At 40.3% G+C, this 60,948-nt stretch overlaps 3 protein-coding genes across 3 annotated transcripts; all 3 read right to left on the minus strand.

Annotated features, from left to right (window-relative positions):
* Window positions 1-23,323: 23,323 nt before the first annotated feature.
* On the minus strand, window positions 23,324-35,158 carry LOC310747316 (vomeronasal type-2 receptor 26-like; the record flags this gene model as incomplete). The annotated part of the gene is made up of 6 exons (XM_083581682.1): window positions 23,324-24,225; window positions 25,337-25,463; window positions 29,320-29,547; window positions 31,150-31,551; window positions 33,549-33,840; window positions 34,983-35,158. 6 exons carry the CDS (start codon window positions 35,156-35,158, stop codon window positions 23,324-23,326), a joined length of 2,127 nt encoding a protein of 708 aa, XP_083437808.1.
* A 2,099-nt stretch (window positions 35,159-37,257) lies between these two features.
* LOC310747317 (vomeronasal type-2 receptor 26-like) lies at window positions 37,258-47,876 on the minus strand (the record flags this gene model as incomplete). The annotated part of the gene is made up of 6 exons (XM_083581683.1): window positions 37,258-38,165; window positions 39,070-39,088; window positions 40,965-41,192; window positions 44,727-45,599; window positions 46,683-46,974; window positions 47,701-47,876. 6 exons carry the CDS (start codon window positions 47,874-47,876, stop codon window positions 37,261-37,263), a joined length of 2,493 nt encoding a protein of 830 aa, XP_083437809.1. The 3' UTR covers window positions 37,258-37,260.
* Window positions 47,877-49,470: 1,594 nt separating this feature from the next.
* On the minus strand, window positions 49,471-55,377 carry LOC310747318 (vomeronasal type-2 receptor 26-like; the record flags this gene model as incomplete). Its single annotated transcript, XM_083581684.1, has 3 exons — window positions 49,471-50,372; window positions 54,043-54,259; window positions 54,559-55,377. The coding sequence occupies 3 exons, from the start codon at window positions 55,375-55,377 to the stop codon at window positions 49,471-49,473; spliced, it is 1,938 nt and encodes a 645-aa protein (XP_083437810.1).
* Window positions 55,378-60,948: the final 5,571 nt, after the last annotated feature.

The following is a 60,948-nucleotide window of genomic DNA, read 5'->3' on the forward strand; positions in this document are numbered from 1 at the left end:
AAGTCCTCACCTCTAAAGGGAATATGTTCTAGGTGGACATGTGAAGGGGCTCCCACAGCAATCAATGGCAGACTAGCTACAATCTTTGCCATGCCTCTAGATGTATTGGAACTTTTCCACTAGCCATCACATATCCAACACAAGGGCATCAGCTCTTGGCTACAGCATGTCACACCACTGCGCTCTACACAGGACATAAGAAATGAGAGGGGCTGTGTTGAAGATATACAAAATGTTCCTAGGATTCATGTTCTGCTATAAGAAAGGCAGCCTGACACTGAAAAAAATATTTGCTGACCATGCTTAAAGCATGGAAAGAAGAGTAGGTAAACTGTCCCCAACCCAATCCCGACTAATACCCCTGTGTGGCGTTTGCCCTCCTATGTGTGTGACATCATACTGGGTTCATAGGGAAAGGGTTAACTAATCGTAAAATGACTAACCAATGGGAACCTAGGGGGCAGAGTTAACTGTGTATAAGGTTTAAGCACAGAGGTGTTTGGGTTTTTTTTTTTGGAGAGAGAGTTAGAGTTGTGGAGAAGACAGTCTGGAGTTAGAGAAGCAGATAAGAAAAGTCTGTGGGTTGGGCTAGTCTGGTGGGAGAGAGTGAGAGAATTTGTTAAAAGAAGTCAGTCAAACAGTTGAGATAATCGGTCAGGAGGTATTAGGGAGGTATGAGCCTGTAAAGAAACTAAAGTTAAGATACTGACAGGAATATTATCTTAGAAACCATAAACTTGTTAATGTTTGTAAAATAAACTTGTTTTTTTGGTTCACTTTTAACAACTGACTGGACTCAGTGTCTTATAGGCTATGAGATTAACCCCACACAATGGACTAAAATGTGGTCTAAACCTCCCTTTAAATCCATATCAGCAAAAAGGAAAGAACTCACTCTGAAACTCATTTACAGATGGTACCTAACACCATGGAAACTAGCACTAATACACCCAGGAACCTCACCAAGATGCTCAAGAGGATGCACCTCCACAGGCACATACCTCCATATATGGTGGGAATGTCCCCAAAGCCAACCCTTCTGGACAGCAATGATACAAGAAATATGCAAAATAACTAAGCAAGTATTAGAAGTCACCCCAGAACTGACCTCACTAAACATATTCCAAGATAATAATGCCCACTCACATGTTAAGGAGCTGATAACCCACCTACTCTCAGCAGCCAGACACTGGAGAGACCTGTCATGAGTAAGCATGGGCCAATGGTATCAAATAGTATGGGAAACAGCCTTATTAAAAAAAAAACCAATAAACTGAAACTGACAAGGGGACAAATAGAAGAAGATGCCTTCACACCGGAATGGTTCCCCTTTATCACATACACAGCCCGACAACACAATAACAAGAATCTGCCGACAGCATACAAATCATTCTGGCTAGCCTGATTCAAAAATACACCCCTACCACACCCCCGCCTCACTTCAGCGAACCAAAGACAAACAACCACACCCTAAGCCACCCCAACCTCTCTCAACAACAAACATATATAACAAGTGAATAGTCAGAGAACCCATACAAGTAACGCTGACCCAAAACCCCACACATACACTAAGTAGAAGAATAGAAGAATAACCACCTGAACCATTCCCCCACCCCCTCTTTCCCCTCTTTTCTTCCTAACAAACCCCCCTCTTTTCTATCCCCTTTGTTTCCCGTTTGTTTAAACCAATTCATGAACCAAGAACTTATACATTGACCACTAATAATGAACCATAGGTTGTAGATATTACTCCACATTTATTATGCTATTTTTGTGATATACAAAAGACATGAAGAAACTTGGTATACTTATTTGTATAACATTATTCTTGTTTATAAAACCCAATAAAAAGTTATGTTTTTAAAAAATCTTTGCTTTGATGGAAGTCAGACAAGGCATGTTCAAGCAAATATTTTCTAGAATTGTAGGATCATATAATTATACAGTTGGAGGGGATCACAATAAAATAAGTTAATGTTCATTTTGATGTATTAAGATTTATTATTTTATTTATTATAAAAAAATCACAACCCATATTGTACATCAATGGATTGCAAAACACTGCACATGTTGTAAGGTAAAGACTTTGTAACAGGAAACACTACCTGCCAGGGCTCTACATTCTGAAGAAAGAGTCTGTTTCCGCCTTTTAACCCTTTGCAGATGTCTTCAGATGAGCACCTAATATGTAAGGCATGTGCCAGAGCATAGACAGCATTATAGATACTGTAGCTGTGGCCGGTCATGCTCATTTCAAAAAATGGTGCAGGGAGGCTCTCCAGCATCTCCTCTCCAGTACATGTACCCAAAATGCCTGCCATTGCAGTGGTGTTTGAAAGTGTACAAACAAATGCTTGTTGCCAGAAATCCTTGATAAAACCATATGCATCTTGTCCAGAAGGCTTTACACCCTGCAGAAAGTCTGAGAAGTCTTGAATCTCCTTGGAGTGAATTGTAATGGAGATAGCACCTTGGAGCATTTGTATATTAGGGTCAATCAGTTTTCCTACAATATTTGATATGAAATCTATTTGGGCTGCTGTAATCCATACTTTCCCTTCAAGTTTGTTCCTCACAGATTGAGGAAGAATTAGCTGAATCATATTCCTTGCAATAAAAACAGATGTAAGCCATATAATAGACGTACTTTCTCCATATATAACAATCGCATTTGCTTTGCTTTTCATGAAAGCTAGTAAGAAAAGCTTTGATTGATCCACTATATCAAATATTTTACCGCTGAATGGCAGATAGTATTCTGTTCTTTCTGTGAATGCTGAACAGATTTCATTCTTGAAGAGCATTGGTTCAATGGTCTTCAAGAATTGTTCTCCAGCTTCATTGGCTGGAGTGATGAGCCCAACCCATTTCCATCCGAAATGCAGAAGTAACTGGATAATTCCCTTGTACTGAAGATCTTCATTGGGGACCATGCGATAAAAGGAAGTGAATTTGATGTGATCATTTATGGCCGGTTCAAATGAACCATATGAAATCTGAAAAAGAAAAAAAGCCACTTTTCCATGTGGAAACGAGAATTCACAACACACTCATTTATCTTTTATAAATTCTATGCATTCCATCTTTCAAATCCAACCCTCCCATTTACATAGAAAAACACACAAAACAAACCATCTTGCTCATTTATTTATGTAGATATTAATTTCTATTATTGTGGAGTCATCACATGGATTGTGTCAAAGTCAGGAGAGCATTTATCCCTGCTCGTTTCAACATACTACCTGGATAAATCAACAATAAACCATATCCTATAAAATGTAAGTAAAATACCAGCAGAAAATAAGGCAACTAAAATGAAGTTCAGTAATGTAGTAGAACAACACAAAATTGGTACCACTATTTCTCTATCTCCAAATGCCAGAAAAATAACAAGAAAATTGCTTTTCATTAGCCTCTTAAAGTGGACAGTGCTGAATAACATCATACTTCCACAAGGTGGGAATTTCATGATTCCTAGGGAAGAAGAAGAAGAAGAGTTTGGGTTTGATATCCTGCTATATCACTACCCGAAGGAGTCTCAAAGTGGCTAATGTTCTCCTTTCCCTTTCTCCCCCACAACAAACACTCTGCGAGGTGAGTGGGGCTGAGAGACTTCAAAGAAGTGTGACTAGCCCAAGGGCACCCAGCAGCTGCATTTGGAGGAGCTGAGATACGAACCCGGTTCTCCAGATTACGAATCTAACGCTCTTAACCACTACACCACACTGGCTGCGAGAGAGCCATTCTTGTCCTGAGTTATTTATGCCTGTGCAAGCGATTATCAACAGCATGAATTGGGATTGGTGCTTTTCAGACATCTAGGACAATGCTTGCAGGATGGAAATAATGTGAGCCCAATCCTTTACTAAATATATTAAACACACATGTTTCGGAACATGCCTCTCTCATAAAAGTTGGTTTATGCACTTACTAACCCCCACAAATATATCAATATATTGCAACCATTTTCCTTTTTTGACTTGATACTTTTGAATCATCAGCTTCCTAATGGAAGGAGTGTAGAGTGAACTATGGTATGAAATATCTATTTTTTGTACCTGTGGAATCTTGTAAAGACCTAAGACATCTGCCATGGCTGAGGAGGTGTCAGAGCTAAGTCCCCCAATGACTCCTACTACTTTTTTCTGAATTCCACATATGTAGTTGGGGACAAAGTGATGTGATTTAAAGAGAAGATCCAGTGTGTTTTTGTAGGTCATCCTTGAATCAGAATAGGAATCATAGATGTGGAATCCAAGAGTGACATTGGGCAAGATCTTGGGATTCCCATTGATCTCATCAACAGCAAACACCAAGGCGAGGATGTGTTGGTAGAACTTTCTTATCACCCTACAAATAAAGTGTGTTACTATTTTATGGGGAATAAAACAGTGCACAACTTCGAGATGTGATAGATTTAACTGCCTCTGTTAAATATTCCTGTAAATATTGAAATTGCTTTGTTCTTTTAGAGTTAATTTTTGGATGTCTCCTCCATCTAAGTCAGATTTTTTATTTGTCTGAACACAAAGATTTAGAAGAGATCTTCACTTACTAAGCTTCAGGTTTTTTAACCATGTTGCTTTTTATTACTAGAAACATGCACAATTATTGAAATCATTTCTATACCTCTTTGACAGTTGTTGTCCCTAGGAAGATAAACTGGTATTAAATGAAAAGAAAGGAATTGGCAGCTGCCATTTTGAATATGAAGAATGCCAAGTGACAATCTGGGAGTGAAGATTGTAAAATGGCTCTCTTCCTATTATTACTAAGTGCATTTATGGCTTATCCCTGATTGCTTTCAATGTGCTTTAGACATGACTTCAATTTTATACCACCCTTCACTGAAGCATCTCAAGCTGGGTTTTACAGTTCTCCTCTCTCCCCTTGCATACTCAGGAAAGCTCCAAGGTTGTAGTTGGCCAAGTAAATGGAGATTTGAACCCAGATGTCCCCAATGCAAGTCTGCCATGCTACATTACTGTGGCCAGGAGAATCAATGGCTAGAAAGCAAGTGGTAGTGATCTGAAACTGAATCAGCTCAAACATGGCTGAGGTTTCATTTCTGCACCTGGTACGTGGAAGGGAACGGGCAGTGGTGATGACAGCTTACTTCTTCACTACAATTGTGTCCACAACTAGGTGTCTGGGGGGCCACATGACTTGGAAAAAATGTCTGAGGAAGTGGACAACTGCTAGCTCCCTTGGCATGTAAAGCGAGATGAGCAACTCCAGAGTCGTTCGTGACTGGACTTAACTGTCAGGGGTCCCTTTACCTTTACCATGATTAAAGCCAGTCAGTGCACCCTCTGTTCCATCTTTGCTAGATCACTCTAAATTATTGTGGCCGGAGGATGTAGTGAATGCACTTGAAAAAATGAAGCTGCGCAATTGATCCCTTGCCTGGCTTATGGAAGGAAAAGCAAGGTTCGGGTAGAGTCCTAGAGCTTCCCACCTGGTTCCCAAAGCTGGAAAAGTGCTAACTAGGCTTTGGGAAGGAAGGAGGAAGGCTCTAGGACCTTATCAGAGCCCATGCCTGTTTCTCAAAGCCTAGCGTCTTGCTTACCAGGTTTTGAGACAGCACTTCCATGGCTCTGGGCCCAATGCATGACCACTTCTCACAGAACCCTAACGCTGCCCCTGTGACTGGGGAGGTCTAGCGAGTGATTGATGATTCATTGGAGGATGGAGAGATCCCATGTATCTTGGAGCAGGTTATGGTGTATCCCCTCTTTCAGAGTACTGCTCTAAACTAAGAGTAGAATAGTCTTATAAAATCTTACTATTGGGTTTAATCTTACTTTGGCTTTCAAAGTGAACCAAGTGCTTTATAGTCAGATATAAATGTAGAAAGAATAAATTAAATTATTTAAGAGCCATTTACTTACCTTGGGTTGTCAATAGAGAACTGAGATGGGTGTTTATGGAAGGAAATGCTGGGGAATATGCAATGGAAATGGGACACTATCGCGCCAATGGTAAGGTCACCTTGTTCATACCATTCAGGTAGAATATGCACAGGATTTTTTCTGCGGCAAACAACAGTATGCACTTGGGGCACCATATTGGGAAACAGCAAGAGAAGCAGCAGCAACAACATCCTCACCACAAATATCCTTCTGCACATGGACTCTCCTTTACCTATCTACAATATTGTTACTATCATCAGTCTGACTTGAACAGGATGTATTTGGTGACAGCTGATTCTGCCAATTCTGTACTTAAAGAGGCAGGTATCAATCTTCTCATTAACTTCGGCACTGTCACAAAGAACTCATTGAATGCTATGATTTGAAATCTAACCAATACAATGAAAAGCAAAAGCTGGCCTCACCTCTCCTCCATTACCTTAATGCTCTATGGAACACCAGTGTACTTTTAATCATTTCAGAATTAATTTTTGGTTATTTTTCATTATGCCTTCTGTTGCTTTGCAGGTGAATTGATTATAGTAATTTTAATAATTACAGGTCAGATAACTTTTTGTGCAATGTTTTTTGACTCTTTGGTGCATCATCAATAGAACTGCCGAAGTAAACATATTTGTCACATCGCAGAATCAAAGGTTAGGAAGGGATTTCCAAGGTCATCCTGAGCAATTGCTTGCTAATGTAGGACATCCAGAACTACAACCAAACCAAGAAAAATAAAAACACCCCACCTGTAGGCAGGCATCCATCTTCTCCCTAAAAACTCCTCTATCAAAATGTATTTAGAGGTGAGCCAACTGCATCCTTTCCCCATTTGTCTAATTTCTTACTGCTATTGGCCCTGACACTCTCTGACATATGTAACATTGATTCCATTTGCTAGATCTTGGAAACAATGATGGAAATGGTCCAAACCATATCAGGATATAGAGACCCTGGATAATACAGTCCAGCTACTTTTGAAAGAACATGTATATACCGTTTGAAGCAGAGTGACATGCTTGGGAACACCTAAGACAGTGTCAGGGCCTGGCTGGACGAGAAAGAGTAGTGGCAGCCAGTGACCCAGGAGGCACCTGAGGGGGAAGGAGACTTTGAACCAGGTTCAAACTGGTGGGACAGAGAAGAATCATCAGCAGAGAGTGAAGATGAAAGGGAGAGGCTTGAGGTAGCCACGGAGGTGATAGAGAAGGAATAGGGGTTGTGTCTTCTGCTCTGCCATACAGAATTGATTTGTCTCCTTCCCATTCCCCTTCCCCATTCTCTGCACAAGATGAAAGAGTTGAGAAAAGGCTGGAACAATTAAGAATGGAGGTATTAATAGGGGATGAGAGGGAAAGGAATTTAACTTCTGCAACTGACCTGCTTTGCTGATGGAAGTGCAGTGTGATATTTCCTTGCTTACTGAGCAATAAAGTTGATTACTGTCAAGCCGTGCCTATTTCTGATTACAGCATTGAGACACAGATGGAAGGGCTTTTCATGAAAGCCTGACAGACAGAGGTTTTCAACCTTTTTGAGTCCACGGCACCCTTGACCAACTACATTCTTTCTGCAGCACCCCTGTGGGGCTCAGGAGCCCAGTTATGTCACTCCTTGCCATGCAGAGCTGGCAGCCTCCCACACTTTTTCAAACACCCTCCCTCATAGCATGTTCCCTCAGCCTCCTCTTCTCTCATGTCTCCTTGGGAGACCTCTGGGCAGCTGCTGCCACCGTTCCTGGTCGGAGCTGCCCCCTACCTCCTTCCCCCTAACACTGTTCCACAGGGACCTTGGAAGCACCCCCTGGCCAGCGCCCAAGGCACTATTCACCTGGGGAGCTTAAAGCCAAGGCTGTACAAGCCTAAGGGAGGCCGAGTCACAAGAGGGCATCAGAGGAGGGAGCGAAGGAAAGAGGGACAGAGGCCAGTGTTGTCCGCTGCACCCCTGTCCATCATTTAAGGCACCCCAGGATGCCATGGCACAGGTTCAAGACATCTCTCTCATACTCTGGTAGGAAACAATACTTCAGAAAACTGTCAGGGTGGCCCATCAGTGTAAGGTAGTAAGAGGCACTGTTATGCCATCCAGATGTTTCAGGACTCCAGCTTCCATCATTCTTTATAATAATGGTTTGTTGTGAGTTTGTGGGAGCTGCCATTTAGCAACATCTGGAGGGCCACAGATTGACTATCCCTGGTGCAAATAAGAGTGGGGAGTAGAAAAAGGCTCCATCTCTAGGGTGATATTGATCTGCCAGGGGTATTTCAAGTATTAGAGACTTCTGAGTCTAGAGCAGTTTCTACGTATGGCAAGGTGAATCACTTCCTGTCTCCCTTCAAAGCCCCGTGAAAACTGAGGTATGAGATTCCAGAAGTGTAGAAATCCAAGTTTATCCTGGGAGTTCTGAAATTGGTGTCTTTTTGTGCCTAGAATTTCTAGTGGAGTTCCCTTGTGATTTCCGGTTTGGAGCACTTTTAAATGTTCTGCTTCATTATATTATGAACAACACAAATGAATACATACATAAATAAATGTAGGGGCTTAAAAATGAATCACATAAAACATGATCCATTATTTAAGAGAACTACTGTCACCATGAAATTGTCACTTTCCATTCATTTCTTAAAATAATCAGTACATGTAGGGGGATGGTTGGTTTGGTAATTAGCGCAGTGGCATTTCTTGATTGGCTTCCTTGAGGTGTGATGACGCAAGCTGCCCAATGTATATATAGTCTAAATACAGAAATGGCAAACTATTCTGTTATTTACATCTTTCTCCGTATCAGCTGCTCTCTGTTATTCAGCTCAGGCCTCAGCACAATAATGTAGCATTTAGGGGAAAAGATGCAACCCAGCAGCCCACCACTGGAAGCCAAGATGGAGAAGATCTCCACAGCCACCATGTATTTTCCTCTGGTGCTCAGGTATGTGGGAATAAAGGAGAACCAAACACTGCAGAAGACCAGCATGCTGAAGGTGATGAACTTGGCTTCATTGAAGCTGTCTGGCAACTTCCTGGCTAAGAAGGCCACAGTGAAGCTGATAATGGCCAGGAAGCCCATGTAGCCTAAAACACCATAGAACATGACAACTGACCCCTCATTACATAAGAATATAATTTCTTCACTGCTTGAATGCATGTCCACATCTGGGAATGGGGCAGAGGTTGCCAGCCAGAAGGTACAGATTCCTACTTGAATCACAGAGCAGGAAAGGACAATAGAGTAAGCCAGTTTTTTGCCTACCCACTTCCTGATTGTGGAATCTGGCTTTGTAGCCATGAATGCCAAAACCACTGAAATAGTCTTGGCCAAGATGCTGGAGAGGGCCACAGAGAAGACAATGCCAAAAGCTGTTTGTCGGAGTGGGCAGGTTGCTTTGTTAGGATTTCCGATGAACATCAAAGAGCAAAGGAAACAGAAGAGGAGGGAGATGAGGAGAATGTAAGTGAGGCTTCTGTTATTGGCTTTGACGATGGCAGTGTCCCTGTACTTAATGAAAATTCCAAGTACCATAGCTGTGATCAGAGAGAATAAAAGTGCAGAGAAAGTTGAAACCATGGCCAAAGTTTCACCAAAGCCTAGGACGTTTGGTTTCTTGGGAATGCACTTGTTCTGCTCTTCATTTGGATATTGATGTTGAGGACATCTGGCACAGGTTTCCAACCCTGAAAAATGGTTGCATGACAATTGGAAACAATCCAGAATGTGCTGAAGAGTGTTTTTTTTTTAAAAATCCCCCTTAGCATGTACCCACTTTATGTCTTGTCTCATCAAAACAGACTTGGGGTGGAGCTACAGTAGTGGTTAATAACAATAAAATGCATTATTAAAATATGTACAACCCATAAAATGTGAAGAAGAGGAAGAAGAAGATTTGAGTCCACAAAGTGCCTTGTTCTTAGAGAAAAGACCACCACTTCTCTTCCAGCCTCCCTTCTCCAAACCTTTAGTGTCTTCCAGGACAATACAAATTTTATATCTTGTTGCATCAAAACAGACCTGAAGGACCTACACTCACAGTTTATAACGTTAAAATATGTTATTAGAATGTGGCAGCACAGAAGTGATCCACTGGCAATAGGAGACTGCATGAAACATTATAAAGCGTTACAGGCAATAATGTTGGAAAATCTTTACATTACGGATATAGTCACATTCTCATGTTATACACCCTAGAAATAACTTGTATATGCTAATATGGCATCTCTCACCCTTCTCATTTGAGAACATCCCATGAGGACATGGATCACAATCATAACAACAAAACTTCTTGCCCTCCTTCTTTTTTTTCTCATAACCAGGACGGCAGTTAGCATTACATAATGAAACAGGTGGCACCTATCCAAAGAGACACAAAGAGGTTAAAATTCATAAAATGTTTCAGGGATTCATCTAACATCAGGTGATCTATCAGTAAATAGGAGGGCCAGAAATGTTAAATGTAGGATCCACACTCTCTATATATGCAAAAGAATCTCTTCATCCTTCATATAAAGGAATTGGGAATGGAATTTAGTAAATATTGGGTTAACAATCCTGAAAGAAAAATGGGTGTTGGCATTACAACATTCCAAAAATGTTTATTAGTGGGAACCTGAAAGAGATCTTAAGTCAATATTCCAATGGTACTTTATTTTATACAGAATTTATTTATTTATGTAGGCCGAAACTGGCACTCTTGGTAACAGAATTAAGGCAGATCTAATACATATATTTTGAAGTTGTAAAATAATAATTCCTTTATGGGCAGAAGTACTGAAGAGTTCTCCTTCAGAAGTCAACTGTGGTAGAACTATACCTAGTGCTCATTTTCTTTACAATATATATTCTCAAAGTAGGAGCAATCATATTGCCATCTTTAGTTCTAGTAAAACTGAGATCTGCTTGTGCGGATATTGATGCCCTCTATGTGGAGGTGTACCTAGGCTCCCTTGTGCCCTTGGCAAGGAGCTATTTTGGCATCCCCACCATCCCTTGCACCACTGGCAAGGAGATATCAGTGCTTCCAAAGTCAGAAGAGACCATAGAACAGTAACTTCTAAAACTTTGCTTTTCATCACCTTTTGTGCTCCTCTGGGCCATCAGGGTTGGGTCTGCTCTGCTCCTCCCCCTGCCTTCCTTTGTCTGCCTGCCTGCCTGTTTGCCTCCCTTGCTTGGCATACCACCTGCTCACCTTATATCTATTACAACTCCATCCACCAGCCTCTCTTTTCTTCCCTCCAAGCTAAGCTTTGCACTCTACTCACACTTACAACAGTGCCAACAACTAACTAGGGATGTGGAACTGGACCGCTGCTCTGATGGCCAACGCCAGTGGTGTCATGGGCCAGGAGTCGGCTTCACCTACCGAGCAGCAGCCTGAAGGAGTAGAAGGCAAAGTGACTCCACCTGCTGCTGATCAGCCTTCTTGCTCCTGATGAGAACCAGCTGGCTCCAACTTTTTAAAGCAGGGTTTCCCACCTCAGTCAGTCGCTGTAAACAACATTTGTCATCCCTGATCAGACCTTGCTGCTTCTTGTTTCTCGTGACCTTTGACCCTTGGCTTTCTTGACGCCCAGATTGTCTGACTATATGAACTACGTGACCTGAGATACTCCTGACCTTACGACTGGACTGGAGCGTGTATATGGACTCTGCCTCCAGGCAAGTACCCCCTCTGATATTTGGCTGGCTGGCTGGCTTCTCCTTCCTGGAGCTCAGCCATGGCTGGCAACACACGACTATGACAAGCACCTGGATTCCTCCCCCGAGGTACTGAGAAGAGCCTGCATGCCTTGCCCAGCAACCCATGGAGTACATGGATGGGCAGCCGGGCTCCAAGGTACTCTGAACAAGGCATGATTCGGGGGCTCCTCCTAGGTCTGTGGCAGGGGCCAACCTGACAAACACCTCCATACACCCCTGCTTCTATCATTCCAATTCAACACTAGAGTCTTAAGTGGCATCAGTGTGAACCTGAAAGATTCCAGTGTTTATGCATAATGATATGGTTAGCTTAGCATTCTATCTAATGCAACTAAGTGGAGAGCTGCCTTTAACAAACAAGCATTTTGTACGACACTCTCTGATAGTCATTTGTCCTTCTTAGTTTGATATGCCTTCTTTGCATGTTGCTCTTTTTGGAGCAGTGGTTCATTTTATATTTACAAAAGAATTATTAGTAGCAGTGTTATTAGTAGTGGCAACACTTCCCTTTTCACCTCAAGTGGCAAAACATGTCTGTTGAATAGTTGCAATGCCCAATATCTGGTTATGGGCCCAGCACTGAGTATATGACTGCCCATTTTTGGACTCTGAGAAAGGTTTGAAGTCTACTCCTTCTGTTGGTGTGGTACTGGAAGATTTCCAGGCTGACTGACCATGTTACAGAAGCCAAGAAAGCTCTTACGTTTCCACAGCTGACAGATGAGAATTATAGTTCATGGTTGTTTTGTGTGGAGGCACTTTTGACCTCTCGTGATATGTGGCAGTATGTGACTGAGGACCCTGCTGACCCCATGAATGATCCTTGGACGACAGGAGATGCGAAAGCCAGGGCAATAATTAATTTGGCTGTCAGATACCAACAAGTGGTTTACATAAGGAATAAGAAAACTGCCAAGCAAATCATAGAATCATAGAATCATAGAATCATAGAATCATAGAATCATAGAATCATAGAGTTGGAAGAGGCCACAAGGGCCATCGAGTCCAACCCCCTGCCAAGCAGGAAACACCATCAGAGCACTCCTGACATATGGTTGTCAAGCCTCTGCTTAAAGACCTCCAAAGAAGGAGACTCCACCACACTCCTTGGCAGCAAATTCCAAATGTGGGAAGGTCTTGCAGCAGAACATCTTAGGAAGGAGTCTGTGTCTTATTAATGTTTTTCAAGCAGCTTTACCAGACAAAGCTGCAGCCTGGCGGTGATTTGGGGGCACACTTAAGCTGTTTGGAGGAAAAACGTGATGAATTGATTCGAAGGGACATGGTGATACCTGATATTCAGTATGTATTTATCATTCTTTGTTCCCTTAATGAAGACTTTGATGGTCTAGCTGGCCAGATATCTACCATTCCACTAGCACAATTAACAGTGGAAGGGGTAACGGCAAGATTAATGGGCGAGTTAGACTGAAGGGAGGCTTGTGCGATAAGAACAGCTGGTTCCAAAAATAATGAGGATAGCCGTATGCGGACTTGCGGTGACACAACTGCATTAAAAGTTGCCAAGCATTTTCCCTGCAATAAACAAGGATATTTTGCAAAGGATTGCAGATCCAAAAAAACCACACAAGGTACTCCCAAATCTGGTTCAGCTCAATAATCACAGTCATCACCCCAGCAGCAGCCACCATATCGTAAAGGCAGATACGAGCTACAAGCTTTTCACACTCAGACGGCAAGTCATAAAAGGATTAAAAGTGCCAAGTGGATTTTTTTGTTGTTGACTGTGGAGCTTTGAGGCATATTTGCAATGATCAGAGTTTTTGTTAATAGCTTTTGTTAATAGATGCATCACAACATGGACATTCTATTTATCATTTGGATATAAACACTGCATATTGGTTTGCAGATTTGCTTTTAAACCATGCAAAGATATTTTTGCATCTCTTCAGTGATTCCATCTGTGTGGTCTACTCTGCACGCACTCTGCAGCATGTTCCAAATGACCAATAATGCCACCCCTATGTGCAATGATTTCCTTACCTGAGTGAAGGCTCTGTGCCATTGGATTCTGTCCCCATTAATGGTGAGCTCTTTTCCAGGAGGGGCCTGAGGATCCAGCTTTCCGACTTTGACCCTGACATAGGAAGTATTTGGGAAAGTGACCAGGTTTGAAATATCAAATCCGCCTGCTAATTCTCCATGTTCATTTAATGTGATTTCATCCCCAGCACTGTTGTTGAATGAGATTCTGTGCAGAAATGAGTGCAGCTAGGTGGAAAGAGAATCAAAAGGTCTATGAAGTGTTGTGAAAGTCTTACTAAGATAATTCAATAGTTTTCCGGGAAGAATATAAGTTCTTTTCCTCCAGGGGTCCCCCACTTCAGTTCCCAATGGAGAGCACCCAAATTTCGACAGCAGATCAAATAGAGAGGGAAACCGTGAATCAGTGTAAACTCAACAGTCATGGGATACACACATAAAGGCTGTAGATCTGCATGTTTCAGAGCAGCCTTTGTTAAGATTCAAGCTGTAGAAGGGATTTGAGATGATGGGCAAGAAAAGGGCCAGGAGCATATGTTCTCAAGATATTACATTAATGCAACATGGAAACATTTAGTTATAGCCCTCATGCTAGGAGCTTGAGTTTCTCAGTTCAGGGCATCCATGATTTCTGTTTGTGTGTAGCTGTATGTTGCTCTGTATTAGTTACTGTGCATTTAGTCAATGTAAGCCCTCTTCTGATAACCAAGAAACCTCTTTTTGTGTAGTCTTGTGTTAGTATATGTTCCTTGGTAACAGCGACTATTTAGGACACACAGTAGAGGAGTGTGCAATTGTTTCCCCATATGAAAGTCCTCACATCTAAAGGGAATATGTTCTAGGTGGACATGTGAAGGGGCTCCCACAGCAATCAATGGCAAACTAGCTACAAACTTTGCCATGCCTCTAGATGCACTGGACTCTTCCACTAGCCATCACATATCCAACACAAGGGGAGGGCATCAGCTCTTGGCTACAGCATGTCACACCACTGTGCTCTACACAGGACATAAGAAATGAGAGGGGCTGTGTTGAAGATATACAGACTGTCCCTAGAATTCATGTTCTGCTATAAGAAAGTCAGCCTGCCACTGAAATGAATCTTTGCTGATCATGATTAAAGAATGGAAAGAATAAGCAGGTAAACTGTCCCCAACCCCATCTCTACTAATTCCCCTGGCACACTACCCACTATTCCACCGTGCAGCACAAAATCTCTGGATAAAAACATGGCAGGCCAAAGGCTTATACTGCCTAGCAGACTTCTACAAAAACAGCAAACCCTTATCAACACAAGAAATACAAGACAAACTAGGGGCTGCCCAGATGTCCTGGCTATCCCATCACCAAGTACATGCCCTCCTAAACAACCCAGTAGTAAAATCTGCAGCAACCGGGCCCTTGACAACCTTCGAAAACCTCCTCCTAAAATCAGAAGGACACAGCAACAGGATGGTATCCACAATATACAAAATACTGCTCCAAATTCCCATATTCCCTTGACATAATAAAAAAAAATGGGAGGACACTATAGGCTATGAGATTAACCCCACCCAATGGACTAAAATGTGGTCTAAACCTCCCTTTAAATCGATATCAGCAAAAAGGAAAGAACTCACTCTGAAACTCACTTACAGATGGTACCTAACACCATGGAAACTAGCACTAATACACCCAGGAACCTCACCGAGATGCTCGAGAGGATGCACCTCCATGGGCACATAGCTCCATATATGGTGGGAATGTCCCCAAATCCAGCCCTTCTGTACAGCAATCATATAAGAAATATGCAAAATAACTAAGCAAGTATTAGAAGTCACCCCAGAACTGACCTCACTGAACATATTCCAAGATAATAATGACCACTTACATGATAAAGAAATATCATAGCCAGACACTGGAGAGACCTGTCAGGAGTAAGCATGGACCAATGGTATCAAATAGTATGGGAAACAGCTTTATTAGAAAAATGAACCAATAAACTGAAACTGACAAGGGGACCAAGAAAAGAAGACGCCCCAGTATGGTTCCCCTTTATCACATACACAGCCCAACAACACAATAACAAGAATCTGCTGACAGCATACAAATCAATCTGGCTAGCCTGATTCAAAAATACCCCCACCCTCCCCAACCCCCACCTCTACCTCACTACAATGAACCAAAGACAAACAACCACACCCTAAGCCACTCCCAACCTCTCTCAACACCAAGCAAATATAACAAGTGAATAGTCAGAGAACCCATACAAGTAACGCTGACCCAAAACCCCACACATACACTAAGTAGAAGAATAGAAGAATAACCACCTGACCCATTCCCCCACCCCCTCTTTCCCCTCTTTTCTTCCTAACAAACCCCCCTCTTTTCTATCCCCTTTGTTTCCCCCTTGTTTAAACCAATTCATGAACCAAGAGCATCTACATTGACCACTAATAATGAAACATATGTTGCAGATATTACTCCACATTTATTATGCTATTTTTTGTGATATACAAAGGACATGAGAAAATTGGTATACTTATTTGTATAACTTTATTCTTGTTTATAAAACTCAATAAACAGTTATTTTTTTTAAAAAATTGCTTTGATGTCAGAGAGGGGAAATTCAAGCAAATATTTTCTAGAATCAGGATCATATAATTATAGAGTTAGAAGGGATCACAATAAAATTAGTTAATGTTCATTTTGTTGTATTAAGATTTATTATTTTATTTAATATAAATAATTGACAACCCATATCGTACATCAATGGAGTGCACAACACTGAGCATGTTATATAGTAAAGACTTTGTAACAGGAAACGCTACCTGCCAAGGCTCTAGGTTCTGAAGAAAGAGTCTGTTTCCGTCAATTGTCCTTTTGCAGATGGCTTCAGATGAGCACCTAATATGTAAGGCATGTGCCAGAGCATAGACAGCATTATAGATACTGTAGCTGTGGCCGGTCATGCTCATTTCAAAATATGGTGTAGGGAGGTTCTCCAGCAATTCCTCTCCAGTACATGTACCCATAATGCCTGCCATAACAGTAGCGTTTGAAAGTGAACAACCAAACGATTGTTCCCAGAAATGCTTGATAAAACCATCTTCATCTTGTCCAGAAGGCTTTACATCCTGCAGAAAGTTTGAGAAGTCTTGAATCTCCTTGGAGTGAATCGTAATGGAGATAGCACCTTGGAGCATTTGTATATTAATGTCAATAACTTTACTGAAAATTTGATTTGATATGAAATCTATTTGGGCTGCTGTAATCCATACTTTCCATTCAGGTTCTTTCCCCGCAAATTGCTGAAGAATTAGCCGAATCATAATCTTTGGAATTATAACACCTGTAAGCCATATAATAGATGTACTTTCTCCATATATAACAACTGCATTTGCTTTGCTTTTCATGAAATTTTGCGAGAAAAGCTTTGATTGATCCACTATATCAAATACGTTACCGCTGAAATGCAAAGAGTTTTCTGTTCTTTCTGTGAACGCTGAACAGATTCCATTCTTGAAAAGCATTGGTTCAATGGTCTGCAAGAACTGATCTCCAGCTTCATTAGCTGGAGTCATGAGCCCAACCCATTTCCATCTGAAATGCAGAAGTAACTGGATAATTCCCTTGTACTGAAGATCTTCATTGGGGACCATGCGATAAAAGGAAGCAAATTTGATGTGATCATTTATGGCCGGTTCAAATGAACCATATGAAATCTGAGAAAGAAAAAAGCCAAACTTTTCCATGTGGAAACAAGAATTCACAACACACTCATTTATCTAATATAAATCCTATGCATTCCATCTTTTCTAATCTTAGAGAAAGGGCCACCCTCCCATTTACCTAGAAAAATGCACAAAACAAACAATCTTGCTCATTTATTTATGTGGATATTAATTTCTATTACTGTGGTGTCATCACAGTCGCATACTTGTAGACATGTATTGTGGCAAAGTCAGGAGAGCATTTATCCCTGCTCATTTCCACATACGGCTTGGATACATCAACAAAACTTCAGTTGTGGAAATGGAGGGAGACGAACCATTGATCATGTTCTTTTGGCCTATAACCTTTAAAGCTCTTTTAGAGAGACTTTGAAGGTTTATGTACTAAGAACTCTCATGGGAGTTCTTCTATAGGTTTCTTGAATATAATATGTTTTATTCTTCTGTGAACAACAATAAACCATATCCTATATAATGACTCAAAATACCAGCAGAAATTAAGGCAATTAAAATGAAGTTCAGTAATGTAGCAGAACAACACAAAAATGGTACTACTATTTTTCTCTCCCCAAATGCCAGAAAAATAATTTATTATTTATACCCCGCCCATCTGGCTGGGTCTCCCCAGCCACTCTGGGCGGCTTCCAACTGAATATTAAAAACAGTACAGCATCAAACATTAAAAACTTCCCTAACATCACACTTCCACAAGGTGGGAATTTCATGATTCCTAGGGAGAGGGCCATTCTTATCTTGAGTTATTTATGCCTGTGCAAGCGATTATCAACAGCTTGAATTGGGATTGGTAGTTTTCAGACAGCTAGGACAATGCTTGCAGGACTGAAATAATGTGAGCCCAATCCTCCACTAAATATATTAAACACATCTTTGGGAACATGGCTCTCTCATAAAAGTTGGTTTATGCGCGTACTAACCTCCTCAAATATATTGATATATTGCAACAATTTTCCTTTTTTGACTTGATACTTATGAATCAACAGCTTCCTAGTTGAAGGACTGTAGAGTGAACTACGGAATGACATATCTATATTATGTACCTGTGGAATTTTGTAAAGACCTAAGACATCTGCCATGGATGAGGAGGTGTGAGAGCTAAGTCCCCCAATGACTCCTACTACTTTTTTCTGAATTCCACATATGTAGTTGGGGACAAAGTGATGTGATTTAAAGAGCAGATCCAGAGTGTTTTGGTAGGTCATCCTTGAATCAGAACAGCTATCATAGATGTGGAATCCAAGTGTGGCATTGGGCAAGATCTTGGGATTCCCATTGATTTCATCAACAGCAAACACCAAGGCGAGGATGTGTTGGTAGAACTTTCTAATCACCCTACAAATAAAGTGTGTTACTATTTTATGGGGAATAAAACAGTGCACAGCATCAAGATGTCAGAGATTCAACTGCGTCTGTTAAATATTCTTGTAAATATTCAAATTGCTTTGTGCTTTTAGAGTTAATGTTGGGATGTCTCCTCCATCCAAGTCAGATTTTTTATTTGTCTGAACACATAGGTTGAGAAGAGATCTTCACTTATGAAGCTTCAGGTTTTTTAACCATGTTGCTCTTTATCACTAGAAACAAGAACTGTGCCACATGGCTACGCTACAATTATTGAAATCAGTTCAATATCCCTTTGCCAGTACATAGCTGTCCCTAGCAATAGAAATGGTATGATATTAAATAAAGGAATTGGCAGCTGCCATTTTGAATATGAAGAATGCCCAGTGATGATCTAGCAGTGATGATGGTAAAAGGGCTCTCCTCCCATTATTACTAAGCGTATTTAAAATGTATCCCGGATTGTTTGCAATGTACTTTAGACATGGCTTCCATTTTGTACCATCCTTCACTAAAGCAGCTCAAGCTGGGCTTCATAGCTCTCCTCTCTCCCCTTGGATACTCACAAAAGTGCCTAAGTTGCAGGTGACCCAGAAAATGGAGATTTGAACCCAAAAGTTGCCATGATGTATTACTGTGGGCAGGAGGATCAATGGCTAGAGAACAAGTGATGGTGATCTGAAACTGCATCAGCTCAAACACGGTTGAAGTTTCATATCTTCATCTTTACCAGCACTGCGTCCACAACCAGCTATCAGGAAGAGCTTTTCAGTGTTGAATATTCTTTTGTCATCTGGCCAAGAGAGCATTTCTATTATAACGTTGGCAGCCTGCTGCTACGTCTTTGGAAGCACTTTAGAGACGGAATCAGTCTCAGACAGAACTGCATGATACAACTGGAGCCTGTCAAATGGTATGCAGTGCACTCTCTGTTCCATTTGTGCTGGAACAGTTTTGATTATTGTGGCCAGAGGATGCAGTGAATGTGCTTGAAGAAATGAAGTTGTCAAACTGACCTCTTGACCCTTGGCTGTCTTGGCTTTTTAAATGGAGCTTTATAGGATTGACTGGCAGTGGCAGACTTGGGTACTATGACGCCTATTGCAAGGCTGAAAATTTGCACCCACGTAGACCTTGCATTGCCTTCCCTTAGGAAGGAGCCACAAGGCTCTGGCAGGGTCCTAGAATCCTTCCATCTAATTCTCAAAGCTGAAAAATTGCTAACTAGGCTTTGTGAAGGAGGCAGAAGGACTCCAGGACCTTGTCAGATACTCATGGCTCTCTACTCAAGCCCAGTGCCTGGCTGACCCAGCTTTGAGGCAGTGCTCCCATGGCTCTGACTCTGATGTGTATACACTGCTCACACAACCCTAATTCTGCCTCTTTGACTGGGGAAGTTCAGTGAGTTATCTATGCTTCACTGGATAATAGAGACATACTGTCCAACTTGAAGCAGGTTATGGTGCATCTCCTCTTTACTCTGAACCAAGAATAAAATATTCTTATAAATTCATACGACTGTTTTTTTAAAATAAATTAAAAATATTTTTTCCAAAGCAAAAGTACTTTCTAGGTGGATATAAATGTCTAAGGAATAAAAGAAATAATCTTAAGGTCCATTTACTTACACTGGATTGTCAATAAAGTTGTGAGATGGGTGTTGATGGAAGGAAATGCTGGGGAATACGTAAAGGATATGAGACACTATCCCACCAATGATAAGGTCACCTGCTTCATACCACTCATGTGCAATATGCACAGGGTTATTTCTGCTGCAAACAACAGTGTGCACTTGGGGCACCATATTGGGAAGCAGTAGGAGAAGCAGCAGCAACAACATCCTCATCACAAATATCCTTCTACTCTCTACTATATTGTTACTATCATCAGCCTGACTTGAACAGGATGTATTTGGTGACAGCCGACTTTGGCAATTCTGTTGCCAATTAAAGGGTCAGGAATCCACTTTCGCTGTTACCAAAAAAAGGAATTGAATGTTAAATAATCTAGAGTGATTTGAAACTTGACCTATACAATGAAAGAGGGAAACTGAACTAACTGAAATAACAGAGCCTGGCCTCCTCTCTCCTCCCTTACCATAGCAGTGAATGGAACACTGGGGTGCTTTTCATCATTTCAGATTTAGTTTTTGATTCTTTATTTTTCATTCTACCTTCTGGAGCTTTTCCAGGTGAATTAATTATAGTAATTTTAATAATTACAGGGCAGATAACCTTTTGTGCTATGTTTTTGGACTCTATGTTGCATCAGGAATGGGAAGATTTCCAAAGTAAACATATCGGTCACATCACAGAATCAGAGATTTAGAAGAGGTGTCTAAGGTCATCAAGTCCAGTCTCCTTGCTAATGCAGGGCATCCATAACTACAAACAAAAATAAAAACGCCCCACCTGTAGGCAGGCATCCATCTTTGTCCTAAAAATTCCTCTATCAGAATGTGTTTAGAGGTGCATCCTTTCCCCATTTGTCTAATTTCCTACTGCTATTGGCCCTTACGCTCACAGTCATATGTAACATTTATTCCAGCTGCTGGATCTTGGAAACAATGATGGAAAGGGTCCAAACCATATCAGGATATAGAGACCCTGGATATTACTGTCCCAATACTTTTGAAAGAATGCATATGTACTGTCTGAAGCAGAGTGGCATGCTTGGGAACAATAGTGCCATCCGTCTTTTACTCTTGTAAGGAGTAGTAATTCCAAAGACTAGGTGGTCTATCACTGTCAGGCAGTGATAGGCAGTATTTTCCCCTCCAGATGGATTACAGCTTTCATCATCCATGACAATAATAACCAATTGTAAGCTGATGTGAGCTGTAATCCAGCAACATCTGGAGGGCAACAGATTGGGTACCCTTGGTATAAGGAAGGTTTGGGCTGTTGAAAAAATGCCTCGTGTCTGGTGTCATGCTGAACTGTCAGGGCTTTGTCAACTATTTGAGCCCTCTGAGCCTGAAGCAGTGTTCATGGGAAGGTGAGTCACTTCCTGACTCCCTTTCCAGCCCCATCTCAATACAGGTATAAGATTACAGAAGCATACAAGTCCCAGTTTATCCTTGAAGTTTTAAGATTATGTGTGTGTGTGTGTGTAAGGCAGCTATAGAAACATTGACTGTGAAGAGATCTTTTAAGATAGAATTTTATTTTGAAACAGTTGAATAGTTAGAGCAAAGAACAAACAAATATAGAAAAACCCTTCCCACTTAACAGTGGCTAGATTTGTTCTTTAAAGGAAACCGACTCTGCCTCACAGTGCTACTTATATATACCTTATTTCTCAACTTTTTGGCAAATAGTAGAGTTCTGTTTAGGTTCCCATTACAGTGGTGCCCCGCAAGACGAATGCCTCACAAGACGAAAAACCCGCTAGACGAAAGGGTTTTCCGTTTTTCTATGCGCTTCGCAAGATGAATTTCCCTATGGGCTTGCTTCACAAGATGGAAACGTCTTGCGAGTCTTGCGATTTTTTTCGCTCCCCCCCCTTTTCTAAGCCGCTAAGCCGCTAATAGCCTTTTAGCCGCTAAGCCGCTAAGCCTTTAATAGCAGCTAGGCCGCTAAACCGCTAATAGCGCTAATCCGCTAAGCCGCTAATAGGGTTGCTTCGCAAGACGAAAAAACCGCTAGACGAAGAGACTCGCGGAATGGATTATTTTTGTCTTGCGAGGCACCACTGTAGTTCAAATTATAGCTGACCCTCTTTTGTATTTTTACCCAATGGTAGGAAAAGTTTCAAAGAAATAATAATTATGGAAATATAAAAAAATGATGAGATGAGCAGAGAAAGGGAGGGTCCTAGCTCTTTAGCATATTTAAGTTGTAATCATTCAACTTGTTTTTATTATTGCTTGTAAGCCGCTCTGAGCTCGGCCTTGGCTGGGGAGGGCGGGGTATAAATTATAATTATTATTTTTATTATTATTATTATTATTATTATTATTATTATTATTATTATTATTATATTAGATGGCACAAGGCTTTTGCTTTCTCTGGGGAAGACATACCTGAGGAACAGATAGGTCTCAGACTATACACAATTTCCCCAGGCTAGTGCCTGCCTCCACTTCTTGCCTGATATTCCTTTCTAACAGCCACAGATCATATAACCCAAACTGCCCAAGTTCTTCCATAATTTGGACGGAGACTTGGTTGAGTCTCGTGCATGGCTCGGATACATTGAGCAATGCTCTCACTCAACATAAGGCAGCTTACAAAGTTCCCTTTCCCCTTTCCTCTATCTGCAGTTTCTGACGCACCCCAGCATCTGCTCAGGAGTTTCAGAACCTATTGGGAAAGTGGATGCCAGAAAATTAGAGTAAGGGATTAGAGTAACCCAATTCATTTCCACATCATATGTAACTATGCTGGATCCCAAGAACATAAATGATAAGATAAGCTTTTCTGTTATTTTGACCACCACATCTGAAGGCAGCCCTGTTCAGGGAAGTTTTTAATATGTGACATTTTAGTGTATCTTTCATCTTTGTTGGAAGCCGCCCAGAGTGGCTGGGGAAACCCAGCCAGATGGGCGGGGTACAAATAATAAATTATTATTATTGTTATTACTAGCCAGAAAGATTACAGAGCCTAACTCCCAACATAAATTACAATCTCTTCTGTCATTTATGCTTTGCTCCGTATCAGCTGTTCTCTGTTATTCAGCTCAGGCCTCATCACAATAATGTAGCATTTAGGGAAAAAGAGGCAAGCCAGCAGCCCAGCACTGGAAGCCAAGATGGAGAAGATCTCCACAGCCACCATGTATTTTCCTCTGGTGCTCAGGTACGTTGGAATAAAGGAGAGCCAAACACTGCAGAAAACCAGCATGCTGAAGGTGATGAACTTGGCTTCATTGAAACTGTCAGGCAACTTCCTGGCTAAGAAGGCCACAGTGAAGCTGACAGTGGCCAGGAAGCCCATGTAGCCCAAAACACAATAGAACATGGGAACTGACCCTTCGTTACATAATATTATAATTTCTTCATTCATTGAGTGCATGTCCACATCTGGGAATGGGGGAGAGGTTGCCAGCCATAAGACACAGATTCCTACTTGAACAATGGAGCAGGAAAAGACAATGGAATAAGCCAGCTTTTTGCCTACCCATCTCCTGATCCTGGACCCTGGCTTGGTAGCAATGAATGCCAAAACCACCGATACGGTTTTGGCCAAGATGCTGGAGAGGGCCACAGAGAAAATGATGCCAAAACTTGTTTGTCGGAGAAGACAGGTCACCCACCTTGGTTTTCCAATGAACATCAAAGTGCAGAGGAAACACAAGAGGAGGCAGAGTAGAAGAATATAGGTTAGGGTTCTATTGTTGGCTTTGACTATGGCAGTGTCCCTGTGCTTAATGAAGATGCTAAGCACAAGAATTGTGATCAGAGAGAAGAAATGTGCACAGAAAGTTGAAACGATGGCCAATGTTTCATCAAAGCCCAGGAAGTTTGCTGTCTTTGGAATGCATTGATCCTGGCCTTCATTTGGATACTGACCTGCAGGGCACCTGGCACATATTTCGTTCTCTGAAAATACAATGTACAATCATTTTTAAAAACCATGATTATGCTAAAGAATGTTGTTATCTGAAGTACAGGAGATTTTATGCAGCCAAACAACTGTACACTATTGCCAGTAAGTAAGAGAACTACAGAGCTGTAAATTTATAGAAACGACTCCGTGATATCACTTCTCCAAGAAGTGAGGAAGTATGGTTTGTTTTCTGATCCTCTCTCTCTCTTCTGTTTGAACCATGCAACTGACGACATGCATCACGCTGGAGCTCAGTGCTTGAAGATATGGATTCTATTTTGTAACAAAGAATACCTTGCCTGTATTTGCTTCTGCTGATTGATGCCTGAGATCTGTGATTACTGCATGTAAAGCATTTAAACTGACTAATGATTGTTGACTATTCACTCCGAGAGGGGAGTGAATTGCATTGTAAGCACTAAATTTAAACACTATAATCAAATTCTGCTGGGCGCTGTTTTGACTAAAGAGTGAGTCAATCTCTGCACGTTTTATTGAATTTAGGCAATTAGTCATGAATGCTTTTGCCCTAGATGCTTACAAAATCAACTCACGTGGCAAATGTGGATAAGCTGTATGCTTTTAGTGGTGCTTTTCTGTTTTTCTCAGGACCACAGATACTGCATAGTTAAACAAGAGAAATATTGTTGCTGAAATATTCGCCACAGAAAGGTGCTTTTGAAAGGACTTTTACCATCTCCCCCAAAAGCCTTGTTTTTAGAGAAGGGGCCACCACTTTTATTCCACTGTAAATTAGTCAATGTTGGTGGTAAAATCATCACCCACCTTTCTAAAATATATTCTTTAAAAAAAGTGAAGATACAATCTTGAAGAGTGTATTCTAGAAAGATAACATTATATTGATGTTATCTATAAACAATAAGGACAACACATCAAGCCATAATTTAAGTCTTCCCTCCTCCAGAAATTAAACAACAAAATTGTCAAGGAGTGCAGTGCTTACTAAAATAAATTGTATTGTTTTGTATATCTTTACATGCTATCTCCCACATTTCTCATTTGAGAACGTCTCATGTGGGCATGGATCTGCCCAGAATATACTAACATAAATTGTATAGTATATGCTAACACGGCATCTCTCACCCTTGTCATTTGAGAACATCTCATGTGGACATGGATCACAATCATAACAGCAAAACTTCTCCCCCTCCTTCTTTTTCTTCCCATAACCAGGACGGCAATTGGCATTACATATTGAAAGTGGTGGTTCCTATCCAAAGATATGGGAGAAGGTTAATATTAAGAAAATGTTTAAATTAATATAACATAAGGTGATCTATCAGTAAATAGGAGGGCCAATATTGTGGAATAGATAATCCATATGTACACAGGTGACTCATGAAGTGGAGTCTGATGGAACCCTCTGTCACAAGAGACTAGGGCCCTGCGGGACTTGATATCTTTCCACAGGGCCTGCAAAACAGAGGTGTTCCATCAGGCCTTCTGTAACCCTCATAGAACTCTAGCCCAATGGTTGCCATTAATTCGAATCTGAATTGATTTTAGAATGTATTTCAATTAATTGATTATGATTTTATGTAAACTGTGTTATTTTTACTGTTGTTAGCCACCCTGAGCCTGGCTTCGGCTGGGGAGAGCGGGATATAAATAAATTATTATTATTATTATTATTATTATTATTATTATTATTATTATTATTTATTATTATTTAAAAAGTCCACTTACTATATTCATCTGATAGCACTGGTTGTGGCCTGGCACGGCTGCAGAAAATCTGGGGCGGTGGATATCCCTCACCTATGTGGTCAGCTGACGGCAGCAATATGGCCATGTGGGAGGTTGTGAAAAGACCACAAAATTTGAATTTGTTTTGCCCAATAGCAAGCAAGTTTAGCAGGTGTGACTATGGGATTACTGCCATTTGATTCATGAATTTCACTAGGTGCTATTTTGATGTGACTCTAGATGGTGGGATTTGCATTAAAAAAACAAAACACCTTTCTACATAGAATACAATAAAAAAGCAATCTACATAAATGAAAAAGGGGGGGGGGAGAAAAAGAAAAGAGAAAGAGAAAGAGGAGGGGGAATGTAAAGCCCTCTCCCAAAGATAGATCTTAACCCTTGTCTCTCATAAAAGGGGGTGGACCTTTCTAGCTGTAACCTAGGAGCTTCGCTTTTTTCTCCCAGGCTCCCACCTTGGCAGATCTTCCATCCCCTGCCTCTCATACAATGTATTTCACCTGCCATCCATCTCCTTCCTGAGTGTACCAGAGTAGAGAACATCCAAAACAAAAAATAAACAAAACAAAACAAAAAACACAACCCACAAGCAAATGCAAAGTATAGTGGTACCTCAGGTTACATACGCTTCAGGTTACATACGCTTCAGGTTACAGACTCCGCTAACCCAGAAATAGTACCTCGGGTTAAGAACTTTGCTTCAGGATGAGAACAGAAATCGTGCTCCGGCAGCGCAGTGGCAGCGGGAGGCCCCATTAGCTAAAGTGGTGCTTCAGGTTAAGAACAGTTTCAGGTTAAGAACAGACCTCCGGAAAGAATTAAGTTCTTAACCCGAGGTACCACTGTAGATAAGCAAAAAAGGAAAAGAGAAAAGGCTGAAAGGGGGAAAAAGATTTTTTAAAAAATAGAATAGAAAAGAGAGAAATAGAAATTAAATAAATATGACTTCCAATTCTCTGTCTGTCAATTATATATTAAAAAGGTATTCAAAATATTCAAAGTGTTCACTCCAAGATGGTATATAGCTGTATTCCAGGGTAATATCTAGCTGTTCCTTGTTCTACTAGGTGATGTTTCCCCAGTCTTCAATCCCATGAGCCTCAAGTTCATTCATTTTTTTCCATACCAAAAGTCTAAAAGTCCAATTGCTATTATTGCTAAGTGTCCAGTCCAGTATGTCAACTTTATCTCCAAAATAATAATAATAATAATCCAACATCCCTTATTAGGATAATAATCCATAGTTATTAACTTGTATTTTCATTAATTCGCACCCAGTTCCATATCTTCCATTTCCCGTTTGCCATGATTTTCCATCCTAGTTTAAAAAGAGAGAAAAGAGACTCCTTCCATTTCGATTTCATCCATTTGTTTTTCAACTGCATCACAAGAATTTTGATAGATTCTTTCCTCCTAATCCATAATACTACTAATAAAAAATTTAATATTTGTACCCTGCCGATCTGACGGGGTTGCCCCAGCCACTCTGGGCAGCTTCCAACAGATATCAAAACACAATAAATCATCAAGCATAAAAAAAAATATCCCCAGATTGCACGCAGGATCCTTTCTCTCTCAGCTCTGTCTCTGCCATCTCAAGATATTTTTTTTTATGTCTTTGTCAATGGTTTCATTCCACTTCTCAAGCATCACAACTCCATTGTTTGTCTGTTTTGCTGCTCCAGGTACCTGTGTGGATGTCCTCTCCATTTCATAATCTGCTACCACCATTTTCCCATTCCACTCTCATGTTTTGGCAGATCTTGATAGCATTTTCACCATAATGGTTTCTGTTCGTTTCCACCTTAACAGTCTCTGCCTTGAAGAAACGTGTCATGTCTCTTTAACAAAGAAGTACATTCCTTCCCACATTTAAGGAATTTAGCTTCACTTTTGCAGCCAGCACTCCACAAAAAGGACAGAGAGTTATAATATAAAATGAATATTCTTAGGAACCAGAGCACTCTTACCTGTTGTTAATCTTCCTCAGTCGCAAACAATTGTTTTGGTTTTTGCCTAATAAATATTTCTTCTTACACCAGCAGTTAGTTCGCTTTCCAGGTGAAAGTTTGATTGGCAGACAGATCACCTCATTTGTAATTCATCATCACAAAAGCAGTAAAAAAAAGGGGGAGGTTTTGCTGACCTGGTGCCCACAACTGTGGTTCCTCACTCCAAGTCACTCCCCCTGTCAAAATACTTTGCGTCTCTGGAGTGAAGAGAAGCTTTCCTCAGAGCATTAGAGATTAATCCCCTTGATCCCTCTATCTTCAATGAGAGAGTATGATAACCAAGAATTACGATTTGGCTATCTTTAATCACCACACAATTATCTCTGTTGATGGAGTGTTCAGCAGTAGCCATCTTTCCTCCTAGAAGTCCTCAAGATGTTGGGAATTGGAGGTAATGTAGCATAGCAGTTCGTTTCCTACCTGAAGGGTCATTATGAGAGAGTAGTTCTAGGAGATATTTTTTTGGCTTCATAGTCTTTAGGATGTGGTGTCCCATGAAGGTCCAGTTTATCTCCTATGTTATTTAGCATGTATGTGAAACTGTTGGCAGGTGTCATGGAGCATGGTATCATCAGTATGCTGATGACACACTCTCTAATCCATTGAAATAAAGAAAGGTATCTGGAGGGTATAATGAACTGGATGGGGTTGGTAGCTCCTGGAAATGGTGCCTAAAGGTGTACAATGAAGGGGCCAGTCAAATCTACCTGGAGAGAACATTTCACATTTGGAGAGCCACTGCCCAAAAGGCCCACTCCCGTGTCTCCTCCCTCTAGACTTCTTGTGGAAGAGACAGATGAAATGGTTCAGGGTCTGGGTAGGTTCATATAGAGAGAGGCGGTCCTTCAGGTATAGCGGTCCTGAGCTGTTTAAGGCTTTATAGGTCCAAAACCACGCTTTGAATTGGGGCCAGAAAACAAGTAAAGTTACTCTTTCAAATAACAGGTAGGTAGCCGTGTTGGTCTGCTGTAGTCAAAACAAGATATAAAAAATCCTTCCAGTAGCACCTTAGAGACAAACCTTAGATTGAAGAAGTGTGCATGCACACAAAGGCTTATACCAATAACAAACTTAGTTTGTCTCTAAGGTGCTACTGGAAGGAATTTTTTTGTTTTGTTTCGACTCTTTCAAATAGACATTCTCGCCACTAAAACACTGTCCATCTATTTATGAATTTTCAACATAGATAAGATTTTCATCTTATTCTTGAAAACTTTCTTTTCTCCTCCAGTGTATAACAAACTTAATTATACATTAAGTGAAGAACTGCTTTCTTCCCTCCCTTACACCCCATCTTTATGGAAAACTATGAATGTTGCCATCTGAGAGCCTGTGCAGTTATTTTCTCACCTGAATGAAGCCACTATGCCATTTGATTCTGTCTGCATTGATGGTGAGCTCTTTGCCAGGAGGGGCCTGAGGATCCAGCCTCCCCACTTTGACCCTGACATATGATCCATTTCGGAAAGTGACCAAGTTTGTAATATCAAAGCCAGCTGCTAACTCTCCATATTCATTTAATGTGATTTCATCACCAGCGCTGTTGTTGAACGAGATTCTCTGTAGGAATGATTGGACCTATGTGAAAAGAGAACCACAAGGTCTACAAAGTCAGGGAATGGGCAGGTGTGGGGGACTCTCTGGTCCTGAATGGAGTAACTGTGCCTCTAAAGGACCAGGTGTGCAGTCTGGGGGTCATTTTGGACTCACAGCTATCCATGGAGCCACAGGTTATCTCATGCTTGGACTACTGCAATAAACTCTATGTGGTGCCACCTTTGAAGGTGACTCGGAAACTACAACTAATCCAGAATGTGGCAGCTAGACTGGTGACTGGGGGTGGCTGCTGGGACCATATAACACCGGTCCTAAAGGATCTTTATTGGCTCCCAGTGCATTTCCGAGCACAATTCAAAGTGTTGGTGCTGACCTTTAAAGCCCTAAATGGCCACGGCCCAGTATACCTGAAGGAGCATCTCCACCCCCATCGTTCCTCCTTCAAGGGTCTTCTGCTGGTTCCCTCACTGTGAGAAGTGAAGTTACAGGGAACTAAGCAGAGGGACTTCTCAGTACTAGTGCCCTCCCTGTGGAACACCCTGCCTTCAGATATCAAGGAAATAAACAGCTAACTGACTTTTAAAAGACACCTGAAGGCAGCCCTTTATTGGAAAACATAATTATTAAATTATGTTTTAGTATGTTTTGATATATGCTGTGAGCCGCCCAGAGCAGTTAGGGAAACCCAGCCAGATGTTGTTGTTTTTGTTGTTAATTGGAGGGTGTGCATGGCTTTCGTTTCCTTCATTTCTGGAATCGCTGAATTTTGCTAGATCTCTGTATCATGTGTGCTGGAATTACCAAGGAAACCAGAAATGTTCATGGACACTCCACCAGATTTTGAGAAACTTCAGAAAGCTACAAGGGTCATTTCAGGCAGTTTGATTTGCACTCCACTTGGCTAATTTGTGCTGTTAACTGTAGGTAAGAGAAATGCCTATGTAATCTAAAGTCTTTTTATTATTATAAGAACTTTTCTAATTCCAATCTCTGATATAACAAAATTATTTTTAGTTATCAAGGTTTCTTTCTTTACTTATAGTGCATTGCCAATTTATATAATATATCAAGGCAGTGCATAACACAGAATATTTTGTAAACTGTACACTTTGTAACACGAAACCCTACCTGCCAAGGTTTCAAATTCTGATGAGAGAGTCTTTCTCTACTCTCTGTTCCTTTGTGGTTGGCTCCAGCCGGAAACATGATCTGTAAGGCATGTGCCAAAGCATAGACAGCATTGTAGATGCTGTAGCTGTGGCCGGTCATGCTCATTTCAAAAAATGATGCAGGAAGGCTCTCCAGCATCTCCTCTCCAGTACATGTGACATAAAAGTATTTTGACGCAGTGGAGTTTGAAAGTGAACAACCAAATGCTTGTTCCCATAAATCTTTGATAAAGCCATCTCCATCTTCCCAATAAGGATTTACATGCTGAAGAAAGTCTTGGAAGCTGTGAGTCTCCTTGGAGTGGATAGCAAAGGAGAGAGCACCATGGAACATTTGTATGTTAATACCAGTATTTTTTTGAACTGTATGTAATGGGAAATCTATTTGAGCTGTTGTAATCCACACTTTTCCTTCAGGTAACTTAATATGTGGATGATATATTAACAGAGTTACCATTGTCTTTGCAGCATTTAACAGCCATGCAATAGATTGACTTTCTCCATATATAACAACAGCATTGGCTTTGCTCATTATGAAAGCTCGTGTGAAGAGCTTTGATCCACGTACCACATCATCTACCGTATCAAACATGTTACCAGTGACATGCAGATGGTACCAAATCTTTTCTGTGAATGCTGAACAGATCCGATTCTTGTAAAGCATTGGTTCAATTGCCTGCAAGAAATGTTCTCCAGCTTCATTATCTGGAGTGAGGAGTCCAACCCATTTCCATCCAAAATACAAAAGTAACTGGATAATTCCTTGATACTGAAGTCCTTCATTGGGGACCATGCGGTAAAAGGAAGGGAATTTGATTTGTTCATTCATGACTGATTCAAATGAACCATATGAAATCTGAAAAAAGAAAAACCAAACTGTCCAAGTGGAAACAAGAACTCACAACACGTTTATCTGAATATAAGTGTTGTAAGTGTTGTAAACATTCCAATTACTTCCAGATAAGTATCTGTTTATTGGGAAGATTGTCAGAATGTGCTTTAGCTACTATTCCCCACAATTTGAGGCAAGCTATTAACAGTCATTCCTTGCTAGATATTTCACCTGCCACTCTCTCTATATAGTGGTTTTTATGTTGATCTTTTCTGTGAACTGCCCTGAGAGCTCCGGGTATACGGCAGTATATAAATTCTAGTAGTAGTAGTAGTAGTAGTAGTAGTAGTAGTAGTAGTAAATCCTATATACTAAAATGTACTCTTTTTAGGAACATAGAAAAATGCAGACAAATAATTGTGCTCAATAATTTCTGAAGCTATTCATTCTTAATATTATTGAGTCATCACATTTGTACACATTGATTGTCTCCAAGTATTTGGAGTATTTATCATTGCTCACTGTACTGTACTGCTTTTGGCACCGCTAAGCGTATGATTCAACAAAACTTTCGTGTGGAACTGGAGCAATAGAAACCACTGATCCTCTTCTTCTGTTCTGTAACCGTTATAGTGATTGTAGAGAGAAGTTGATACTCCATCTACTATGAACTCTCCTGTGAAGATCTTCCGGGAACTCTGGAAGATCTCTGGAAGAGTATGTATGGTTTTGGTCTTTTACCACAATAAACCATATAAAATATCAGTAAAATACAGTGGTATGTTTGGTTGCAAACTTAATTCATTCCGGAGGTCCGTTTTTAACTTGAGGTACCACTTTAGCTAATGGGGCCTGCCGATTTCCGTTCTCATCCTGAGGCAAAGTTCTTAACCCGAGGTACTACTTCCTGGTTAGCGGAGTCTGTAACCCAAAGTGTTTGTAACCCAAGGTGTTTGTAATCCAAGGTACTACTGTACAAAAAAAAAGCATCACCATCATTCTCTGCAAAAATTAAAAGCAACAAAGATGAATTCACATAATGCAGCAGAATGGCACAAAATACTGTTTTCCATTAACCTCTGAAAGTCAACAATTCTGAATAATGTCATACTTGCCCCAGGAAGGGAATTTCATAATTCTCCGGGAGAGACATTCTTGGTTTTTTATTATTTATTAAATTTGTCAGTTGATTTTTCTTGCCTGGGGCAACCCAAAGCGACTCACAACCAATCAAGTAGACAATAAACCACACATACATATCATGCATGGAGGAGTTAATGTCGCAGAGTAAGCTGTCCTGCCAGGTTTAGCTGGGTCACTCCTTTACCTTTGGAGGATGGTAATCAAGCCTATTGTTGTCCTTCAGTCTCCCAGAGAAGCTTGGCATGTAGAGAGGTCTGAGCTGGTTGCTCCAAGCTCACACTGCATGACTCTAACAGGCCATACCAATTTAGGAACTTTCACAACTGTAACTAAGCCTGTGTTTTCTGACTGATGTATGGAAAAGCACATGGACCTCACCTTCAGAGGGTTTATAAGTAAACCATTTTTAATTTAACAAACGTGAGGTCTTTTTCTATGCAGGGGGAAAAGGGGAATATTCTGAAACTCACAGTGACATATTTTAAAGGTCTACACGCTTATATTTCTGTGCTTTACTGTGCAGCACGTTTTGTGGTTTTAAATCTCTTCTGGGATTCTCTCATCAAAGAGTACTTGCCCCAAACCTGGATTTTGCTTCCAAGGAAGTCTCTTTTCTACATTTCATCTTTCTATTGCCACCAATGCTTGGAAATTTTCAAGCAATCTTACATTATATGCATTAAACACACATTCTTTGGAACATTGCCCTTCTCACCCACGTTATACCTCTCTAATATAGTTATATACTGCAGTCTCTTTTACTCTTCCTTTTTAACCTGTCCATATTCATGAATCAGCAGGTTTCTAGTGGAAGGAGAGGGGGAGAGTTTATTATTGTGTGAAATTTCATTATTATTATTTTAATTCCCATATTCTACCTGTGGAATCTTGTACAGACCTAAGATGTCTGCCATGCACAAAGAAGTCTCAGAGCCAAATCCCCCAATGACTCCTACTACGTTTTTCTGAATGCCACATATGTAGTTGGGGAGAAAGTGACGTGATTTAAAGAGCAGATCCAGAGTGGTTCGGTAGGTCATCTTTGAATCATAATAGCTATCATAGATGTGGAACCCAAGAGTGACATTGGGCAAGATCTTGGGATTCTCGTTGATCTCATCAATGGCAAACACCAAGGCAAGGAGGTGTTGGTACAACTTTGTCATCACCCTGCAAACAAAGTGAGTTACTGTTTTATGGGAGAATTAAACAGAGCATAAAATCTAGAACTGAAAGGAGAGGGTACAGCCTGCCAGTTTAGTCACGTATTATTATTATTAGTATTATTATTAATCACCCTTCATCTGAGGATCATATGGCGGTTTACAATAAAAATTATGAAATATATAGCATAGTATGAGCTAAAAACAGTGCTCCAGTTTAAAATGGCATAGATTTTAAATTAGCCAAGGCCTGGGAGAAGAGAATGTTTTTGCCAGGTGCTTAAAGATATGTAACGAAGGTGGCAGCTGAGCCCGCCTGGGGAGAGAATTCCATAAGTGGGGAGCAAAAAGCCCCATTGTTGTGTTGCCACCCTCCAGACCTCTCGTGGAGGAAGCACATGAAGAAGGGCCTCGGGTGAGCTTTTTCCAGCTCTACACCATCCCTTCTTAGGTGAATTGACCAGAACTGTACATAGTGTACCAAGTGTAGGTCACACCATAGATTAGTTCAACTGCATTATGATATTGGCAGTTCCTTAAGTGATGTTTGCTAGAATGGAATTCTAGCACAGCTGCACCCTGTGTCCACATTTTCACTGTGTTATCTGCTATGACCCAAGGTCTCATTCCTGGTCATTCACCACTAGTTCAGATGCCTTAGGTATATAAGTAAAATTAATATATATTTTTAGCCTGGAATAAGCCTCACTTTACATTTGCTTAAATTGAATTGCCTTTGCCATTTTACTGCTCATGCAACCAGTATGCAGAGATTATTTTGGAGTGCTTTGCAATCTGTGTTATTTTTTAATAACTAAACATTTTAGAATCATCAGCAAATTATGACTGGCTAACTGCTTGGCTGTATGTTGGAGAGCAGTTCTTATATTATCTTACCCACTTTCTCTTTCTCCTACTCTCCTTTATCTTTCCAGAATTGGTGAAGGAGAATGTTTTCTGATGTCTAATTAACAGTTTAGGCATAGCCTACAGTATGTGCATGGATATTTCTTATAGAAAATGTCCATTTGTTTTTGTTTTTTTAAATGTAAAACTTTTCCCCAAAGCAATCAAAGTACTTTTCTGTCAGATATCCAGATATCAATGTATTAATAACAAATAAAATAATGTTAAGGACATTTTACTTACACTGGGAGATCAATAAAGACATGAGAAGGATGTATATTGAAGGAAAGCTTGGGGTACGTGTAAAAGATATGAGATGCTATCCCACCAATGATAAGGTCCCCTTGTTCATACCACTCATGTGGAATATGCACAGGATTATTTCTGCTGCAAACAACAGTGTGCACTTTGGGCACCATATTGGGAAGCAGCAGGAGAAGCAGCAGCAACAACATCCTGATCTCAAATATCCTTCTGCACATGGACTCTCCTTTGCCTCTCTACAATATTGTTACTATCATCAGTCTGACTTGAACAGGATGGTTTTGATGGCAGCCAACTCTGGCAATTCTGTACTTAACCTTTTCATTAACTTCAACAATGTCAAAAAAACTGATCGAATGCTATCTAAAATATCATGATTAGAGATCTAATTGATACAATGAAAAGCAAAACTCTCTGAAATAACAGATCCTGGCCTCACCTCTCCTCCCTTACCATAGCTGTCTTTGGAACACCGGGGTGCTTTAAATCATTTCAGATTTACGTTTTCATTTTTTAATTCCCATTCTGCCTTCTGGAGCTTTGCCGGGTAAATTGATTATAATAATTTTAATAATTACAGGGGAGATAATCACTTTTGCAATGTTGTTGGACTCTATGTTGCATCACCAGGAGGAGAACTGCCGAAGTAAACATATCTGCCACATCACAGAATCAAAGGTTAGGAAGGGATCTCTAAGGCCATCTTGCCCAATCTGCTTGCTAATGCAGGACACCCATAACTAAAAAAAAACCCCAAACCCAAACAAAACACCACCTCTTCATAGAATACCTTGCTGGGGCCTCCTACACTCTCTCAACTAGGTGACACTGATCAGACATTGCTACCCACCCCACTAACTGGATCTTTGGTACAATGCAGGAGAGAGTCATAACCATATCCAAATGTACGGGTCCTGACTAATGCAGTCTAGACACTTTAGTAACAACACATATGTACTGTTTGAAGGAATGTGGCATGCATGGAAACCTCTCTGGCATCATCCAAAAACTGCTAGGCTAGCTCAGTTGGTAGAGCATACTCTCAGAGTCATAAGTTCAAGCCCCATATTGGGCAAAATAATTTTTAGAGATAAGCCAATCTCATCCTTTCCCCCCTTGTCTAATTTCCTATGGCTAGGGGTTCCTACACTCTGTGACACTTACTGGATCTTGGGAACAATGATGGAAAGGGTGCAAACCATCTAGGGACCCTGGATAATACAGTCTAGCTACTTTTGAAAGAGCACATATATATTGTTTGAAGGAGAGTGGCATGCTTGGGGATGTCTGTGCCATCCCTTTCTTACTCTGGTAAGAAGTGGTAATTCTGAAGGCTGTTAGGGTGGCCCATCAGTGTAAGGCAGTGATAGGCAATGTTGCAGCATCCATATGTTTCTGGACTATAGCTTCTACCATACTTGATAATAATGGTCAATTGTAAGCTGATGGAAGCTGTGGTCCTGAAACATCTGGAGATGCACACATTGTAAACCCTTGGCGTAAGGAAGGTTTGAGCTATAGAAAAATGCCTCATGTCTGGTGTGATCTTTAACTATCAAGGCTTTGTCAAGTATTAAAGCCCTTTGAGCCTGGAGCAGTATCTATGGCAAGGTGAGTCATTTCCTTTCTCCCTTCCCAGCCCCCTGTCAATCCAAGTATGAGATTCTAGAAATATTGATGTCCCAGTTTTAAAATGAGTTAGAGGTGTGTTTTTGCACCTAGAATTTCTCATGGAGTGACCATGTGATTTCCCGTTTGGAGCACTTTTAAATGCTCTGCTTTAATTGGCTATTGAGGTGTCGTGGGGGTTGGTGATCATCAAGATGTTACGAATAATATAAATGAATAAGTACAGAGGCTTCAAAATGCACCGCACAAAACATGACCCATGATTTAATAGAACTACTGTCCCCATGAAATTGTCATTCATTTCTTAAAATAATTTGTTTATGTAGGGGGCATGGTAAGCTTGGTAATTAACACAGTGTCATTTGCCCAAGAAAACTCGAGAGAAGAAACACTGGTAACATGTTATATTTATTGACATATAACAACGATAGAATCTGCAATCAGAATAATTCAAACAAATTATCCAACACCAATGAGGTCTGCCTGGTGAAGAGGATTGATGGGAGCATTTCAACTCCCCGATCTCCTGAGCCAGTTGGTAATTTCCTGCTATGAAAAATACAGGGAAAATGATACCCACAAGCAAATCCACATAGCCTAAGACCCAAAAGAACCACAAAATATTCTGTCATTTATACTTTTTGTATGTCAGCTGCTCTCTGTTGTTCAGGTCAGGTCTCACCACAATAATGTAGCATTTTGGGAAAAAGAGGCAAGCCAGCAAGCCAGTACTGGAAGCCAAGATGGAGAAGATCTCCACAGCCACCATGTATTTTCCTCTGGTGCTCAGGTAAGTTGGAATAAAGGAGAGCCAAACACTGCAAAAGACCAGCATGCTGAAGGTGATGAACTTGGCCTCATTGAAACTGTCAGGCAACTTTCTGGCTAAGAAGGCCACAGTGAAGCTGACAATGGCCAGGAAACCCATGTAGCCCAAAACACAATAGAACATCAGGATTGACCCTTCATTACATAACACTACAATTTCTTCATTCATTGAGTGTGTATCCAAATCTGGGAAAGGGGGACAGGCTCCAAGCCAGAAGGCACAGATTCCTACTTGAACCATAGAGGAGGAAAGGACAATGGAATAAGTCAGTTCTTTTCCTACCCATCTCCTGATACTGGATCCTGGTTTGGTAGCCATGAATGCCAAAACCACTAGTATGGTTTTGGCTAAGATGCTAGAGAGGGCCACAGAGAAGACAATGCCAAAAGTGTTTTGTCGGAGAAGGCAGGTCACCTTATTAGGTTTTCCAATGAACAACAAAGAGCAGAGGAAACACAGGAAGAGGGAGATGAGGAGAATATAGGTGAGGCTTCTGTTGTTGGCTTTGACGATGGCTGTATCCCGATGCTTAACGAAGATGCTGAGCACCAGAATTGTAATCAGAGAGAATAGAAGTGCCGAGATAGCTGAAACAATGGCCAACGTTTCATGAAAAGCTAAGAAGTTTGGAATCTTAGGAATGCATAGATCCTGGTCTTTGTTTGGATATTGATCTGCTGGGCAACTGACACATGTTTCCATGTCTGAAAACAAATAAACAATGCATGACAATTTGAAGCAACCAATACTATTCTTAAGAATTTCCTCACCATTAGTCCATCTAGCATTGTGTTTTCCATTTCAAAATGTTTCAAAATTTTCAGCCCAAATGCTTTTACCCTGAATCAGCGGTTCCTAATTAGCTAAGTACTGTGGCCCCCCTGTTTTTCAAACGTCAAACATGGACCCCCTACTTTTGAAATTTTTGGTATATCTCTAGTAGTTTTTATTGTGCGTATGGTGCCACAGACAACCTGTGTTGGCTATGCGGACCCCATGGGGTTCACAGACCACCAATTGGGAACCACTGTCTTAGATTAAGAAAAAATAAAGGTCATGTATTAAATCTGGAATTTTTTTCCATGAAGGACATCTACTTTTATAACCCTTCCCTCCTTTTTCTAAAGTCATATACTACATATAAAAATGAGTACATTACAGCTGAAATCTCTGGGGCCCAGAAAGGTGACTTTAATGAGACTTTCACCCTCTCATCAAACAACCTTGTTCTTAGAGGAGAAACCACCACTTATATTCCCCCAAAACTTTATAGAAGTTGGAGGTAAAATATATTACTTCCCATTTTAAAATAATTTCTTCAAGATATTTTAAAGATAAAATTATATTGATGTTGTCTATGAACAATGAGAACAACACGTCAAGCCATATTTTAAGCCTTCCCTCCTCCGGTAGATTAATGACAACAAAATTGCTGAAGAACCCAGAGCTTACTAAAATAAATTGCATTGTTTGGTATTGTCTTAAGATGACATTGTCCACCTTTCTCATTTGAGATCATTCCTTCTGGACATGGATCACAATCATAGCAGCAAAACTTCTTCCCCTCCTTCTTTTTCTTCCCGTATCCAGAATGGCAGATGTCATTACATATAGAAGGGGGTGGCACCTATCCAAAGAGGTAGGAAAAGATAAATGTTTTGGGGGATCAATGTAATATCCAATATCAGGTGATTTAACAGTAAATATGAGGACTAATAGTGTGAAATATATGATCCATAGGTGCACAGGTGTCACATACAGTGTGGTAAAGAGCTGCTCCTCTAATCATTGTACAAACTCAACACGACTGCAATATTCATACCTAGACCATCCACCATTTGAGCTGCACCAGAATTCAGTTGAATCTCACCTCACAACCTAACTGCATTTTCTCTAAGGATTTTATATATGTTCTTTGTTGTGACTCAAGGAGATGACAATTAAACATACCCCATTACAGTGCTTCTGTTCCTACCTGCATAGTCAATCTGAGAAACTAGTACTAGGGAGCCATGCCATGGCTTTTGGGCTTTGGTGTCCCTTTAGGACCTATTCTGTGTTCTGTTGCCATTTATTATCTGTATGAAACTCTTCAGAATCATATCCTAGGATCCGGAACACAGTGTCATCTGTATGCTGATGATCTGCAGCTCTATCTCTTCACTAGATTGGAAAGAGAGGAGGTGGTGAAGGTACTGGCCAGGTGTCTGGAGCGAGTGATGGATTGGGTGGGGGTTGAATCCTTATAAGAGAGAAGTACTTATAAGGACTTATAAGAAGCCCTAGCACCCACAAAATCCCCTTGAAGGGGCTGGGCACCCACAAATTTTGGTGCCAGGGCTATTCATACTGCATGACACCCACAGCCCTGGGCACCCATGGTTGTGGAGCCAAGCTTGGCACTCCTGCTTGGGAATTATGTGCAAAACCTGTTATGGGAGGGGTTGCACTCCTTCTGAAGCAGGAATTTCTACGTTTCTTTTTGGTGGCTAGGAGTGCTTATGCCCACCTTAGGCTTATTCACCAGCTACAACTGTCTCAAGATGTATGTATCCCAAACTTAGAATCACACAAACTCAAGAAGATTATAATGTTCATTCTCCGCCCAAACAATGATACAGCTAGCATAGCCTTTGCTTCAGTAATTTCACAAACAAGAATGCTGGACAATTGTGGACTCTCTGGTAGTCATTGGTCCTCCTTTGTGTGAGATGTTTTCTGTGCCTGTTGCTCTTTTTGGTATTGTGGGTCATGTGTTCATGTACAGTGGTACCTTGGGTTAAGAACTTAATTCATTCCGGAGGTCCATTCTTAACCTGAAACTGTTCTTAACCTGAGGTACCACTTTAGATAATGGGACCTCCCGCTGCCGCCACGCCACCGATGCACAATTTCTGTTCTCATCCTGAAGCAAAGTTCTTAACCTGAGGTACTATTTCTGGGTTAGTGGAGTCTGTAACCTGAAGCATCTGTAACCCGAGGCACCACTGTACTGGTAGACCTTACAGCATTTCTTAAAGAGCAATGTTTTCTTGATGGCTTATAATGTCAGTATCACATGCAATATAATATCATGTACAAGAAAAGTGCCACCAACAAAACAGCAGACCAAGAAAGAGGGCCTCAGAAGCTGAAGGCGCTAACATGCAGGAAAAGTCATTCAAATAGAGTATCTCACCATTAAACCATCTCTCTCACATTGGTCTCTACAGCCACACCTGGTGCTGTAGCCTTCAAAAAGTTTGACCTCACCCCCAAAGGTGCACTTCTCCATTGTCTCCTGAGACAGACGGATGCCAACTATCCATCCATCCATCCATCCAAGCAACCAAGCAAGCAAGCAAGCAAGTACTATCCATCTAGATATGGAATCCTCTTTTTTTAAGCCTATATTTTAATAGTGAATATCAAAGTTAACAATGTGTGAAGTGCTTTTGTTGCAACCCATTTTGTGGGTAACCACATATTATGGCATTTCAGCCACTGTGCATTTATTTCCATACCTTAGTGAAGTGCCTGTGCCATTTGATTCTGTCTTCATTAACGGTGAGCTCTTTGCCAGGAGGGGCCTGAGGATCCAGCCTTCCCACTTTGACTCTGACGTAGGAAGTATTTGGGAAAGTGACCAAGTTGGTAATATCAAAGCCAGCTGCTAACTCTCCATATTCATTTAATGTGATTTCATCCCCAGCACTGTTGTTGAATGAGATTCTCTGCAGGAATGAGTGGAGCTAAGTGGAAAGAGAATTGAAAGGTCTATAAAGCATTTCCATGAACACTCCGACAGGCACTGACAAACTACAGAATGTCGCAAGGGTATAATTTGACACAGTTTGACAAACACTTCACTTAGCCAATTCATGCTGTTAAGAGATACCAAGAGGGGAAATAGGTAGGCATATTCCCATAAACATTTCTTTAAAAAATTCAACCCCCACCCCCACTGAAATATGGTTAGGATGTCTGATAGCACCCTGCACACAAACACACACACCGTTGTTTTTTTTTTTTAAAAAGGTCTAATTTATGCCAGTTGAATTTTTGGAACAGTCGTAGGTAGCTCTGTCGTTGATAGCTGCTGTTACTTACCTGTACTTTAAGAGTTAATACCTGTCAACTCCCGCTTACACTTATTTAACATACACACTTGCAGCTTCATGCGTCTGGTGCAAAAATATTTGTTTAAAAATGGTGTGCATATGGGGGGGGGATAAGAAAATGGAGGAGGTTGGAGTGCTGAAGATGCAATTCAAGAGAGTGATATGCAGAGGCTAGAAAGACCTGTGTGTGTGTGTGTGTGTGTGTGTGTGTGTGTGTGGAGTGACAACAGAGGAGTATAGAGTGCGGCAGAGGGAGTTGGTGAGGGTTGGAGAGACAACTGAGGGGTTTGTAATGTGAAGAAGGTGGTTGGCAGAGCTTCAGACTGCAGAATAGTCCCCAAACACAAGGCATCATTGTCATCACCATTAGCTGCTGAGAAAACAAAAAAGTGGAAGGTGGTTCCTGCACTGGAAGAGAAGTTAGCTGTACTTGACTGCTTGAGGGATGGCATGTCTGTGTGTGCTGTGGCATGTCTGTGTATGCAGAATTGGCCACAACAAATCCAGTATCCATGCCATCAAGGTGCATGAGAAGGAGATCCATGGGTCTGTGGCAGCAAGTCCAGCACTGACTGCAAAGGTGACAGCCAGGTGCAGGACAAGGCTTTGGTGAAGGCAGAGAAGGCATTGAACTTGTGGCTGAAAGACATGAACTGGAAATGTGTTTATTTGGATGGTAGCATCTTGCGCCAATATGCTCCAAGCTTCTACGACCACTTCAAATCATCCACCAGCCTGCCAAAGTCATTTAAGCCCAGGTTGGATTAACAGCTTGAAGAGCCATTAAACCTGAAGGATATCTGAATGACAGACAAGGCTGCATCTGCAGATGGAGACGGCAAAAACAAACACTGTGCCAAGCACTTCTGGCTACTGGTCAACTGCCCTGGTGCTTACATCATATGAAGAGAGGGAGATGAGGAGGAACACTAAGAACTACATTTGTCCCTCAGCAGTAAGTGCAGCAATTTATTATTGATGTTTCACAACTTTAACCTGTTGCAGGATCTTGTTGTTGTTGTTGTTTAGTCGTTTAGTCATGTCCGACTCTTCATGACCCCATGGACCAGAGCACGCCAGGCACTTCTGTCTTCCACTGCCTCCCGCAGTTTAGTCAAACTCATGCTGGTAGCTTTGAGAACACTATCCAACCATCTCATCCTCTGTCTTCCCCTTCTCCTTGTGCCCTCCATCTTTCCCAACATCAGGGTCTTTTCCAGGGAGTCTTCTCTTCTCATAAGGTGGCCAAAGTATTGGAGCCTCAGCTTCACAATCTGTCCTTCCAGTGAGCACTCAGGGCTAATTTCCTTAAGAATGGATAGGTTTGATCTTCTTGCAGTCCATGGGACTCTCAAGAGTCTCCTCCAGCACCATAATTCAAAAGCATCAATTCTTCGGTGATCAGCCTTCTTTATGGTCCAGCTCTCACTTCCGTACATCACTACTGGGAAAACCATAGCTTTAACTATACGGACCTTTGTTGGCAAGGTGATGTCTCAGTTGAATATAGCAGAGCATACACAGACTTCCAGGAGCAATCAGTTGCAGGCAGGTAGGATGAACAGGAAGAAGACGCTGCTACCAGTAACTTGATTACTTATAGGTGTTTATTATTTACAGCAGACTCACAAGTAACTATATACAGGATACAGACACGGATCTTAACTCTTTCACTGAACAAACTCCAAACGACTCTCAGAACACACACTGACCAACCAACTAACCAACCAACAAGGAAGGCCATGAGCCATCATGCCTATGTGGAGACCTCAACCAATAACAGAGTTGTATCCAAGGTCCCATATATCTAGGCAGAATAACTCCCTCTGCTCAGTCTTCTTGGCCTTCGGCTAACTCCTTAATTGCTTTTGAGGGAAGTTGCATCAGATTGCACGTAGTCAAAAATCCCAACCTTTATAAGATGGCTTTTTAATAGTTTTCTAGAGGTTGTTCTAGGCTTACGTGATTTTGCTTATCTGTGGAATGGCGAGGACTGTAAACCCCATGTAAAATGTGAGATAGCTGTAGTTCTTGTTAATTTGTCACTTATAAAAACCTGTGTCATCTAAAGTCTTGGAAGGGACCACAAGGGTCATCCAGCCCAACCCCCTGCAACACAGGAAGCTCAAATAAAGCATCAATGACAGATGGCTATTTAACCTCTGCTTAAAAACCTCCAAGGAAGGAGAATCCATAACCACCCAAGGGAGTCCATTCCACTGTTGAACAGCTCTGTCAGAAAGTTCTTCCTGATATTAGTCAGAATCTCCTTTCTTGTATCAAGTTCTACCTCCAGAGCAGAAGAAACAAGTTTACTCCATCTTCCATCTTGACAGCCTTTAAAATACTTGAAGATGGCTATCACATCTCCTCTCACTCTCCTCTTTTCCAGACTAAACGTATCCAGATCCTTCAACTCTTCTTCATAAGACTGGGTTTCAAGACCCTTGATCATCTTGGTTTCCCTCTTCTGCAAACATTCCAGCTTGGCCTCTTAAATTGTGGTGTTCAGAACTGGACACAGTATTCCAGGTGTGGTCTGACCAAGGCAGAATAGAGTGGTACCATTTCCCCCCCTTGACACTATGCATCTGCTGATGTAGCCTAGAATAGCATCAGCCTTCCCCCTCTACACCACACTGTTTAGTCATGTTATCCTTGTGGTCCACCAATATTCCTAGATCCTTTTCACATGTACTGCTAGTAAGCCAGGTGTCCCCCATCTTATATTTGTGCAGCTGGTTCTTCATGCCTAAGTGCAGAACCTTACATTTGCCCCTGTTGAAACTCATTTTGTTAGTTTGGGCCCAGTTCTCCAATCTGTTAAGAACACATTGAATCTTGATTCTGTCGTCTGTGGCATTAGCTACCCCTCCCAGATAGGTGTCATCTGCAAATTTGATGAACATCCCCTTAATTCCTTCATCCAAGTCATTTATAAAGACATTGAACAACAACAGTATCCTGTGGCATCCCACTTGTCAATTTTTCCATTCAGTATATGTATTTTAAAAAATATCCTAATTCCCACATTTGTGACAAACTTCCTAATTTTATTCTTTTATTTCTTTACTTATAATTAAATGCTAGCTCACATGACAAATCAGCACAGTGCACAACACTAAACAAATTGCAAAATGAATACTTTGTAAGAGGAAACCCTACCTGCCAAGGTTCTACATATCGCAGGGCAAGTCTTCCCCCAGCACCTCTTCCTTTGCGGATGGCTCCAGCCAAGTGCATGCTATTCAAGGCATGTGCCAAAGCATAGACAGCATTATAGATACTGTAGCTGTGACCAGTCATGCTCATTTCAAAAACTGGTGCAGGAAGGCTCTCCAGCATCTCCTCTCCAGTACATGCGGCACGAATTACTTTTAAGAGACTGGAGTTTGAAACTAAGCAACTGAATGCATGTTCCCAGAAATCTTTGATAAAACCATTTCTCCCCATCCAATCAGGATATATGTCCTGAAGAAAGTCTTGAAAGTTGTGAATCTCCTTGGAGTGAATCGCAAAGGAGATAGCACCATGGAACATTTGTGTATTAAAATAAGCAAATTTTTGAAGGACATATAATATGAAATCAATTTGGGCTGTTGTAATCCATACTTTTCCTGCCCGTAACTTCTTAGGAGAAAATAGTAGCTCAGCTACCTCCATTGTCTTTATAGCACTTGACAACCATATAATAGATAGACTTTCTCCATATATAAGAACTGCGTTGGCTTTGCTCTTCATGAAATTTGGTAACAAAACCCTTTTTTCTAGCATGTTACCGGAATAATGCATATTTGGTTCGATTCGTTCTGTGAATTCTGAACAGATTCCATTCTTGAAAAGCATTGGTTCAATTGCCTCTAAGAAGCGCTCTCCTGCATCATTAGCTGGAGTGATGAGCCCAACCCATTTCCACCTGAAATGCAGAAGTAACTGGATAATTCCCTGATACTGAAGGCCTTCATTGGGGACCATGCGGTAAAAAGAAGGGAACTTGGTTTGATGATTTATGGCTGGTTCAAATGAGCCATATGAAATCTGAAAAAGAGAAAAGCCAACACTTTCCAAATGGAAACAAGAACTCATGCTATTCCAGTTTCTTTGAATAGAAATAGAAATCCTATGTATCCAAAATGTGCTGAGTTTAGGGAGAGCAGCAACCTCAATTTATATATAAAAACAATTGCTCAATTGTTTCTGCAGATATTTAGTACTGTTATTGTTATTATGACATCATCACAGCTATGCTTGTAGACATTGATAGAGAGCAGCATTTATCATTGTTCTATTAAATGTCTGCTAAATGGATGGAGAGAAACTCCAAGGTGGAGGTCGAGCAACAGAAACTATTGATCATGTTCTTTTGCTCTGTAACCTTTATAGTGACTGTAGAGAGAGGTTGATGCTCCATCTACTAAGAACTCATCCAGGAAGATCTACAGTATTTGGAAATCCTGAAGATCATCATAAGATTATATATATTATTGTTCTCTGGCCACAATAAATCACATCATATAAAATATCACTAAAATACAAAAATACAATACCAATCATTTTCAGCAAAACTCAAAAAAACTGTAATGAAATCCAGCAATGCAGCAAGACAGCATAATACTGGCACCTCTGTATCTCTCTCTGAAATGCCAAATGCAAGAACAATAGCAAGAAAACAGTGTTTGTAATGAGCCTCTGAAAGTGAACAGTGCTGAATAACATCATACTTCCCCAGGAAGGGAATTTCATAGGAACATTCTTAGTTAATGCGTCCTGAGTTATTTATGCCTTTGTACACCAGTATCAATGTCATAAGTCGAGATTGGTAGCTCACAGGCAGCCAGTGCAGTCCTTTCAGGATTGAAGTAATATGGACCAATCTAGGTGCCTCATTTACGAACCTGGCAACAATCTTCCATTACATCTACTAAATACACATCACCCTTCTTACACACATTGTTGGCTATGCATACTACACCCCCATCCCAAATATATCCACATATTACATCCCTTTTTCCTTCTTCCAATTTAACACTCCATATTACGAATTAGTAGATTCCTACTACAAGGAAACGATAACAGTGAATTATGGTACAAAATCTCCATTTTCCAAAACCCATATTCTACCTGTGGAATCTTGTAAAGGCCTAACACATTTGACATGCACCAGGTAGTATCAAAGCCAAGTCCCCCAATGACTCCTATTACATTTTTCTGGATAACACAGTTGTAGTTGGGAAGAAAGTGATGTGATTTAAAGAGCAGGTCCAAAGTGGTTCGGTATGTCATTCTTGAATTAAAATAGCTATCATAGCTGTGGAACCCAAGAGAGACATTGGGCAATATCCTGGGATTCTCATTGATTTCATAAACAGCAAATACGAAAGCCAGCATGTGCTGGTAAAACTTTGTCATCACCCTGCAAATGAAGTGAGTTACCATTTCACGGGAAAAATTAAACAGTGCACATAACCTATATATAAGAGTTTAATCTGCCTGCCAACAAAGAGGCAGCACAGCTGGCAAGGATTATTTGGGGTTTTTAAAGACAATATTCAGACACTTCTGTTTCTTAAAAAATATATCAAAGTGTTCTCTACAGCTGCTGCACACTTTGTTGACATCTTCATGAAACTATCTATTGATGATTTCTTACAACCACTTGAGACCCCATGAGCATAGAAGTGAGATTACTATCTTAGGTCCATCACTTAACACTTGCTTACAGTGAATTAGGTTTGCCATTTCAATGCCCATGCACCCAATTTGAAGAGATCATTTTGGAGCTCTTTACAATCCTTGTTTGTTTTCTCTATCCTGAACATTTTGGTATCATAAGCAAAACTGAGTACCTCACTTCTTGGCTGTACGTAGAAGGGCTCTTTTTAAAAATTCTATCCCCTTTCTCTTTCTCCTACTCCCCCTTCACTCTGTCTTTACAGCATTGGATTAAAAAAGCACTTAATGTTAACTGACAGTATGTGCATAGCATATGTTCATGGAGATTTCGAATAATTCCCCCCCCCCAATTCATTTAAAAACTAAAGTTCTAATGCTATTTCCCTGCCAAATCAATCAAAGTTTTCTTCAGTCAGATATAATGTATAAACAATAAATAAAATAACCTTAAGTACCGGTTACTTACATTGGGATGCCAATGTTGCTTTGAAAAGGGTGTTTCTTGAAGGAAAATTTGGGGACTATGTAATAGATATGAGATGCTATTGCACCAATGACCAGGTCACCTGGCTCATGCCACTCGTGTGGAACAGGAATAAGGTGATTTGTTGTGCATTTAACACTTTGGACTTGGGGCACCATATTGGGGAGCAGCAGAAGCAGCAGGAGGAACATCATTCTATGCATAGACTCCTCTATTTCCCTCTACAATTATTACTGTCATCCACCTGCTTCAAATAAGATAGATTTGGGGGCAGTTGACACTGTCAATTTGGTACTTAAACAGACATGTGCCCAACTTATTGTTAACTCAAACTCTGTCACAATATAATGGCATGGGTGACAAATAAGATACATGCCTCAAATACATAATTTGATTCAAGACTTATAGATTAAAAGAGGGAAACTGATAACTGACAAGTAACAGAGCCCAGCCTGTCTCCCCACCCCCTTACTACAGCTGTATATGGAGCACTGAAGAATTTATAATCATGTCAGACTTGCTCGTTGATTCTTTTTTCCACCCTGGAGTTTCGGCCAGGAGAATTGATTATGGTAATTTTAATAATTACAGGGGAGAAAATCACTTGTGCGGTGCTTTTGGAGTCTATGGCGCATCAGCAATAGGGGATGACAATCGTATTTGTCACATCACAGAATCAAAGATTAGGATTGGACTTGCCAGGTCATCTAGTCCACTCCATGCCAATCCTTGACATCCACAAGTAAGAACAATAATAAAACCCACTGATGGGCAGGCATCAATCCGCTTCCTAAAAATCCCTTCCTAAGAATATTTTTAGAGTTGAACCCACCCCATCCTTTCTCCACTTGCCTAATTTGTTACAACTGGGGGCTGCTACACTATTCCACCTATGTAAGATGTATTGGACATTGTTTGCTATCATACTAACGGCATACTGGAAACAATTCTGGAGAGAGTTCTAACGTTATCAGGAGGTAGGGGCACTGGTTAATAGTGTCTAACCACTTTAGAAACAACACATCTGATCTGAGGCAATCTGACATGGTTGAGAAGCTCCCTGCCACCAGTCTTTCACTCAGATAAGAAATGTAATTCAGTAGACTGAAAGGCTTGCCCTACTAGTGTAAATCAGTAACATCTAATATGGTTCCCTCTGGATATTGTTGCACTATGGATACACTCATCCTTGATAATAATGGTCAGTGGTAGGCTGATAGGAGTTCTAGTCCAACAATTTCTGGAGCGTATTAGATTGGTGTAAAGAAACTCCTGGTGTAAAGAAAGTTGTGGTATGTAGAGAAAGGTCTCATGCTTTGTGTGATTTTTTTCTTTCAGAGATACTTCAGATCTTAGAGCCTTCTGTGCCTGGAGCACTCCCTAAAGCCAAACCAGTCATTTAATTCATCCTGTGTCTACTCAGGTGTGAGATTCAAGAAGTGTAGAGGTACTAGTTCATCCTATGTGTAGATTATTTTGAAGCGCTCCAGAATTTTTCCTGTGCCTAGACTGATCTGCTTCAAATGTCTTATTGAAAGTGATGTTGGATCGTATCCACAGTTTCAATCCTTCACATAGTCCCAATTCAAATGAAAAAATATGTTCCTATGTGGAATAACAAGAACATAAATGATAATATGATTCCTTCTATTATTTACATTTTTTTCAACTTCCTGACTAGGAAAGGTGCAATGAGACTGTTAATTGTCAGCAAGGCCAGGTAGCCTAAGACCCCCAAAAAACTTCTGTCATTTATATCTTTCTCCGTATCAATTGCTCTCTGTTGTTTAACTCAGGCCTCATGACAATAATGTAGCATTTAGGGGAAAAGATGCAAGCCAGTAATCCAGCACTGGAAGCCAAGATGGAGAAGATCTCCACAGCCACCATGTATTTTCCTCTGGTGCTCAGGTAAGTTGGAATGAAAGAGAGCCAAACACTGCAAAAGACCAACATGCTGAAGGTGATGAACTTGGCTTCATTGAAACTGTCAGGTAACTTTCTGGCTAAGAAGGCCACAGTGAAGCTGACAATGGCCAGGAAACCCATATAGCCCAAGACACAGTAGAACATGAGGACTGATCCTTCATTACATAGAAATATAATTCCTTCCCTCATTGAGTGCATGTCCACATCAGGGAATGGAGGAGAGATTGTCAGCCAGAGTGCACATATCACTACTTGAGTTTTAGAGCAGGAAAGGACTATGGAGTAAGCCAATCTTTTCCCCACCCATTTCCTGATAGAGGATCCTGGCTTAGTAGCCATGAATGCCAAAACCACTGATATAGTTTTGGCCAAGATGCTAGAGAGGGCCACAGAGAAGATGATGCCAAAAGCCATTTGTCGGAGAAGGCAGGTCACCTTATTAGGTTTTCCAATGAACAACAAAGAACAGAGGAAACACAAGAGGAGGGAGATGAGGAGAATGTAGGTGAGGCTTCTGTTGTTGGCTTTGACTATGGCTGTATCCCGATGCTTAATGAAGATGCCCAGCACCAGAGCTGTGATCAGGGACAATAAAAGTGCAGTGGAAGTTGAAACAACGGTCAGCACTTCATCAAAAGCTAAGAAGTTTGGTATCTTAGGAATGCATAGATCCTGGCCTTTGTTTGGGTATAGATCCTTTGCACAACTTGCACAATTTTCTAAATCTGAAAAGAAGTTAACAAAATATTGAACCAGAATAGTTCCGAATATTAAAATCTGTATCAGAAGCAGTCCACCAAACATTTTATTTCACCATGCAAAATTTGATACCTTTCTGCCCAAGATTCCTACAAATCCTGCACATAGTCTGGAATTTTCAACAGAAGCAGCATGTTTGTCCTAGATGTACAAGCATTCCCTCATAGCCTGCTTTTAAATACCATAGGTTCTTTATTTGATATATTAATCAGCAATTACAGGTTGTAGAATGAGTGACATCCCACCAAATCATACTCAAAGTAGTCCCACTGAAATAAATAGACTTAAGTAATATGAAATAAATACATAGATTGATTTCAGTGGGTCGATTCTGAGTATTACTATTGCCCAATACATTTTAATACTAGAAAATCCTGATCCCTTATTTTTTAATCCTGAATAATAACGGCATTTTTACTGGCCCTCTTGTTAATGCCATAAAATCTTTATGCGATGCTCATGGTGATTCTTATGTAATTACTGGTTTGTGTTTGAAATATTAATCCCTACATGTTGTACTAGTTTGGCTGATCTGTGCTGCATAAGTTTATTTTTTTATATAGATTGCCACTTTATCTCTACTTAGACTTTCATAACTTCTCATTCTTGTTCCAAGGCAGATCACAAGCTGAAAGGAAGGACACAGCCAGCAACATGGTCCACCATAGCTTCTGCCTGGGTGCTCATCCCTTGTCAATATGTATTGAGTCTTGCCCATGTTTTCCATAACACTGTGTCCCATGTGATTCTTCTCTCACATGCTTGGTCTGAATGATTTCAAAATAACAATTCATTATCCTCCAAGTATAAGTCCACTTTCTAGTGTATTGAAATGTGCCAAAAATGTACAAGCATTCCCATGGTACTTGATATTTTGTTTGGGGCAAGCCTCCTTTTATCATCCTGAACAACTTTTGCAAAACTTGAACTTTCTCTCTTTTATGTCTTCTTAACCCAAGTTCCTCTTCAGTTGCTGGAAACTTCTTAAGTATCATAATCGCTTCTCAAGGTCCCCTTCCTCTTTGACATTTGATCCTAGTAAGAATGTCTCCACTGCATGCATTTCTTTCTCTGGATCATAAATGTTTTTCAGAATACTTTCTCATACACAAAGCAATTGATTTTTGCAATGTGTCTGAGACTTCAGCTAGAAGCTTTTCCATTATGGGTTGGATTGAGTTTCATGGTTTATCCAAAATTCCTCTTCTCTTTCAATACCAGAAATTAAATATACCATCAATAGAAGCTCCTTTTATGGATTCTAAATCACAGGTTCAGCCATTATTACACTATGCTGTGAATTTGTTTGTGTTAAAATGTATTATATGTGCAATATTTTCCTGAAGATGACTACAGTGGTACTTTGGGTTACATACGCTTCAGGTTACAGACTCCGCTAACCCAGAAATAGTTCCTCGGGTTAAGAACTTTGCTTCAGGATGAGAACAGAAATCAGGCTCCGGCGGCAGTAGGAGGCCCCATTAGCTAAAGTGGTGCTTCAGGTTAAGAACAGTTTCAGGTTAAGAACAGACCTCCGGAACGAATTAAGTACTTAACCCGAGGTACCACTGTAACAGAAAATATGAAGAAACTGTACCTAAATGAACACTGAGAACAATGTACAACAACATAATTTTAAAAAATGTGCCAAGTTAATTATAACAAACTTGCAAAACAGTCTCTCATATTTTACTTCAGTAACTTGGGCAATCTGGTCTACCATGAAATAGCATGTCCTACCCTTCTCGTTTGAGACCATCCCATCTGGACATGGAGCACAATCATAGCAGCAAAATTTCTCTCCTTCTCTCTTTTTCTTCCCATAACCAGGTTGGCAGATGCCATTACATTCTGAAAGGGGTGGCACCTATCCAAAGATATTGGAAATTTAGCATTGAATAAAGTTAAGGGAAGAGTTTAGTATTAAATAGTTTGTAGAATTCTACATCCATCTGATATCTCTCATGCTTTAAGCAATATTACACAGGGGGCACATTTCTTCTGTATTCAAACTCAGAAAGATTCAAAGTTCTATACTCAGTCTTATAAATGGATTAAAACTAGATTTGCATGTCATTGAATGTTACAAACTGAAGGCTTGACTCATAAATCTCACATAAAGTAATGACAGGAAACATCTATTTTCTGTAATACATGTTAGGCCCTGCCAACATTTTGTTGTCATTCCTTATTTCTTTATACCTTTTTATACTGCTCTATCAGGCAATGTCCTCTCTTGGTGGCTAAAAAACATACACCATATGCAAATACAATTTCAATAAAACAATATTATATAAAACACAACCTACAACCTATAAATCAGCTTATAACAGCAGCCAGGTGGAACGGAAGCGTTTTCATCATATTTCTGAAGGACAACAGTGACAAAGCCAAATGAACACCTAAGGGAAGTATTTCCATAGACCAGGAGCCACCACAAAAAAGTCCTGTCCCTGGTAGCTGTGTATGTACATAACTCATTTAAAGAGTAGCCTAAAAAGCAGAACCACCAATATGGATCTTAAGGAGTAGGGCTTGCTCATGTGCATAAAGAGAGTTCTTCAAATGATACCTTGCCACCAATGAAATATTCACCTTTCATATAAAAGCTATGTCTACAATATGCCCATAAAATATGGCATTACACTGATATTCAATTTTAATCATGCATTATGTTAAGAAATGCTTTTTTAAAATTACAAGCGATTCTCCAAATTGGGGGGGGGCTACGTTTTGGGCTCCCACACACATAAGTGAAATGCATGTAAGTGGGGAGCACCCTGCAGAGTTGCCATGACTCATGAGGCGATCCTCCCCAGAGCCCGTCAGGTGGGGAGACTGAGAAGCCTCAACAAAGCCCCACTGTGCCTCTGGCTTTCAAGGAGACCGTTTCCAGAGCCTTAAGAGCAGTGCTTCCCCCCACAAGAGGGTACGCAAGGGTATGAACCGGCACCTCTTTTTGTGTTGTTAAAAAGTGTGGCACTTACTGTAACAACTTCGTGATGAGTACTGGCACCTATTTTTCCAGGAAAAAACCACTGCCTAAGAGGATGTTCTTTTGGGCTACGGGGAGAGTCTCCTCGTGAGCCATGAGGACTTTGCAGCTCTTTCCTGACACTTCTGGGTTACCCGTACTGCACAAGTATGCAGACATATGCAAATAAATTGTGCATAAGTGGGGAGTTGTTTATACTTCATATCATTTTCTGGATGACAGTGAATACCTGAATTCGAGAAGTTGCGTCTCTACCCCCATCATTCTGCCCAGACACTGAGGTCCAGCTTCGAAGGCCTTCTGGCAGTTCCCTCAGTGCGAGAAGTCAGGTCACAGGGGGCCAGGCAGAGGGCCTTCTCAGTAGTGGTACCCGCCCTGTGGAATGCCCTCCCATCAGATGTCAAGGAAATAAACAACTATCTTGACATTTAGAAGACATCTGAATGCAGCCCTATTTAGGGAAGCTTTTAATGCTTAACTTTTTTTTGTTTTTAATAACCTGTTGGAAAGCGCCCAGAGTGGTTGGGAAGATCTGGCTAGATGGGCCGGGTATAAGTAAATAATAATAATAATAATAATAATAATAATAATAATAATAATAATAATAATAATAATTGCATTATTATCCACCTGAGTCAAACTTCTGTGCCATTCAATTCTGGCCTCATCAATGGTGAATTCTTTGCCAGGAGGAGCCTGAGGGTCCAGCCTTCCCACTTTGACTCTGACGTAGGATTTATTTGGGAATGTGATCAAATTTGTAATATCAAATCCAGCGTCCAATTCTCCATGTTCATTCAATGTAATTTCATCTCCAGCACTGTTGTTGAATGGCATTCCTTGAAGAAATGAATGGAGCTAGGTGGAAAGTGAAAGAGAATTCACAATTCAAAGTTTCTGACTTTCAGTAGCTGACAAAGGAAGAGAGTGTAAAATCATGAATCAATTTAAATTCAGTTCAAGTTGCTGTCGAGAGAACTTTCAAAAAGAATAATGGAGGATAAGTTAGAGTATAAACATTATCATTGGAAAGGATCACCTATTGGCAAGAAGGGAGGAATTTAAAAGCATGACAAGAGCTGGGTGCTCATTTTCTCTAGAAATTGCTTTGGTAATGGAATACTGGTATCACAGAACTGTCAGTACATAAACATTACCTTCCAGGGTTCCACTTTCTGATAAAATAGCTTGTCTCCACCCTCCATTTTTCTGAAGTTGGTTTTAGTTGAGGAAGTCATATGTAAGGCTTGTGCCAAAGCATAAACTGCATTATAGATACTGTAGCTATGGCCAGTCATGCTCATTTCAAAAAATGGCGCAGGAAGGCTCTCCAGCATCTCCTCCCCGGTACATGCGTATGTTGACACAGTGGAGTTTGAAAGTGAACAACTGAATGCTTGTTCCCAGAAATCATTGATAAAACCATCTTCATTTGCCCATGAAAGATTTATATTCTTAAGAAATTCTTTGAAATCCCAAAGGTCCTTTGCATGAATTGAGAAGCAGATAGAACCATGGAACATTTGTCTATCAACCTCTGTAATCTTTTGAAAAGTGTACAAGGTAAAATCAATTTGGGCTGTCGTAATCCAAACCTTTTCTGGAGATAACATCTTTTTATACTGAGGACTGATTTGTTGAAGTATCTTGAGTGTTCCTATAACACCTCCCAACCATCGAACAGTTCCACTGTCTCCATATATAATAACTGCTTTGGCCTTGCTCAGCATGAAAGTTGGCAAATTATTCAGTAGGTCATCAACCATTTCAAGTACATTACCTGAGAAATATAAATGTTTCTGAACTCTTTCTGTGAATGCTGAACATATTCCATGCTTGGAAAGTATTGGCTCTATGGTCTGCAAGAATGTTTCTCCCCCTTTGTCGTTTATAGCAATGAGCCCGACCCATTTCCATCTGAAATGCAGAAGTAACTGGATAATTCCCTGATACTGAAGGCCTTCGTTGGGAACCATGCGGTAAAAGGAAGGGAACTTTATCTGATCAATGGCTGCTGGTTCAAATGAACCATATGAAATCTAAAACAACAACCAGACATTTTAGAGTGGAATCAGCGGTCCATAATCCTTACGTTTATTATTTTTTCCCCTTTACACTGCAATCCTATAAATTTCCAACAATTAAAGTGAAACTCTGCATTATTTTATAGGGACAGACAGACACACCCACCCACCCACTTTTACTCACTCATATCACTGGTGCAACAATTCCCCTTACATACAATAGAGTTAATTTAATAGAATTCAGAAAGCTATCTTGCCCTTATCATTCACATCTCTGATTATCCATGTTATACCCCCCCCCAATCAGTTCCACATAATTCAGCTTTTACTTTTCCCCATTCAAGTTCCTACTGGAAAGAAAGAAAGAGAGTGAATTATAGTGGAAGATTAAAGAAATCTCTCTTATCCCCAGGCTCAAATCCTACCTGTGGAATCTTGTAAAGACCTAAGATATCTGCCAAGTGTGAAGAAATATCAGACTCAAGTCCTCCGATTACTCCTATTACGTTATTTTGAATGCCACATTTGTAGTTTGGGACAAAGTGATATGATTTAAAGAGCAGGTCCAGAGTGGAACGATAAGTCATCTTTGAATCGGAATAGCTGTCATAGATGTGGAACCCAAGAGTGACATTGGGCAGGATCCTGAGATTCTCATTGATCTCATCAACAGCAAACACCAAGGCCAGGATGTGCTGGTAAAACTTGGTCACCACGCTGCAAATAAAGTGGCTGGCTATTTCATGGGACTTTTGAACAGTACACAAAGTGGCTGGCTATTTCATGGGACTTTTGAACAGTACACAAAGTGGTTTTGTCTCAGTAGTGGTCTACTCTAATCAGAATGATTAAGCTGTCAGAGTATACATATAGGGTACAAGCAGCATAATTAGTCATTAATGAAGCTCTGTAACAAAGGAGGAAAATGCACCCTGACTCCATTTTACTGGATTGTGCTTCCATAAGGATAGGCCCGTTTTGAGCAGTGTGTAGCTCAAATCGGATTTTTAATCTCTCAGCAGATATAGACTGTGGAGATGTCTATAGAGAATGGATAGATTGTCTTGAATTTCACTTCATGAGTGCTGTCCATTTTGTTCTTTATCACCATTGAGCTTCAGCTACAAATGCCTACTGAAGTGTGCTACAGTTTTTGGAACTATTACCACATTTGGAGAGTTCCTGAACCTGCAAAAACTTCCTCCAGTACTGGACCTCTGTGTGTATCTTTAGAATCCAGCTTTTTATAGGTTGAAACCCAGAAGTGTACATAAAAGGAATGTGATAAGCTGCTTCATATTCAGCACACCAATGTCAGTATTTTCTTTACAGGCTGCCAGCTATTCTCCAGTGTTTCAGAGAAGGATATTTCCTAATCATATTTTTAAAAACCAGGGAATGAACCTGGGACTTTTGGCATGCACAGCCTGTGCTATACTGCTGAGCTATGTTCTGCTCTGTAAAAGAAAAGTGTTATATTTTTGCTCTCATTCCCAGTTTTCCCTTAGCAAGTTGTTTCATTACACAAATGCCTGTTCCCTTCTAGGATGCTTTAAGCCTCTCATTCTGTTCTACAGTGCATCCCTTTTGTTGGTAACCATATTCTATTGGAGATTTAAAATGAAAAGATAGTATGAAATAATATATGTGTATTTCCTCACTACGTCTTACTCTTCATAGGTTGAAAGCCTAATGATAACCTTTAGGTTGAAGATCATTTAGGAAATGGGTATTTTAAGCCAAGTCTCTCTATGTGCATATATTTCAATGACTCATCAATGATTAACCATCAGCCTCACACTCTGATTTTCGCTGGAAGTCACTGATGATTAGGATATAATAATAGTATGACTCAGAGAAAATGGACAATTAATTAATAATAATAATTAAATCCACTGCCCAATGTTTAGTATGAATAACTCAAACTAGCTAACAGAAACGTTATTTTATTATTTTCAAAACCTAAACAGGATTATTATTTCAATTCACTACAACTAAGAAAATTCACAACAGCCAAAACTAGTTGAATATATACATTTCCGCAGGAAAAGATTGACAGCAAATATCTCAGGCAGAGAAAGTACCAAAGAACCATTTAACCTCAAGGTCCTTTTTAAAGAGGCAGAGAACACACTATTAATAATTACAGGTTATGTGTCAGATGAACAATTTTGTAGTCTTACTACATTTTATGCAAGAACCCATTGCACCATTTCAGTACATTAAAAAATATCCACAGCACATCTTAGTTGAAAATAAAATTGCACATACTATAATGCATGAAAATGAAGAGGCAATTTAGAGTCACTAAGTGTTGGGGACAGGTGGACATTCTACAGATTTGATGCATTTACTGTAAAGTGTTATCTAAAAATGGTACACCAGAAATTTCCATAGAGTGAAAACATGAAAATTATCAGGGATTTCAGGAGTACAAAATTGAGAATCATTTAAGGGGTTTGAGTGGCAAAATTAAACTTGGAGGGAAAAATGTATGAAATTAAACCCACAAGAGGATAATAAAACATTCAACTTTTAAAGGACACAGCAAGTTTGATCTTGTCAAACCAGAATGCACCTTAGATTGCAATTTTAAATAGAGCAGCCGGCACATTTGGTGTCATTTGTTCTGATATCATCTGAAATACCTGCGGTGTCTGCATGTTGGTCATTTTATGTGTCATCCATAGTTTTTTCTCATCTCATCACAATATACTTTTAAAAACTGTTTCCCCCCCTTTCCTTCCTTGCACCTCCTAACAAATAAAGCAGGAACATTGGGAGTCACAAACTGGTGAGTGAGGAAAAAGCCAATGACCAGAGTCAATAGTTGTTAGGGCTACATCTTTCTCTCTGTCTCCCTGTGATTTATTTCCCACCTTCTGCTTTTCCCCATTCCTCCCTCTCCCTCTCCCTGTCGGCTGTTTCACTTCCCCACATGCTTTCTCCTCCATGCCACCCATATGTTTTGAAGCTGAGGCCCATGGGGCAAAAGTTGTCCACTCCTGAAATAAAGAACTATAAAGCTTGAACATGTCTGAAAATTTGGGTGAAATACAAAAGCTACCCCATACTCCCCTTACATAATGGAAGCTCTCAGAGGCTATGTATTATAACAAAATCACAGAGCAATTGGATTACGAAAGGCTAATGTTTCCAAATCTTCAACTGCTAGTATAGGTTTAGTCTAAATATACAGGCATTTCAGTTTTTCATTTTCTTAACGTCCATCCATCCACCCACCCAGCCATAAAGAAGCAGGTATATTTCTGTTTTTAAACAGTAATCAAAGCTATTTGCAGACAGCCACACTAAAAGAAAGAATTGGTAAAATGAAATCAAGGGACATTTCCTTACGATGGGGTCTTATAGGAGACTTGAGAAGGGTGTCTGTTGAATAAGATTTTGGGGAAAATGTAAAGCATATGAGAAACCATCCCACCAATGAGGAGATCACCTGGCTCATACCACTCATGTGGAATTTCTACAGGATTATTATTGGTAAGCTTAACTGTATGCACTTTGCACACCAAATCTGGGAGCAGCAAAAGCAGGAGCAGCAACATCCTGTACTGTAACTTCCCTTGGAACCCGGGAATTCCAGTTTACAATATTAACTGGCTGATCACTGTAAGAACAGAATGCTGCACTAGAAAGGGCATTGGAGCTGATGTGGCAGAGCTGCTATTATGTCAGGATCTTATTATTACAAATGGGCTGGATTTGAAGATTAGTTGGATGGCATCTGGCTCTGCCAAGGAGCTTCTCAAAGGGACATCTTCCAATCTTATCCTTAACCTCAACTGCATGCCCTATGCGTGCCTTGAATGCTAATTAGGAAACATTGATTTGAAACTTGACCTAAACAATGAAAGAAGGAAACTAACTAAAATGACAGAGCCCTGTGTCTCTCTTCTCCCTAATATTAGGTGTCCCTGGAACACTTATGTACTTATACTGATTTCAGAAGTGCTTGTTTAACTGTTTTCCACTGTATTCTGGAAAGCACTAGCCAGATGAGTTGATTATGGTGATTTTTGTAATTACTACTGAATTATTTTTGTTTACTCTGTTGTGAGCCATCAGTTACAGAACTCCAGAAGTAAATATGTTCAGCAGATTGTAGGTATTACATTTAAGCTCCCATGGTGCAGGGACTGTGGCTAGCAATGCTTCAAGCTATGGTGACCATGCTCTGTGCAATTCAGCATCCTCTGGGCCAAATGGCTTTGTTTGGTTGAAGTCTTATCCTCCTTCTCTGAACTCTTTTTCAAAAAAATATATATATCTTTATTAATTTCAAATAAATACATTTATGAAAAACAGATGTACATACAAGTAAACAAACATACACTCAAACAAACAAATAACAGAAAAATCAAACAAACCACCACACTATAAGATATAAGAAGATTAATATAATTATCATCATATATACTCTTGGTATTGAACACAATTATTAAATTGATAGAAAAGAAATTTAAAACTGACTTGCAATTAATCTCACTGTACTTTGTCTATTCATTACTTTATACGGCACAGTTACATATTTCTTATATAATTTCTTTTTACCTCCCTATAAACTTATATTTGCTAGCTGCAGATATTCTACCATTAGGATTTGCCAATCTTCTGTGTTGGGTATTGTTGTGTTTTTCCAATTTCTTGCTACTAAAATTCTGGCCACTGTTATTCTGTACATGAACAATGTTCTTTTCGATTTCCCTATTTCTTTTGGCAAAATGCTTTAAAAAAAATTTTCTGGCCTCTTTTTGAATGTTAATTTAAATAATTTTTTAAGTTCTTCATATATATTATTCCAAAAACCACAAATATCTGTACATTTCCACCACATATGCAAATAAGACCCAATTTCTTTATTACATCTCCAACATATAGATGATCTGTTCTTATACATTTTAGCAAGTTTTTCTGGAGTTTCGTGCCATCTATACATCATCTTCATTGTGTTTTCCCTGAGATTGTAGCAAGCTGAGAATTTTATGTCTTCTCTTCCTGCCATAATTTTTCCCATTGTTCCATGTAAATATTATAGCCCAAATCTTGCACCCATCTCACCATTACAGCTTTCACTTGTTCTTCCTTTACCTCCCATTCCAATAGGAGGTTGTATACCCGTGAGATATATTTTCCTTTACTTTGAATCAATTCTTTTTCAAATGTTGATGTTTCTTTTGCAAGTCCTGCTTTTTTTATCAATGGCTAATCTTTGATGTATTTAAAAATATTGCAGCCAGTCTGTTAGATACCCTTTATTTTCTTCATATTTTTTCAATATAGGTTCATCCTGTTGTCCTTCTAATAATAATCGGTATGTGGCCCATTCCCCATCCATATTCTTTTTCTTAACTGCCTGTGCTTCTGTAGGTGAGCTCCACAGGGGAATCCTGGGTTCTAGTATTCCTTTATATTTTGACCAGATCTTATATAATGATTTCCTTATTAAATGCTTCAAGAAGCCCCTGTGGACCTTTACCTTCTCATATATTAAATATGCATGCC

The sequence above is a fragment of the Podarcis filfolensis genome (assembly GCF_964270895.1).
Source record: "Podarcis filfolensis genome assembly, chromosome: 13".
Lineage (NCBI taxonomy): Eukaryota > Metazoa > Chordata > Lepidosauria > Squamata > Lacertidae > Podarcis > Podarcis filfolensis.